The sequence below is a fragment of the Helianthus annuus genome, chromosome 11 (genome assembly GCF_002127325.2).
Source record: "Helianthus annuus cultivar XRQ/B chromosome 11, HanXRQr2.0-SUNRISE, whole genome shotgun sequence".
NCBI classification, from domain to species: Eukaryota; Viridiplantae; Streptophyta; class Magnoliopsida; order Asterales; family Asteraceae; genus Helianthus; species Helianthus annuus.
The window spans coordinates 127,391,751-127,463,839 of NC_035443.2; the positions used below are offsets into that span (position 1 = coordinate 127,391,751).

A 72,089-nucleotide genomic window follows, 5' to 3' on the forward strand; every position below is an offset into this window, starting at 1 on the left:
TCTTTGTTACCAGTTACCCACTTAACCTACTTAACATGATTGGCATACTTATCATAGTTAACATACCTTAGTTAACATACATGACATACTTGACATAGTAAATGCTTAACAGGGTTAACCATCTAACCGAAATAAATAAGTTAATTGAATTTACGGAGCTAACAATGTTAATAACTTGGCCGATTTAATTGTCACAGTATTCAACAAAACGTATATGTGGCGAAAACACCTAGGGCGAAAACACTAGTGCCGAAATCCCCTATATTGGCGAAATCACCTTTGGTTTTCGTCGGGCATAAGGTGTGACGAAAACACCTTGTGTTTTCGTCTGACTCTTGTGTTTTCGTGGTCCCTGTGTTTTCGCTGGCAACATCATCATCATCAACAGCAGTTACGAACAATCCTAGAAATCATATAACAGTTTCATCTCTTGCAACATACAGTTATTCAATCATATCAATTCATGCAAATCAAGAACCATATCACTGATCATAACAACAGCAATCATAACATTTATCAGGAACCCTTTTATGCATTCAGCAATAGCTTAACATATCACCTAATCAAACACTGTTAACAAGTTAACATGCTTTCAGATCCTGATTACCTTCGCATCATTCAAGATTAATCATTCAATCATAATAACCCTAGAACTCTAGATCACACCAGGTTTCGCATACAATAATTAATATAACTGATCATGTCATGCATAATAACCTCCAAGCATCATAAACATCCATATAGAACTATCGTTAATTTAACTGTGGAAAACACTAACTTAACAAAGAATGATCAAACAAATGATCTGACTTCGAATGAGAGGAGGGCTGCCGTCGACTTGAGGGTGAGAGTTAGGGTTTGACGATTAAAACGTTTACGTAAAGGTTGAGGCAAAGATATAGTGGATCGCTACTGGGCCAAAGGCCCACCTTGATTTCGTTGGCCTGAAGGTGGACGAAAACACTTAATGTGTTTTCATCCAAGAGTGTTTTCGTGAGGAAAGGATTTCGGGTGGGGGTGATTTCGTGGATTCCATGCTTGTTGCTTTTAAATTTCTCAAACACAATATTAATACAACACATTATTATTAACATGCATGCTTATATTGCACATCAATATATAAAACACACTTATAAGGCACACCATATATACATATAAATCACAATGCGATATAACATAACACAAGCGTGTACAGTTGTGAAACAAACAAGTCAAGCGTGTACAGTTGTGAAACAAGCAAGTCGTGTCAACAATCAATCTAAGCAATTAACGTGCAATAGTACGAAGATGGAATCTTGGAAACTCGAGTTGTCACATTATCCCCAACTTGAAAGAAATTTCGTCCCGAAATTTAGCATGCGGTTACTGAGGAAGCTAGGTAAGTTGTATCGTTTACTGGTTTTCCTGGGGTGTCATAGTGGCCGACAACACTTGCATGGGCCGATAACTTTTAGTGGGTCGATGACTGTTATGAGCGAATCTTTAATGAACCATAAGAGCGGACCTCAACTGTTATCCAATAAGCGGACCAACGTGTTCGAATAAGTGGACCAACCAATGACTTATAAGCGGATCTAAAATTGTGACCAATGAGCGAACTTGAAATGTTACAAATATAAGCGAACCTACTAATCTTAGACCTTATGAGCGAACCTCAATCAACCTCAATAAGCGAATCTCTATGAGCGAACCATCCAGGTTCGTTTGAGCGGACCTGTTTGTATGACGCGAATTCGAACAAAAGAACCTCGATTTCTCCTAAATGGCTAGGAGTTTCGATCTGAAACTTGGTAGGGTTGTAGATCAGATGTTTACGCACAACATATCCAAAATTCAGCTGAAACAGACCGTAAAAACCTGTTCGATTTGACGAAAATCAGTAAAAACCGTGAAAAATATGAAAAAGATGAAGAAGAGATGAAATTCGGATCTGAATCTGATGTAATCCTGTGCGAAATCGTGTGATAGATCAGTGCAATCGAGCTCCTGCTCTGATACCACTTGTTGGACCGGTTTTGACTCTGAAACGATTGCGTAACCGAACGTGTGACGTGCGGAATCCGTACACGAACGTGACCGAACACACGAGACGTAATCTAAACTGTGATTCTATTTATTAGATCTGAAAACGTACAGCACCTGAATCACAATGTCACTTTCTCTCTCTAGTTTCTCTCTCTAGATCTTGTAAGCTCCAAATGACAAATGTAGCAAAAGTTCCTAATCTAAACATAACCTCCCTATTTATAGTCTAAGGCATTTAATGAGATTTCTCATTAATTACAATTATGCCACCTTGCCTTTTTGACTAACTATCACTAATTTAACAATATAAATCTTGTTTTCTTCGGTTTCTGCTTCGGACTAGATTGACGAAGGCGATAGACAGATAATGCACTAACAATTTTGACCCTCTCGAGTTTCTAAAATGTTTAGTTTATCCCTTTTTGTACCTTTACTTAAAAAAACTATTTTTTACGTGTGTATTATTATATACGTAATGGTCCAAATTCGAGTTGATATTTTTTACATTGGCTCTTCCACCGGTTTTGTCTCCCCCTACACTTTCATAAATTTTCAAATTTAGACCCCCGACTTTGGTCGTTTCCTTTGTTACCTCAACTTTGTTAAAGACCCTTGACTTTGGTAATTTCCTTTGTTAGATCTTATTTTCACCCACTCTTGGCCCTTAAGTTTAGGAGATATAATTTTCAGCCCCTTACTTTTTTTATGATTGAAAAAATATAACTTTAACCCACTTGAGAGTATATATAATCTGATTTTTTTTTCATAATAGTTTCGTTCATTTACTTAAAAAACTTTAATTTCTTACGTGCTTTTTTATGATTCTAGGCTTACTTTTTATGTACGTTTTGACGTAAAGTTTGTTTTCATTTATAATACTTTTTCATGCTTGCTTTTCATGTACATTTCCGTGTAAATTTTTGTTTGAAAACGAGTCGGGTCAAAAATTCAAGTTGGTCTATGTTAATGTAAATAGTCGATAATAAGTCATACAAAATCATGTCGCAAAGTCAGTACAATATTCGATTGTCTTGGTATACTTTTTTGTATAAATCCGAGTTTGTCTACGTTTTGATGTGAATTTAATGCACGTTTTCGTGCTTTATTTTGTACATTTTCTACATATGAATCGGGTTGCACATAATACATTTTGACTTGACGATATAAATTTAAGTTAGTTGGGTCGCATATAATACATTATCATTATACGGTATAAGATTTACTTTTCGTTTTGATCTAACCGTAACACTACATAGATAAGTTTGACTTCAATTGAAACGTTTTCATATGGTTATTTTAAAAAAACTCGGACATAACATAACGCTCGGACTAATCTGTTCAACATTTGCGATGTATCCATGCCGCAACGCGCGCGGGTCTTATTACTAGTTTAGACCTTAAACCCTAATAATGGGCCGAGCCCAATAGAAATTCCTGAAACCCAAAATATGATCCCAATTCAAAACACAATGACAAAACCAAGGGAGAAGCTCGTTTCTTCAACCGACCACTTTGTCATCAATACAAGAACGATAACCAAGACACTAACCAAGTATAATGCAATAATTAATGATTTTAAAACACTTATTACATTTATTATTATTACTAGTGCTAATACCCGCGAATTTCGCGGTGTTGATAAATGATATGTTTCTTATTTTTCAGAAAAAAAATACGTTTATACTGGTCATACAGAAACTGTACGCATGGACTTATTATGGAAATATGAAGTTGAAGATTAAAATACAACGAAGCATCGTACTATAGATCTAACAAAACCGAAAAGATAAGTAAATGAAGAAAATACGTTTTTCTGGTTTGGAAATAATTTTTCAACTTGAAAACTACTTGGTAATTTTGACCCAGGTATAAAAGCGAATGATGAAAGTATATGAACTCATAACCAAATGTAGATCACACAAGCGAAGTGAATTAAGCAAATGCTATAAATAATGCAATCAATTAAAAAGATATCTATAGTAATCCCAATCTACTTGTCCAATAGCAATATTGTTGACTCAAGTATTATGTTTAATCTTTGACAGTTAAAGTTAGATGTACCAATTATAAAACAAAGCAAAAATTTTCAATAACTTAAAAGTCTATACAGTTTGGCTTGACTCAACATAAACAAAGTCGATATTATCTATTTTTCAAATTGACTTTCATTATGCATCAACTAAGAAATAGATTATTAAATCCACAACTTCACCATATGGCTCAATCTTATCTATTATTTGATAGTTAAATAAATCAGATCGCCATCGGAGACCTTGCCACAGCTACGTTCTGCCTTCAGAAATAACCAAATAAGATGGTTAAGAAGAACAATGCAATTTTGTAGTCATGCATTAACACGTTGGACAAAAGGCGTTTCAAAGATAAACAATAAATTAATATAAGTGTAACATGTAAATACTAAAATAAAGTATTTGTATTAAATGTAATCATGTAAACAAAAAAGTTACAATAGTACTTTATTCCATATATTGAAAGAACAAAGGTGTAGCTTCCAAATACATTCCAGTATCCTGGGGGAGCATATCTAGTTATAGCAGTGCTAAATCCCTCCGATTTAACATATTTCTTACACTTGCTGCCTTTTTCATAGCGGGAACATGCAAAAAATAACAACATTTTGTAAATAAAAATTTGTTGAAGCTTCATACTCAAATATATCATCGGTTTCATTTCCAGAAACTTAGCTAGGTGACGAAATATAAAAAATCAGACTAATTTTACAAAATAAAGATATGTTACCCTTGCTAAATGGCTTAAGAGAAGATACTTGTCAGAGAGACATTTGACTCATCTTTTTGCAACCATACTTGACACACAAACTATTATTAATTAATAACATTAAAAAAAGAGATGGGATATATATTTTCACATAAATAGAATAGCAACCACAGGGACATATATTTTCACATAAATCAAAACAAATGAATTAAACAATGTGTAAAGAAGTAAAGGGACAAAACTGAGAGAATTAATACCGGCGGTGATGAACGGCAGTTATGCTGGATACACTTTTGAGCACGTCCACGATGCTTCTTCTTCTTATCATGCTTGGCTACCTTTGGGATTTGGCCTCCGACCTTACCCGCACACCCCAACAATCCGGGAACTTTACCTGTAATAAAAAAAAATTATGATGGGTACCTGTAATTTCATAAAACAATATCTTACCTCAAAAGTCTTAGATAACTTCTGGATAACTTCGTCAGTTTTCATTGATAAGCGCCTAGATATTTAAAAATAGTAAAACATAGTATAGAACTAACCTTTAACATACCCTAAAAAAACCTTACGAAATCACAGTCTGTACACTATGATTCAGCCCTGCTACGTACCCCAAATCACCTGAGCATGGCCTCCTATTTATGATCTTTTCTCGCAGCTGCTACCATCGCTTATAATGGTTGTTCAGACGCGGTTAGCAGCCCCAAAACACTCCCACACAGCTGCCAAAGATCCCGCCTTGCTGCAGCATCGTTACTCACAATTCGACACGTAAAAGCAAGATTCAATTTACATCTTTCATTTAAGGACCTTCTCTCAACCAATGTTGACATGTAAATAATCACCAAGCAACAAACCAACGTTTAAGATGGTACCAATTCATGGCGCCAACAAATACAAACTAAAAAAGATAAAAGAAACATAAAGAAACTAAAACTTACATCTGCAGCCTCATCCCTCAACTCTGATGACTTTCTTCATCTATTCAAGCATAAAGTAAATGTAGATTAAGTCCACGTGCTAAAAGAAGTTGTTACTAAAAAATAACGACCCAAACGTTTGGAATGAAAAAATTCATCCTAGAAGCCTACAAAGTTTTCATTTATGGACATGCTTTAAGTTGTGCAAATGAATTTCCATCCTAGTCAGAACCCCTAACAGATTGTTGGCATACTACATCTTTTTCTCTTCTTATCTATAGATCATGTAATAACATTAAAGTAATTAGTATCATAATAGTTTTAAATGTCAAAGTTCATATTTGATGGTCAAATTAGAAGGAAAGAAAGAAAATGACGAAAAGCACAACCTAAGTTTTACTAAAAAGGTAAAAACTATTAACCTTACAGATTTAAAGAAACCTAATAATGCTTAGGTATAATCTCATCATTAAAACTTTATTTTTTAATATGCGTACTGAACTAAAAGCACGACTTCTAGTCATTTTTGAGTTCCCTTTTGGAAAAAACTAATATAAGACTGCATGACATATGACATTTAACCAAATCCCATCACACAAAATCAAAATCCTTTGAAAGGATACAGAAACTGATGCAAACGTCTTACACTTGCAATAATACGAAACGATCATATACAAACCTAATGTTTTTAAGCGAACAAAATTAAGGAGATAGAAAATATACCAAGTTAAAGGAAACGTACCATGAGCTTTAGCAAAGAGTAGTCGGCAACGTCTGGCTAAAAGATCATTTGAATCCCTTCTTCAAATGTAAGGCGTAAGGTATTCCACAAGTACTGCATTTTTAATAACATAAACACTAAAACATAAGTATAATAGCACATATAATGAAAAACACTACCTCATATATGTAATTAATATACATGATAAAAAGTGAAATAAATTACTTTAAAAGGTTTGAAGAATTACTACTTGCTAATAGCTTCCGGCCCTTCTTCACACCTTTCATTCAGTTTATCAAACATTTCAACAAAAAGGCGGCCCACCGTATCCATCACCTATATATGATTCCAATTAGAATAACTTTTTAAATCTTGAAATTTATTACCTAAGTTACTTGTCAATACCTGAGAATAATGCTCCTCAATCTTCATTCCACATCAAGGCCTGTGAATTCACACAAATGCATGTGTGTGTAAGAGTCTTAAGCTCTATAAACAGGGACAATAACAAAAACACGTTACAACCCACCACATATTGCATCAAGATGTGTATCAATTAAATGGTAACATAACCACACGTTTACTAAGTCTTGCATCATGTATTAGGGATGAGTGTGGTACCGGTACCAGAATTCGTCAAAACTGGGTACCGATACCGAAATATTTGGTACGGTACAGTACAATACTAGTACAATACTGGTACGGGACCGGTATTTGATTCGGTATTTTACCGGTACCAATAATGCTAAAAAGTGGGTACCGGTACCGAAATGCTCATCCCTACTATGTATGAAAGCTAGTACATGAAACTATTAAGTGATGAAAAATGAGATTTACAACATTGTTATCATTTTATCATTCTTCATTATCATGTTTCACTTTTTACACAAAGATTATCCCAAACCTAAACTTCAATCTAATTTACATTTTTGTTCATAAAGAAAAAAAACCACGGTGTTATTATTTTTTCTTAGTTTAGATCAGTGACATTTCAAAATTAGGTAAAACCGTTTCCACCATCAGACAACACATCTTATAAAGAATGGAAATTCAAATACAACACATGCTTGATATCTTTTACCATGCTGTTAAAATAGGGTTATCTAAGGTGCAATCAAATCAAAACAGATGAAAGTATCACTATAAACAGTAAATAGTACAACTATAGCCAGTGAATTATACATCAAATGCAGAAAGTTTGCAAGGAAATAAAAATAGGGTTCTTTACATTTGTACATACTCCAAAATTCGGTATCGATACCGGGTACCCAAATGCCCATCCATATAAACAACCACAAAGGTTAAGTAGAAACATATTTATTACTTAATAAAAAAACAAAGTAACACCAGATAGTACTTTTAGATTACCTGATCACATCTTCATACCACCTACCGACAACACCTTCAACCATTCAACTACAAAGTAACATCCTTTTTCACATAAACCATAATCAACAAATCATATTTAGTTAACGATGCCTAGAAAATCCAAAATTCCCAGAGATCACATCAAACAATATACCAAAAACTGGATGTATAATCATATATTTAACAAACATAAAATCGAATCCAAGATATAAACTTTTAATCAAGATGTATGCAAGGACAACTCAACCTTTATAGAGACCCAAGGAGAGATAGAAAAATTTGATCCTTCCCAGATTTCATTGTTAATCATACCTACAAAGAAAATGGTTTCTTCACCAGACTTTTAATAAATTGTTGATTGTTTTCTCTTGCTTATATGATTAAACTTTTTAATAAAATCTTCGGCTTCCTAAAAAGATTAAAACCATATAGTTACTTAGCACTTGCTTAAAAGTAAATTTAATACAATCTAAACCAACACCCACCATGATTATTTAATAAAAAAATAAGATATTGAAAAGTACCTTATGCAAATCCAACCTCTTGCAAATGTGATTCTCTGTAAGTATTAAAGACTATATCAAATACAAAAATTAAAGAAAAAACCATATGCGTAATACCTTATCATACCTTAGTGTCATCGTTGGCGGCGGCGGCATCATCATCATAAGCTCATCATCATCAATTAAGCGCAAAAACTCTCAAGATCCCTAAATAAAACTGAAAATTTAATCATCTTAACAAACATGCAATAGAAACAGATAATAACACTTACATAAGAGATCTATAATGACAAAATAATTGATGAAAATAAGATGTGTATAACTAATATATCGAGTATTTGTCATCTATCAATTCAGTTATAAAAAAAGATTGACTCGAAAATATCATCATCATCATAAGCTCAACACCAAACCACCAAATCGTATGAAACCCTAATAGTCAGATCTGGAAAATAAATCTAAAAACAAAATCATCTCAAACAACATCAATGTTCAAAACCATATATATGAAACAATCGGTCAATTACATGCAGAAAAAGATATGAATATTATCTTAATATCAGAATCCTACCTTGATGGAGACGACATTGATGTGTAAGAGTAGTAAATAGATCGAATAGCAAGAAACCCTAGCAAAAAAAACGATTGAATATCAAAATCAGTTAACAATGAAAACATAGATTTAGAAATTGGAATGATAAAATCAGTATGTTTAATAGAAAACATTGATAATCTAACCTTGAATTCGAGCGTTGATATGAAGATCTATGAAGATCCGTAAAGAGCAGAGCGTTGATTACTTGGATCTTGGATTGTTTGATTGGAAAAGAATGATGAAAACCCTAATCGCTGGATTGAAGGATGAAAACCCTAATCGCCGTTGTGAGAATATGAACAATAGGGAAAGAAAATGACCGGGTTGTGTGTTTATATATGAAAACCCTCTCGACCCGAATGGATGTAAACGGATCCCGCGTGACCATTCACTAAAGGGAAATCAATGGATCCTAGTTTTGGCGGGAAAATGAGCTTTAGAGGCCCTAGGAGGAGGACATGTGTCCCCTAATTAAGGCTTTTATTAGGTTGTATAGATTCTAGTTTTCAAATGCAAATAATCAAAATTACTTCAATTTATTTATAGTTATGCAGTCTTGAAAGGATAAAGTATTTATGCTCTTCTAGATCCTTGATGCAGTTGAGATAATACTCGTAACTACTTGCCAACAATGAGTCGTGCTACTTCATTACTTTCATCTTCTTGGAATTTGTCCCCCAAACCGAAGTGAATCATTAACAGCCACACTATACTAATAAGTTCACCACCTTTACTCACTGGTGCTATTTGCATTTCGGGTCGTGAGTTACTTGCAGCATAACACAACATCTCCACCCATACCTTGCTTATAATCTCCCATTTATTCTTTTTCAAACTATTCTCTATCTTCACCAATTCTTTCGCCAAGCGGATACTTTTAAACAAGATCGGCTTCACATTATTGGTTGTTTGCATGTTATAAATCAAAGTGATTATCCGCCGTGAATCCGTTGATCTTTGATATTTGTGAAGTTTGGAAATTTCATTGACATGGGCGAAAACCTCTGCGCAATTATCGAGAAAACGTATTTGTGAAATACCTGGAACTGCTGACATCATGCTTGGTTGCATGGATAGAAGGTATAACTGTTAGGTTTCCGTGGTGATCAGTCAAAATTTATTTATCAAAAACCCGGTTCAATAAATAACAGTTAATTAATTAAACAAGTTAATTAATAAAAACGCAGCGGAAATGTAAACTAATGATCAACAAGACGAAACCCGACAGGATCCGGTTACATACAAATACGAGCACAGTAAAAACATATTTAACTACCGATGAGAAGAATATACCTCGGTTAATGACTAACCGGTCGAGACACCGAGGTTCAACGAACAAGTGCTAGTGGTACGAACTAACGAGAGCGAGTGCGAACCCGTATAACGGCGGCAGACAGCGGCGGCAGTCGACGGCAGTCAGCCGCGGCAGCAGGCGGCGGCGGGCGGCGGCTGCGAACGGCGACCAGCAGGGCGGCGGTGGCGGCATTTAGCTCGCGGTGGCGGAGGAGACCGGCCGCGTAAGGCGGCGGCGATATCCGGCTCCCGGAGGTGAAAAACCCGGCCCGACTTGTGCTTGGTGGTTGAGAGTATTTTTATCTTCTTGCCATTTTGTTCATCTCACCCCTTTCCACCAAATACAAGACCCACTTATATAGAACATGGACATTCATGTATGTTAGCCAAGTGTCAATCATGCAAATTGCATGTAATTCTATTGGTCAAAAAGGGGTGGCAAGTTGCATGTATTTCTATTGGCCAAAAAGGGTGGCAAGTGACAAGTGGCGGTGGGTGAGAATACCCGTGTCACCCGGTCCATGTACCCGTCTCTCCGCTAATATCCGCTTATGATCATAAATATAATTATGATCAGTCTCGTATGTTGTTCGTAATTACCAGTTAAACGGGTTAAGTGGATTTTTAGTTCGTTGCCCAAGGTGTAACTCTTACGGGTCAAGACCCGGTCGGCAGCGTTGACTTATCGAACCGGACATAATATCCAACAATAACATATAATCAGATAAGAGTTTCGAGTTGTCCCTATTTTCTTTGTCTTTGCTGGAGCTATCGGTAGAGGGATCTTGGTTGTATAATAATTCAGTAGCGATGTGCCACAGAATGAGACTTTGATCATAGTCGACACCTGCAACATATTTGAGTAAGCCAGCCCAACCGTCTTCTTCGACTCGAAGAACCCAATCACCGCGTGCTGTACTTATCTCCTTCGCGGTATCCAAGTCATCAGCAAGTTCTGATTTCGATTTGAGCTCCTTGAAGATGAACTCTCTAAGACTCCCAGTGAATGCTTGTGGTTTTACATAAAAGATGCTATCAAGAAAGTCTCTAAGCCCCAACATGTCGACAACTGTTCCCCATAGTTTCGGACGTGGGTGAAGGCAGTAGGAGATAAGATTGTAACATGGAATGGTTTTTGACCATCTACGAGATTTGGGATGTATCTGTATTAGATAGAATATATGTTATTCAAATATAACCATATATATATACATAGGAGGTTCAAAAGAAAATTCCTTTTATTCTCAAAACTTGAAAACTAACAAAAAAACTTAAAAAACATACTAATTTTTTTTCCAATTTTTATAAATTTTCGCTACTTTATATATATAAAAAAATTCAAAAAAAAGTATACTGCACATGCACACTAATATGGAAAAGTCTAAACCACCTATAATTTTTTTTATAAATTTTCGCTCAGTAGTTTTATGTATGTACGTTTCTTGTAGAATTTTTTAGGTATGTACGTTTTAGACCCCCCGGTTTTATAAAAAAAAAAAATTACTTACATAGAATTTTTAGGTTCGGTGACTTCCGACCCCCTGGTGGAAATTTTCAAGCTTCGCCACTGTATATAGGATAAGGATCCGTTAGGAACCACCCTTTATTGCGAGAACCGCGAGAAACAATGTGAACACAACCAAAAATACCTAAAAAATTAAAAAACACACAAGTTTTTTTTAATATTTTTTTTATAAAAATCGCTACTTTTCGTCAATAAAAAAAATAAAAAAAATAATTTTTTTTGATACTAAAATTAGCGATTTTAATAAAAAAAAAATATTTAAAAAAAAAATTCTTTGTGTGTTATTTAGATTTTTTGAGAGTTTAGCTTTATGGTTTACTTTTTAGCATTTAGCTTGGGTGGGGGAGGGGATTTAGGGTAGGGTTCATGCGAGAACCACCTTTATTGCGAGAATCGCGATAACCAATGTGAACATAACAAAATAAACCCACTACACCATCAAAAATCTAAAAAAAACCTAAACCCTCCCAAGCTAAATGCTAAAAACTAAACAATAAAACTAAACCCCCCAAAAAACCTTAAAAAAAAAACTAAAAAACACACAATTTTTTATCATTTTTTTATTAAAATCGCTACTTTTAGTATCCTTTTTTTTAAATTTTTTTATTAACGAAAAGTAGTGATTTTTATAAAAAAAATTAATTTTTTGTGTGTTTTTTTAGATATTTTTAGGTATTTTTTGTTGTGTTCACATTGGTTCTCGCAATAAAAGGTGGTTCCTAATGGATTCTTCTCCTATATATATAGGGGACCGCTAAAATGAAAACCACCTCCAGTTGTAAGAACCATGAGAACTTTTTGATCCGGGGTGAGTTGGACCAAATTTTTTTTTCATAAACGTAGATGCGTGTATTATAAACACATTTGTAAAAAAAGCTCAAAAAAAATGTCGTGTGTGTAGTTTTGAGCACCACAAGTTATGAAAATTTTTTTTGGTCCAACTCGCCCCGTACGGTGTAGCTCTCATGGTTCTTACAACTGGAGGTGGTTTTCATTTTAGCGGTCCCCTATATATATATATATATATATATATATATATATATATATATATATATATATATATGTATATATGGGAGGGTTATATAGGGGAATGTTCATTTGAGAAAAAATTTAATGTGAGAAGAAAAAAAAGAAAGGGCATATTAGTAAAATGCTATTTCATTTATAACTCATATTATTAATTTTTCTCTCTTTAATTAATTATTCAACTAATCATTAATTATCCTACATATAATCTACAAAACCTACACATATCAAAATTTTCCTACATATATCCTACACATTATAGAATTTATCATACACAGTCGAAATTTATCTTACATACCTCGAAATATATCCTACACGGCTTGTAATTTATCCTACACAACTAGTAATTTGTTCTACACTTTAAATTAAGTTGTTTTTTTTTAATTTAAAAAAGTATATATATTTTGAAAAGGAGTTACAAATTTAATTTAGCTAGTTATTAAAGGATAAGAATACAAATTAAGGATTTATGTAAGTTTACCAATATACCCTTATATTAAAATTAAATACAAATATTAAATGAAGTAAAATGAAGCATTCTTATTGGTTGAAACTTGTTCTTTATTCTTCTTACAAAAAAATTCTTCTCATTTAAACCCTTCACTATCTTGAGAACGCTAAATATTGCGAGAACCTTTAGAACGAATGAGAACACCAATCAAAACCATTTTTATAATACAACCTCATTGAAATTAAAATACAACATAAAAAAAATGTTTGGGAACTTTTGCATATAAAGATGTGTAGAAGTTATTCAAATAAAAAAAAATCATTTTTGTAATTTTTTAACTGTTTTTGAAGCATTTTTTTAAATTTTTTAGTTTTTGAGTTTTTTTATTAAAAAGTCTTCTACATGTATTGATATACAAAGACACCGAAATGTTTTTTGAAATATTTTTTTTAACATGTAAAATGCACTTTTCCCTGTGTCTCCACTTTTTTAGTGTTTCAATTCAACCCAACCCTATATATATATATATAGCGTAGGGACAAATACAAATTGTAAAATATAGAAAAAATCGTAATTACCTTAAGTTTGCCCTTGGTCCCGAGTTTATCATATGCTGCCTTTATTGGATAGATTATATTAGTTAGACATAACTACAACAACCCCTTGTCTAATAAATACTAGCCAACATATTGTATCTAATTACCTCAAGTGTGCCCTCGATCCTGAGTTTGAGAAATAGTGGGATGATTCTGTTCTTGAGAGAGTTGACACGCTCCTCATCAGGTGATTTCCGCAAAGCAATGATGGTCCAATCCGAAATCAAGAGCATAAATAGAGCAGTTAAATCCAAACCCAACGCGCCAAAGAGCAAAGCGTAAGTAATCGTAACATCAACTTCACTGAAGTTTGTTTTGCTTTTCATTTTGAATATTATGATTGCTAAACAGATAGTCACCAGAGAGAAAAATCGACTAATGACTCCATACTTGCCATTAACAACAGGAAACTTGGTGAAGAGAACTTCATAGATTAAGTTTAACTCGACCTCAATCACTTTGAATGCGTCTTCCGAGTTCCGATTCAAAAAGAAAGCGCGGCTTTGATTCCATTCCTTTTGATTGTAAATCCTATTAACAAAAAGACCTATAAATTTTTCATAGAACAGATGACCATACTGCACCAATTCCAGTTGAGTTAAAGTCCGCTTTATAGCCTTTTTAGTTGTGTTGACCTTTTTCACTCCATCTTGCACAGGAATCATTTCAATTTGAGCTGGTAGGTTTGCTTCCCTCATGGAATCGTATATATACATGAGTATTGCAGAACTCATGTCCACGTTGGCTTTTTTAAGCATTGATTTTTTGAATCCATCGGCACTCGCAAGATAAAGCGAACGTGTTCTCTCAATGTATTTTATCATTCCTGTCAAAAACATCAACATAGTCGGAATCCATAGCCGGTTATGTGGAAGTGACAGAATAAACACATAAACAACAGCTACACATTGGAAGACAAGACCAAAAAGATGGCGGAGCCACAACTCATTATCTTCCAACGCAAAAGCCGTAATTGTGTCCGGACCACCAAGGTGCACCAAAAGAAATGGAGCCCAGAAGGCAAGAAGGTCTTTATGTACCACAGGGGTCTTATCATTTTTGCCAGAGTTACTACTAGGGTCCCCTTGGCTATTTAAGATAAGCCCAACAGCAAAGTTAGCCGCCCAATCTGCTAACAAGTATGCAGTCCACAATAACATCATTACCCAGTTACTTTTTGTTCGCTTCCGCAAAGGAGCAACGAAAATCATAAACGTTTGTAATAAAAGACTTAAAATGATGAAGCTTCGGAGATCACATGTATCCCATAGTTGTTTCCATTTCGGAGGGATTGGTTCCAACATCGTTCTTCTCATTTTTTTGATTGCTTTGCAAAAGCTTCTTTAGTTATCTGCACAAGATTAAAGTATTGTTAATGTGATCGGCGGTTGATCATAATATCTAAATCTGGGGCTAGCATAAACATAACTTTACAAGCCTCAAGTAAAAGTTTTACATTCTTACATATGTGTATAACACTTTCCTGCTAGTTTGTTTGTTTCAAGAGTGAATTTCAAATTTTGTCCTTTATCTTCGTAGTGAATTTCAGGCCGTATCCTTTATCTTTCAAATTTACGAGTCTTGTACTTAATGTTTTAAAATCTTGCATGTTATGTCCTTTAGCCCTAACCCAGTTAGATTTTTCTGTTAAATCTAGTAATGTAACTTACACATAAAGGTATTATTGTCATTTCACTTTTCAGGTACTAGTTGTGTAAAAAAATAAAATACCTAACCATTAAAAAAAATTATCCCTATACTCAATCAAAGCATTAACAATGTTCTCAAACCCGGACCGGACCGGCCGGTCCGACCGGTCGGGCCGGGAACCGCTGCTAATGCCGGGCCGGTTCACATCAACCAACCGTTTCTGCAGTTGACCGGCGATTCGGTCGGTGACCGGCGGTTCGGCCGGAATTCAGTAAAAGGTTGGACCGGTTTGAGTTTTTTTTTTTCTAACACCATCATTATCCAGCCTCTTGCATCTGCACATTTATCTCGAATATCATCATCCTAGTACATCTAGATAAAGACAAAGCTCCATGAAGATGAAGCAAGATAAAGAAATTGGTTTGTAGCAGGGGTTAGAAAGAAGATGAAGCAAAGAGAGAGAAATTTGTAAAGGAAAAGAGAGGTGAGATGTGATATATATAGCTGGCAATTTATTGAAAACGTAAAAAGTAAGAAAAAAAAAAGAATCAAATGCTTAGTGGAGATGATTAATATGGTAGGTTTTAAAATAATTAATATGGTAGGTTTTAATATATATATATATATATATATGTATATATTATGAATTATCCGGTTCGACCGGTCGGACCGGTCCGACCAGTGAACCCCTAAGGCGTCCGGTTCATTGGCTGGTCCGGTTTTAAAAACATTGAGCATTAATCTTCTTCCCACCCTTCAACCCAAACCCATTTATACGAATTGGTATTTCCTCAAAATGATGGCAGCGAGGTATGTTGAAGCTTGGCCAATAGTTCTTTTTGTTTCTCCAGACCCTTGGAGCGAAAACGTTTAATTAGCACCTAGGTGAAAGTGAAAGCCAAGCAACCGGCGAGTTGGTAATGGCAATGTAACTAACTGAACCAATCAGCCTCTGCATCATCCAGGTAGAAGGAAGCTACAGTCAGTCGATCTGATTCCACTATGCCATAAAAGTCAAAGTAACGATTAGCTTGAGCAACCAACCGTTCTGGATTATCCCCATTAAAGCGAGGAAGCTGAACCGAAGCAGGTTTATGGCAATCCAGGACCGTGAAACAGCCTCCGTTGTGAACTCTCCTTCTCTACCCGCTTCTCCTTCACCATCACTCCACCCCCTCCCCCTGCCTCCCCGGCGACGGCATTGCCTTCCTCCTCGCCTCCGACCTCGCCACGTTACCCCACTCTGACGGCTCCATCGGCTTACCCGATACCCAGTCTCCGATGCCTTCTTCGCTATCGAATTCGATACCCGTTTCAACCCGGGTTATGGAGATATTAACGATAATCATGTTGCCATTGATGTGAACTCCATCGTGTCCATTTGATCCGTTGATTTGGGTACAAATGGGATTGGGTTGAAGAGTGGGAAGAAGATTAATGCTTGGATTGAGTATAGGGATAGTTTTTTTAATGGTTAGGTATTTTATTTATTTAGACAACTAGTCCCTGAAAAGTGAAATGACAATAATACCCTTATGTACAAGTCACATGACCAGATTTAACAGAAAAATCTAACTGGGTTAGGGATAAAAGACATAACATGCAAGATTTTAAAACATTAGGTACAAGACTCGTCAATTTAAAAGATAGAGGACACCGCATAAAATTCACTATAACAAAATTTGAAATTCACTCTTTATTTCAATTAACATAGGTCCATAAACAAACCAGCTAACATGATGGGGATTGTGTTATTCGTCTATGTTTAACGGAACATATAAACAAACACTACTAACACATAGACAAATATATTTTGTTGTTCGTTTAGGAAAATAAAGTTCATTTATATTAATTAGTTTATATACTAGTTGAAAATAAAACAAACACAAATAGACTTACACGAGCATATGCTATTAATTATTTTTATTAATACTGCTTTATTAGAACTTAGTTTTATAAAGCTCATGGGTCTAAGATAGTTTTTACAAACAAACTTGAAAGTTATAGGAAGATAAATTGTTAATTATATTTAATAATATAGAATGATAAATTGTTAATTATATTAATTAATATTTCTTTTAGAGCTTAGGAGCTGTTTGATAGTTGATTTTTTAATGATTCTATTAAGAGATTTCTTTAGAATCGACCAAAGGTAAAGTATGTTTTATTTACTAAAACAAACCTCTGAATTAGACATAGAGCCTCTGAATTTGTGAGATTTATATAAACATGCTGAATGAAGCCTCTTGTTCGATCAGAGGTATTAATAGCTCAAATGGTGGGTTCTAAACAACCCTTTAGTTCTATATAGCTCATGGGTAGAGGTGCACAAAAAACCTGTACCTGGAAACGGATCCGATAAAAAATCTCGAAATCGGTTATTTTTGTACCTGGGTATTGTATACTTGTAACCGAACCCGACTCACCCGTAGGGTATGAATAGGGTATACATTTTGCGCTAAATACCCGTAGCCGAAATCGTACCCGATTTATACCCGAAAATACCCGGAACCGGTTATACCCTATACCCGAATCCGGTTACACCCTATACCCGATACCGGTTTTTTTAATACCCGATAGAATACCCGAATTTTTATGGTATATTTTTATGTTTACTTTGCATTTTTTATATTTAAGTTTTAAAAAAAAAGCATATTATAAAATAAATAATTTGTATTTTAATGAATTTACGTTATTGTAATTTGTTTTTAATTATTTTTACAAATTACAAACCAAATTTAATTTCTAAACGCATTTATTTTTATGTAAAATAATTTTTTTTAAATCGCGTATAAATACCCGGATTCATACCCAGTTCTAATATCCAGTTATACCCGAACCTGATTATACCCTACCAGGGTACATAGGGTACGACTTTTCTCTTCAATACCCGTACCTAAACCCTATCGGATTTCTTTTAATACCCGATTTTTCAATACCTGATCATACTGGGAACTGATTCTATACCCAAAACCAGGACAAAAACCCCACTTGTGCACCTCTACTCATGGGTCCAAGATACTTTTCTAGGTTTTTTCATATAAATACAAACACACTTATACGAACATAAATTGTTAATTATATTGATTCGTATTTCTCTATTAGATTTTAGTTTTATATTGCTTATGGGTCCAAGATATTTTTCTAGTATTTGTCACCAGTAGCGGAGCTTGACCAAAAGTTTTGAGGGGGCGTAAAGTGATGGGACCCAAATTTTTTTTTCCTATCCTTATGTTTCGGGTGGGGTTGGGTTGGCTATTTGATTCAAATCGGGTCAAATAATAATAGTTCCAAATAAAACAAAGTGTATATCTACCAAACTACCCATCCTTTATATAAAAGTTTATAAATATTTAGGATATACAATTTAGGAAAAATAATCAAGGGGGCGATCCTATATAATTTTAAAATTTTCGGACGAAAAATCGGAACTTATACACTTCTAACCGAAATATTGGGGTGGACGGGTGCACCCCTGGGCATCCACAATACTTCGCCCCTGTTTGCCACCGTCTATTTTCATTCACTTTTGTTGCTACTCTAAGTTAACATTTAGTCCGTTTGTAGAGTTGGCTACTATTCACACTGCCCTCAGTATTGCAGTTTCTAGAGATTGATCACTACACCAATTGGATGTGAAGAATGCTCTTCTTCGTGGTCATTTGAATAAAACAGCGTATATCTATCAACCTATGGGTTTTTATGATGCTCATTTATTTTCTGGATCATGTCTGTTTGCTGAAGAAATCTTTTTGTGGCTTGATACAAGCCCCTCGAACGTAACATCAAATGCGGGGGTAGTCATAGTTACCGGTGTAACATTAAATTTGGTGACTTGACTATTGTGGGCCAAAACATTAAATTTATTTTCGCACGAGAGAATTCCGCTTTGTGGAGGGAATCTGTTTAGAGAAGAAAACGACAGTTCCGCTTCGAGGAGGAAAGTTGTTGAGGTTTAGAGAATTCACCAAAGAAACGGGGGGATAGAAATTTTAATAATTTTGATTTCTTCGGTAAATTCCTAAACAGAGAAAAATGCCCGGATAGTCCATGTAATTTCCCCCATTTTCACCTATAGTCCTTAACTTTCTAAAATTACAGCTATAATCCCTAACGTTTCCCTCTCGTTTCTCGGATAGTCTCTAGCGTGGATGGGGGTTAGTTTTTGCTATTAAGTGGGTGTGAAATGACTAATATACCCTTAATGTAAAACAAAATAAAGTAATTAAGTATTATATATATATATATATGTTTATGGGACCCACTTCTTATAATATTATTATTATTATATATATACATATAGCACACACATACATATAATACAGACACCTCACTCACACTCTCTCTCCTTTAAAAAACCACAACCACAACCACCATCACATCCACCTACACCGCTGCCATCATCACTCAGCCACCACCACCACCATCATCATCGCCATCATCACCTCCACCATTACCACCTCCGCCACAACCACCTCCACTCACCACCATCACCTCCACCTTTACTGCCGCCATCACCACTTGTAACACCTCGAAATTTTGTGTCCTATAATGTATTGACACGTGTCATAAGTTTACACGTGGTTATAGATACTAAATAAGGACTAAAGTTGACAAACATAGAAAGTATGTGAATTCGAGGGTTCAAAATGTCAACAAGGGATAAATATACTGTACAGTAACCCTAAATGATGCTCGTACCTTCAAACCAATGAATCATGGATCATACGAAACGAAATGTGGAAGAAAGTGAGGAATTACAAACTACAGGGGTCAAATATGTCAACATGTTTAAGTTATACCTCTGAGTGACCTTTTGACAAACCCGGAGCTTTGTAACGGTTAATTATGCTCACTAGAATGCACAATATAAATTTCATAAAGTTTCGTTATCGTATGAGCAAGTTGTGATCAAATTCGTATGCGAGGGATTAAAGCGTCAACGTTGAAAGTTAGGACTTTTCGGGTAACAATAAAGTTAACCGGGGACTTAACAAAATGGGTATATATCTTGAAGCCCCTAAACATCAAATTGGAGGGCTCAAAGTGCAAGAAAATGATGTCTAATCAAAGTTTGAAGAGCCAAGATCAAAACATAAAAATCTAAAATTTGGATTTGAGTCAGAAGAGGGGTCGCGCGACGCGAGGCCCAAGGGGGGTCCTTCGCGTCACGCCCAGGCCTATCTGATCCGAAATCTTTGCTCCATGCCTGCCTTTTTCACTCAAACCGACTTAGATCCTTTAATGATGCAGCATGGGTGCCCCCTACATGCTTTAGGGCCCTTAGGGACACTTGTTGATGATCAATGATCAGGTGTAGCCTTGGTTGTCAACAATCTAGTGACTTATAAGCACTATATAAGGCCTTCATGTGCAACATTGTGTTCACAACTTCAATCTGGAATTGTGAAGACTTCTGGAGCTCCAAAGCAGAACCAAGCCATCCCTAGTCGTGCATAGGACTTTGGTAAGCACCCTTAACCTTTCTTAGTTAAGTTTTTGCTTAGTTATAGCTTAAAAGTCAAACCGTCGTAATTAACGGTTGACTTAACGGTTAATCACAAATGGTCCAGTGATTAGCCGAATCAAAGGTAGTTATATGTTGGTAATTATGTGGGCATTAAACCCTTAAAAGGGCACCCTCTGATTCCCACTCTAACTAGTCCAAATGTCGAGTCAAACTTGCTTAGAAAAAGTCAACAGAATGCTAATTTTCGATTTAATGCATAATCAATAATGTAGATGGCGTGTAACCTGTTTTAACACTCATACAACATGATAATAAGTATTATAAATGGTCTAAGTTTGTTTGATCCGACCGTATACTGTTTTGAACCGGTTCGGAACCGAAAGTCGCAAAACTTTGACTTTTGCTTTGACTTCAGTTCTGACCCGTTATGGTATGATTTAGATATGCCTTAGGACTCTCTTAGGACCAGGTTACATGATGGTATAACCCTCTGTGACCGGTTCGTTGTTTGTCCGAGTCCTTTGCACATTTCCGTTAAATGCTTAAAAGTTGACCATAACGCCCTTTTAACTTTAAAACGAGAATTTTGGACATGTGAAAGGACAATAACCTTGGTTACTGATTTCTAAGCATGTCCCTAAAATTTCATGCCAAACTGAGGTCTAGAATAGGAGTTATGCTAAATAGCGCAATTACGGAAACTTTAGTAAATAAACGGCGCAATTAGTATAAAGCGTATCTAAACCCAAATTTCGACACCAAACCTTTTACACATTGATGTAAAATAATATTTTGGGATTTTTAAAGATTTTTAATTATTTTTAACCTGCTCATAACCTACGGTTATGGCATTGATTCCGTAAATACCGAATATACCCTTTTCGGACATAACTTGAGTTCTACATGGTATTTTGACCCGATTCCAGTTGCTACTGATTTTAAATAATAAATAAAGTATTTTGAACTTTATAAATTGTTCGGAAAACTCAGATTTCCTGTAGAACTCGAAAATCTCTTTTATAATCTTTAAAATGACCGAAATACCCCTACGGGGCGTATATTAGGTATTGTTGGTGCAGTCATCTATCGTCTTCGTCTTATGTCGAGTCTCGGGTTCATTGCAGATCAAATCAAGCATGACATCACAGATGACATTAGGAATCAAAGAAAGTCAAAGCTGGCCGTTTGAATGAAGCCCTTCCGTTTGAAGGTTAGCTGGCCGTTTGAAGTGATGTTGTCCGTTTGAGAGAGGTTACCGTTTGAAGACTGCTCGTTTGAATGTTATGCTGACCGTTTGAGCATGTTCAAACGGTCATGCGTCACTTATAAATAGATTTCAAACGGTTTCAGTTGTAACGGTTTGGAAATTTGATACCGAGGTGCTGCCGGTATTTCTTTGTACTGTAATCACTGTCATATCAATAGAAAAGAGGTTTAAAGTGTATTCAAGCTGTTTTTCAAGTGCGTTTCTTAGTATTCCGCCTCTGAAACGTACGAGAGCTCTTCCGAACGACTTATTCGGGTCAAGACCGATCCTACAATTGGTATCAGAGCTCCGGACGAGGAGTTCTTGCCATATTCAGCTTGGAAATATGTTTTTCTACACCTTCAGTTCAAAGCCGATACTTTTTCACGGTCGAAATCAGCTCAAAACTTCACATTGTGTTCGGAATTGATAACTGACAAAGCCTTGCAATTTTCAGACTGAAAATCAAAGTAAAATTGATAAAAATTGCCTGTCCGTTTGAAATCATTCGACAAAATGATGACGTCATGAGACCTTCCGTTTTAAACTAGATCAATCGTTTGAACTGATCGTTTGAAAACAGTTCCCATCGTTTGAAGCTGTTGTCCAATCGTTTGAATCAGGATTCCATCGTTTGAAATTGGTTTCCATCATTTGAAAGTATCCTCCATTTGAACCTACCGTTTGAAAAGTGATCCTGTCGTTTGAACCATATCATTCCGTTTGAAAATAGATCCTGTCGTTTGAAAAGCTCACCGTCGTTTGAAACTGTCCCGTTTGAAGGTCCACCGTTTGAACCAACTACCGTTTGAAACTGTGTTGTCCGTTTGAAAGCTGTTTAGTATTTGAAACATGGATACCGAGTATTACAACGCATTTGCAACACCGTCGAGTCCAGCTGCAGTTGTTCAAGCTATGAAGTTAGATAACGAGATAGGAACTACTCAAAAACCACCAAAATTGATGAGTATCGAAGAATATCATGGATGGAAAGATCGCTTTGAAAACTGGGTTCAAGCCAACCATCTAAGATCGTGGGAGTGCATACTTAAGAAATATGTGTTACCGTGTACTGATATGCATGTTGAAAAAGAATTATCAGAATTCACGGATCAAGAACGGGTTATGTATAGAGCAGAAAAGATGATGATCAGTTTGCTTCAACAAACCATCAAAGAAGACATCTTCATACTGCTTCAGCATGATAAAACTTCAAAGTCTATTTGGGATGCTCTTCGTATTAAGTTTGAAGGCAGTGAAAACATGATCAAGAGCAAGAAAGCATTACTAAAGAAAGAATTTGATCTTTTTAGTAGTTTACCCGGAGAAGATACAAAGCAACTTATTGAACGTTACTGTCATTTAGTACGATCCATGTCGATGCTTAGTATAAAGAAGGACAGAGATGAGTGGGTAGACAAGCTAGCTGATGCGTTACCGCAGAAAGAATGGGGAACGTATTTGATGATTCTAAAGAATACTGGTGTTTATGAAGGATTAACAATTGGACAGTTTATCGGAAAGATCGAGAGTCAGAATCTGGAACAGCAGAAGATCGCTAGGATGAACAGTCCGAGTGGTCAACAGGATGTGAAAATGTACTACAAGGGTAGTATTCCGGCTCTTGAAGCTGAGAGAAGTCCGAAAATTCAAACTGCGTTCAGTGCTGGAGATTCATCTGAAAAAGCTTATCAGGGTTCGAACATTAGCAGCAGCGGGTTCTCATCATTTCCGAGTGTCAATCCCAAAGAGTCAAAGACAAGTGTTCAATCTCAGGGAACAAAGACATGAAATGGATATGTGATTCAATGCAACATAGCTCTCAACCTTCCAGAAGGTCAAAGCTTCTCTGAAGACACTGCGAAAGACCACATGGCACTTCTGGGTTCTGTTTTGTTATCATATGAAGGTCTGGTTGCTGGTCGGATCGGAAATCCTATGCTCACCAAAGAGGATTACGATCAAATAGACGCCGAAGAAATGGAACTTATGGACATCAAATGGTGTCTTGCAAGTGTTCTTCGACGTGCTGAGAAGTTCAAAACCATCACCGGGAGAAATGACTTTCTTGATGCTCATGTTTCTACTTTAGGTTTTGATAAATCTAAAGTTACTTGTTTTCGATGCAGGGAGAAAGGCCATTTCAAACGGGAGTGTAAAGGTAGAGAAGCTAGTGGAGCACAGAATCCATTCGGAAAAGATGACTACTACCGCAAAGCTATCTATCAGCAAGTTGGTCAATCTCAAGAACCACAGACAGCTCATGGAAGAAAGATTGAAGATCCCAAGAGAGCATGTTTGGTAGATTTCAGCTGGAGAGATTTTATATCATATGATGATAAAGCAGCAGCACGCATAATCGATCAAGATGATGAGAAACTACCAGAAGGTTTTAGCTGGGATATGTTTGTAGATGAGAAGGGAGAGTTCAAAGCTTTCATTGCAAAGATTATCAGAGAGCCAGACATGTTTGCTACTTGGATGAAGTCTATCGGAGTGAATGTGTCGAGTGAGGATGAAAAGTCTGTTGCGTCTGATGAAAATTCAGAAAGTACCGATGAACTTTCTGAAAGATCTGGAGAAATTTCAGAGGGTTCAGATGAGAGTTTATCAAGTTCTGATGAGAATGTACAGAATGAGGTTGTTTCAGAAAAAGCAGTTGTATTTGACAAAACACCATCTGATTCGGGTGTTTCAAATGCTGATTCTGAAAAATCGGTTCAATTTGATTAATCATCAAATCACAGTAGCAGTGATGATGAAGAAGAGAAACATATTAATATTGCAAAATCTCATCTTTCTCCTGAAAGTTTTCATTTCTATTTTGCAGATCGCATGGAGAAATTGAAGGAGAAAAGAGCTGCTAAAGAACAACAAAAGAAATCTGATGGTGATACTCAAAATGTTGAAAGCGTTGCTGAGAAGGTTACCGAAGTGGAGAAAGAAGAAGAGAAGTTGACGGAAGCTGAAAAGGTGATTGAAGTTGTGAAAACAATCGAGGTTGAGAAGATTGTTGAAGTTGTCAAGCCTTGCGAAAAGTGTTTGGAAGCTTGCAAGGAATGTGCAGCAAAAGACGACATTATAGCTGAGTACGAGAAGAAGAAGCAGCAGTTACTGTTCAATCTCAACTATGTGAAAGAATCGTACGATGTCTTGAACAAAACAGTAACTGGTCTCCAAAAGACAAACTCAGAACGAGAACAAGCACTGACGATGATGAATGCAGTCATGATGTCAAAGCAGAAAGCTATAAATTTCTACATCGAAGAAAGTGCTAAGTGGAAGCAAGAGTTGGAAACCGAAAAAATTGAGAATGAAAGAATTAGACGTTTACTGCAAAGTTATTCTAGTTCTGATTATCTCATTGATCGTATTTACCCAACTGTTGCAGGTATGGAAGCTTTTCAAGATGAGAAGCCGAAGGAAAAGAAAGATTGTGGTAAGAAACCGACTGTTAGCTATAACAAGTGTCCACCTCCGATTTGGGATGGGTATTCTCCTAGGAAACCAAACGAGGAACAACTTGAGAAAGCAGTCAATATAAAGCTTAAAACCGACACAACTGACGTTTTACCAGATAACATTGATGTCACGTTTACCTCGTCCGATACTGATCATGAGTCTGAGCTTATTAAAAAGGTGGTTGATCAGGTGTTGGATACTGATGAGGAGTCTGAGTCGAAGTCTAAGTCTGGAAAGTCAAATTTGTCAGTCAACAGTGAAAAGTCGTCGGTTAAACGGTCTTACAGTAAAGAATTTTTGTTATCAAAGGCAGATTTGAATGATGAAACATTCGAAGTTGTTTATACTTTGAATGGTTCTGACAAATTATATTACAACAAAGAGTTTTCAATTATGAGTATTAAAACAGAATTGATTAACAAAACTTTCAAACTAATAGAGGTTAATATTCCTGAATTAAAAGTTTTGAAAAATTTTGAAAAATCTAAAAAATATACTTCAAGAGTTCAACAACGGTTAAACAAGAAAAAGGATTACAATTCTGGTTCGAGTTTTCAAAAGAAACCAAACCAAAATCGTAGCTACAAAAAAGAAAGGACTTGGTTTTGTTCCACCAAAAAAATATAAAAATGAGAAAAATTCTAAAACAAAAACAGAATTTGTGTCAGGTGGAAGCTCGGAAGATGAACAGCAGAAACCATTCTGGAAACAATCGAATCAAGAGTTTCTTGCTGAGAGGAAAAGGAATGGTACTGGAGTATTTCATCCAAGAGAAACTCGAACCTGTTTCAAATGCAATGAAGCTGGTCACATTGCATGGAATTGTCCGAAAAATATCAAAACAAAACAGGGAGTTTCTCAGAAACTAAAAGAAAAGGTTGTTGATACTAAACCACCAACAGAAAAACTTAAAGTTTTTGAAAATTCAATTTTTGAGGTTGGTGAGTGTTCGACAAAGAAGAGGTATGAAAAGAAAGGAAAAGACAACCAAGTATGGGTTGCAAAGAAGGTTGATGTGAATGTCGGCGATGAATCTGGTTCCACAAAGCCAGAAGAGCCACAGGTTGAGGAGAAAATTTCAGTAAATGATGATGATTTTCCATCGCTGAAATTTGAGGAGATTAAGAAGAAAGTTGGTAAAACAGAAATTTCAAATCAATTTTACAATGAAGAAAAAGAATTTGATGTCGAGAAAACATTCAACGGGAATGTTAAAAAGATTTTTGGGAAAATGTTGAGTGGGAGAGCTAAGGGGGTAAAAGATTTTTATGCAACTAAAAAGGAAACATACAACCCTACTGCTCAAGAGCTGAGAGCCATCAAGTCTGAGAAGACTTGGATGGAAGTCTGCTTCCCATGATAGTCTTAGGACTATGCCGGAGATCCCAAGTTTATATCGTGGATCAGGAATCGGCATCATTCTAGTGGTTGAAAAGTTTGCTTAAAAGATTTGAACAGTGTTTGATTTTTACAGGTTGAAGAACTACGCCGGAGCTTCCAGGTTGGTAATTGAGAAGCAGGAATCGGCATCTTTCTGTCTAATTCTACAAGTGGTAAAGAGGTTTCTGTAGATGTGTCATTCCTACAGTAAAACGTACGAATGGTTTGTGTTGGATTTACTTACAAGTGGTATTTGTTGATTATACTTTGAATGCAGAGGTTTCTGAACTGCAATTGGTAAATCAAGGACATTAAGTTGTACTTGATTTACTATTCATATGAGATTGATAAACAAGATGATGAACCATATCCCCATGCTTCACAAGTGGAAAACTTAAAAGTGGTAAAAACAAACTCATTTTCCGGCAAATCATTTTGATTAAAACAAACTTAAGTGTTTTGAAATCTAAATGAGAAAATGGTTTGTTGAAAGGGGGAGTTCAGATTGTTTATGCCTAGTGAATGGAGATTTGATGTGATTCGATGTCAGTTGTCAAGTTTCTGTACAGTTTGTGTTGTTTTCTATGTTTTCAAGTGGGTCAACAGTCTAGTAGTTTTCAAATTTCCTTTGAAATGTGTTTGCATTTTAGGGGGAGTAGAAAATTTCAGAAACTCCAAAAACATTAGAAAATTTGAAAAAGACAAAAACATGATAAAATTCAAAAATGAGTTTTCGTTGTGAAAAGAGGAAATGATAGTACATCAGTGGGCTGTCACAACATGCTAAAGAATTGGAAAGATAATATGTGATAAACAGTCTTACTGTGGATATGTCAATAGGTTTTTATACATTTAGTAAATTGTGACGAGATATAACTAAATTTCAAACTTGCTTGTTCTGTGGGTTAACACAAACTTGGATATATAGGTAACCCCTGAAATCTTGTTTGAAAGGTCCCTTATTCTGAGATACTAGGTCTTTATGCTCAGTGATATCTGGGGTATTATCCCGGGACTTCTGCTGTATGGAAGTACTGACCTAGTCCTCGGATAATGCTTTCCGCAAAAAGCTTGAAACATAGCTTCACCCTCAGCAAATTGATGAAACAATAAAATTGATAGTCATTGCTGTTGTAAAAAAAAGATCCTCTAAAGGGGACACACCAAAAGTCGAAGCCGTCATCTCTCTGCGTATACGAAAGTATCGACCTGAGCTCTCACGGCGCTCGCAATTAACCCCTGAACAGATATCATCTGTGGTATACTCACCTGTAAGACTGAATATTGGGATCTGGATACAGGAGTATATTCAAGTAGTGGGACACACGGATAAGTTTAAGTTCTTAAAACATTAATATCGTATCTCGGATCAGTTGAACTTTGTGTGAAAATTTAAGTGGACTAGTATACTGACAATCTAGGTAAATTGTTTAGAACTTAAAATGTAATACAGCTTAACGGTGTTTGTGACATGTCTCATAAACTGATATGATCCTCTTACACGAACTCACAAAAATATGTTTGTAAATATTTCATTGACTGCATTTCATTTTCTTTTCATTGAAAAATCCAAAAAGATTTTGTGTGTGTTTTAGCATAAATTTTCAAAAATCCAAAAAGATTTTCGACAACTGGTATTGGAAAGATGATTATCAAAATTCCAAGTGCTAAACATGATGAGAAATATTTGAGGGGGAGTGTATGTTTGGATTTAAATGTTTTCTAATCTAACCCTAAAGTGGTTCATCTGATTGGAAAATCTTGTGTGTGTGATTTGAGAAAGAGTTAGTGTTGGTGAATGCAAATTGTTAAAATTAGAAAATTTATTTCTGGGTTAAGAATATGCAGGAATTGCCAGGTTTCAATCTTGGATCTAAAGATAGAAAGCCAGGTTACAATATCCGTTGAAGAAAGCCAAGTTTCGATCCTGGAAATCAAATTTTGGGAAGCCAGACAACAATCCTGAAGATGTTGCTGAAGAACAAAGGAATACCAGCAAATCGAGAGGGGGAGTCTGAAGACAGAGAGAGAGAGAAACTCGGAGGACTAATAAAGACTGAAGATTATGAAGACTCGACACTTAAGACTCGTCAACATCTGAGGGGGAGTCTGTTGGTGCAGTCATCTGTCGTCTTCGTCTTATGTCGAGTCTCAGGTTCATTGCAGATCAAATCAAGCATGACATCACAGATGACATTAGGAATCAAAGAAAGTTAAAGCTGGCCGTTTGAATGAAGCCCTTCCGTTTGAAGGTTAGCTGGCCGTTTGAAGTGATGTTGTCCGTTTGAGAGAGGTTACCGTTTGAAGACTCCTCGTTTGAATGTTATGCTGACCGTTTGAGCATGTTCAAACGGTCATGCATCACCTATAAATAGATCTCAAACGGTTTCAGTTGTAACGGTTTGGAAATTTGATACCGAGGTGCTGCCGGTATTTCTTCGTACTGTAATCACTGTCATATCAATAGAAAAGAGGTTTAAAGTGTATTCAAGCTGTTTTTCAAGTGCGTTTCTTAGTATTCCGCCTCTGAAACGTACGAGAGCTCTTCCGAACGACTTATTCGGGTCGAGACCGATCCTACAGGTATCCTACAGATACCACAACCTCTTTAGAGCATATTAACTTAGGAAACCTGTGTAGGACTCTTACGGTTACCCGTTACGCCTTTTGCGCGCACGGTTCGGTTTATGTAACTAGTTTACATAAACTAGCCGAAACGGGTTAAACCTTATTGTTTTTACTTCAAAATCCAGAGTGTGTTTATTATACCCATATAAAACAAGTCTTCAAACTTGTTGGGTCCAAACCACATTCCATTCCCGGTTTTCGCCCTTCACGCGATTAAACCGTATTTATCCTTTGAAACTGACCGGTCTAAGTTAAGGCTAAATTAAAGACCCGTTAGGATTCTAATAGGTTGCTATAAACCTTCGTTCCAGAATAGGAGACCAGTAAAAGATACTTGCATTTGTTTGTTGAGGTTATTACTTGCTCAGGTAAATACTTTTAACTTATTTTCCGTTATACGGGCTTGGGTTACGGTATATAAAAATACCGCTTGGTCGGGCAATTGACCCCAACTCATTAGTAGTTGGGTATTATCAATGTGACCCGTTTAAAAATTTGTTTTGTTGGCTTTAGGCCTTTGGGAGCTTAATGACCATGTTCCGGATATCCTTGGCATCGTTTTACGAAATGGCCACGACCTCGACACGCGGGTGTAGGCGTACACCCGACAATGTGTCTATATTTATAAAGGTATAACCGTTGGTTTTCCCGCCACGGCTTTATGCTATGTGGCGTGTCTATTAACCTTAAACCCGGCACGACCCGGGCGACTGAACGCATAGTGAACATGTAATTCTTTTACAAGATTTAATTTATAAATTATCCCAAGTTATAAAGAGTTTGTGCCTTGTGCATTCAAATCAATTTTATTAAACCGTTTTCAAAAGTGTCGGTTGAATGTATTTACCAGTGTAAACTGACGTATTTTCCCCAAAAGATTAAATGCAGGTTCTACATGAAATAGGCTGGCCACTCCTTAGCATCGTTAGAGTCTCGCAAGCTTGGGATGCCACTATCTGTTGAACAATATTTCTATTTTTATTTTGATCCCCTGTGGATTTATTTCGACTACTTGTGATACTTGGATATTACATTCGATAGTTGAAATATATCTATCTTTGTGCTTCCGCTATGCATTTAAATATTGTGTGGTTTGACTATATTGTTGCCAACTACGTCACGGTAATCCCCCACCGGGCCCACCGGTGAAACACGTGGAAATCGGGGTGTGACAGGTTGGTATCAGAGCCAACGTTGAGTGAATTAAACACTATCCTTATGTGTTTAATCTCAATAACACAATTGCACATACTCGAGTCTAGACAGGAACATAGGACAAATTCGAATTGTTATTCCAGTTTGTCTTTTATTGTTTATTGTGATTTAAAAATTTGTTAAGCAGGAAATATGCCACCAGCTATTAGAAGGGGAGGGAGAGGCAAAGGGCCGATCACTACTCACAATGATCACGAGGCCGGACCTTCACATATGCGAGCTCCATCGAGTACAAGGAGCAAAGAACCTCAGAGGCGTAGGAGGAACCTCTTTGAGCCCGCAAGACGGTCTACCTCACACAGTTCGACACCTTCATACCGTCACTCTTTTGGACCAAATTCGGAGAACGAGCCCAGTAACCCTCAACCTTCGTTTATACCTCTCCAGCGTTCTGTGTCGCACCGTTCCTATGGCGATCCCACTCCTTTCTTCCAAGGCCAGTTCAACCCGGCTGATTACGTCCAAGAACCAATAGGTTATAACCCTTTAGGACCTGAAGACCATTTCTCCGAAGATAATGCGATGGATATGGACGAGGACATGGATCCCATCGAACCCGCAAGAGGTACTCCCAACCATCCTATTGAGATCTCTGATGGGTCATCCTTTCATGGAACACCCTATCAGGGTCCCGACAGTTACCAGGCGAGGTTTAACCAGTGCGAGTGGTACTTTACACCCTCTCACCATTCATCACCTCACTAGCAGCAACAGCAACAGGATCCTTCCGAGGATTCGCATTTCGTGGCAGTTACGCCACCGCCTCCACCGCCACCAGTTCAACAAGCACCTCCAGATCCGCCAGGGCGTAGGAGATCAGGCGCGCGGATGTCCACCCGAGGAGGGGAATTTCACTTTAGCACCCCTCGCCACTCGAGTGCAAGTCATTTTCTGCCGTTTCCTGAAGAACCACAAATGGGTGAACCTTCAAGCCACCCTGCAGAGGTGAATTCTCCACCAGTTGCACCACCTCCACCACCATTCGGCTATGATAACCCGATACCTGCGTACGCCGGTTCCACCGCGTACAACCCGTTTGAGTTGCCGACTCACACTCACTATAATTATGCTGACACTGACCCATATTTGGTAGCGGCCAATTACAACGCCCTCCATCCCGAAGGACCTTATGGAAATCCTTGGGGATTAGGATACGCAGCTCATGGGTATCCAGCACCTACTAGACCTCCGGTTCAACAACCGTCGCAGCAGCCACGTTTTTCCCCACCGGAGTAGGAAGAAATCCTTCACCGTTTAAATAGAGTAGAACGAGACTTTGAGCAAGAACGTAAGAACAATCGTGGATTCCTTAAAGGCCTAGCAAACCTGTTAAAGGGGAAGAAGAAGCGAGATCATTAGTCTTTATATGTTCTATTGTATTTCCTATTTTAATCAAGTCCCTGTGTGGACATTTATTTGTTTTAGTCCCTGCGTGGACATTTATTGTGTTTAGTCTCTGCGTGGACAATTGCCTTTCAGTCCCTGCGTGGACTTATCTTTTTGTCCCTGTGCGGACATCTATCCATGTATTTGGTCCCTGCGTGGACTTGTTTTCTGTAAACCTCTGCGTAGGTATTTGTCTATTGAAAGTCCCGTTTAGGGCAGTGTGTAATCATTATTATGATTAATGGAATGTTAAGTTTATAAATTTCATTTTTGTCATTTTAATACATTATTATATGAAATAAATTAAAAATTATTCCTTTTTAAATAAGTCTGCCTAAATAAAGAATCTTAAATGGTGAGACCTAGCCTGGTGTCATTATAAGACCCGGCCAAGATGGTGAGACCTGAGTAAAAGATTCAGATTCCTGTTAACCTCTGTAAACATGTTAACATTCTTGGCAGATGTGATTCGTTAAAATCACACGCGTCATTCTTATATAAGAATCCTTCAAAGGATTCCAGACCTAAATTAATGATTTATGAATCATGGGTTTAAATCATCAATTAAGATGATCACTTATCAGACATCCATTAGTGATGTAGTGCCTACGGGCCATACTTATTGTCATATAAGACAAAAGACAGTTGTAGTCTATGCCTCCCTGTCAGAAAAGGTAAAAGAACTATGGTTCAAACCTTCATGCCTTGATTCTCTGAAATCCTGGCTAATAATATATAAAACATCCTTGTGACTAGGCTTTTGTGCCACTAACAATATTATTTGTAATTAGGATAAGTTATGTTCAAATCCTAAATAAAAGTGAGTAACAAATTAACCAAATATGGTCTATGTTTACCATGGTTAATGAATTGCCATAAAAGACAATTCCATAATAAACTCCTAAATAAAATTCTGTCATATTCCTTGTAGCAGATCAAGATCTCGATGGCTGACCCAAATGGAGTTAATAGTCAATCAAAGGAGGATGACAATGATAACGCCCAAATTAATATAACGGGCGCTGAATTGAAAGCTTTGGTAGACAACGCTGTTAAGAAGGCCTTGGATCGGTAGTACGAAGAATATAGCGATTCTCAAAGCAGGACCCGGTCTGCACCACACTCTAAACCAAGAACCCATTCTGAACATCACAGCAAACCACCCTCGACCCAGCCTAAACCTAAGAAGGATGACGATCGACACTCATCAAATGAGAATAGTGTCCGTCCTAAGAAGATAATGGTCGATGATGCACCTCGCGCCAGGGGTTGCACGTATAAGTATTTCGTTTCCTGCAAGCCCCGAGATTTTACTGGGGAAAAAGGCGTGGTGGATTGTATGACCTGGCTAGACGAAATGGACACAGTGGTGGACATTAGTGGTTGTGCTGAGAGGGATGTAGTGAAGTTTGTATCGCAGTCATTTAAGGGTGAAGCCCTAGCTTGGTGGAGATCATTGGTTCAAGCCTCAGGGAAGGCTGTTTTGTATAGCATGTCATGGGAAGAATTTATTGCTCTCATCAAAGAAAACTACTGTCCTCAGTACGAGGTTGAGAAGATAGAATCTGATTTCTTATCATTGGTCATGAAGAACCTGGATTGCCAGGCATATCTCACTAGTTTCAACACCTTGTCAAGATTGGTTTCGTACCTTGTGACCCCGGAACCCAAACGGATCGCGCGTTTCATTGGGGGTTTGGCCCCAGAGGTAAAAGCTAGCGTAAAGGCTTCTAGGCCTACTACATTTAGATCCGTAGCGGATATATCTCTGTCTCTCACACTGGATGCAGTGAGGCAGAGGTCTCTGAGAAATGCTGACGGTGAGAAGCGGAAACGTGAAGATGATGATTCACGTAGGTCAAGCAAGAAGCACCGGGGGAATCGTGACCACAAGAAGGGATCGGAGACCAAGAAGAATGACCGACAGTCGGGTGATAGGCCCAAGTGCAATGTTTGCAAGAAGCACCACTTGGGAAAGTGCAGATATGAACAGAAATCCCAGCCGAAAGCATGTGGGATATGCAAGTCCTCTGAGCATAGGACTCTTGAGTGCGAGAAACTCAAAGATGCAACTTGTTATAGTTGCAACGAAAAAGGGCACATCAAGACTAACTGCCCGAAGATAGTGAAGAAGGCTGAAGATGGGAAAAAGACCAATGCCAGGGTCTTTCAGATGAATGTTCAAGAGGCTATCTAGAACGACAACGTCATAACCGGTACGTTTCTTATCAATGATGTATTCGCAAGAGTGTTATTTGATTCTGGAGCAGATAAATCCTTTGTGGATGATAAGTTTTGTGAGTTGTTAAAATTGCCTATTAAAACCTTGAATGTGAAATATGAAGTAGAACTAGCTGATGGGACTATGGGAACAGTCTCAACTGTTTTAGATGGATGTGTTATATCCATTAGGAATCACTCATTTCCTTTATCCCAGTTACCCTTTAAACTCGCTGGTTTCGATGTAGTGTTGGGTATGGATTGGTTATCGCAAAACCAAGCCCAAATTGTATGCAACAAGAAACAAGTGGTAATCAAGACTCCGTCTAGAGAACCGCTTACCATCCAGGGAGATACTCGACATGGATTGCCTGCACAAGTATCTATGCTAAAGGCATCCAGATGTTTGAAGAAAGGATGTGTCATTTATATGGCACAGGTGACTATCGGTGAAGAGAAACCCAAGATTGAAGACATCCCAGTCATCTCTGACTATCCTGAAGTTTTCCCGGAAGAACTGCCTGGTTTGCCACCAGATAGGCAAGTGGAATTCAGTATCGACATCATTCCAGGAGCCGCGCCTATTGCGAGAGCACCTTGTAGATTGGCACCCACGGAAATGAAAGAATTGAGGACACAGCTAGATGATCTGCTAGCCAAAGGTTTTGTTAGACCAAGTTCATATCCTTGGGGAGCACCAATCCTGTTCGTCAAGAAGAAAGATGGTTCGATGCGTCTATGCATCGATTACCATGAGCTGAATAAAGTTACAATCAAGAATAGGTATCCTTTGCCCAGGATCGACGATCTGTTCGATCAGTTGCAAGGAGCGAGCTACTTTTCCAAGATTGATCTAAGGTCAGGCTACCATCAATTGAAGGTTAAAGATGATGATGTGCACAAGACTGCATTTAGGACTCGTTATGGTCACTTCGAGTTCCTAGTGATGCCTTTTGGGCTCACTAATGCACCCGCCGCATTCATGGATCTCATGAATCGCGTTTGTAAGCCTTATTTGGATAAATTTGTCATTGTCTTCATCGATGACATCCTCATCTACTCAAAAAGTCAAGTTGACCACGAGAAGCATCTTCGATGTATTCTTAAATTGCTTCATCAAGAAAAGCTTTACGCCAAATTCTCTAAATGTGAATTTTGGCTACGAGAAGTTCAATTCCTTGGACACGTAGTCAGTGAGCGTAGTATCCAAGTGGATCCCGCCAAGGTTGAAGCCGTCATGAATTGGCAGGAGCCGAAGACGCCTACGGAGATTCGCAGTTTCCTAGGTCTAGCAGGATACTACAGACGCTTCATCGAAAATTTCTCCAGGATTGCTGCACCCCTAACTTCTTTAACTAGAAAGAATATAAAGTTTAATTGGGGCCCTAAGCAGCAAGAAGCTTTCGACATCCTTAAACAGAAGCTAAGCAATGCTCCTGTGTTGACATTGCCGGAAGGAATGGAAGAATTTGTAGTGTATTGTGACGCATCACACACCGGGATGGGTTGTGTGCTTATGCAGAAGGGTAAGGTGATTGCCTATGCTTCACGACAATTAAAGGTGCATGAAAAGAATTACACCACCCATGACTTGGAGTTGGGTGCCGTTGTATTTGCACTAAAGCTTTGGAGGCATTACTTATATGACATTAAATTTGTGATCTATTCTGATCACAAAAGCCTTCAGCATCTGTTCAATCAGAAAGATTTGAATATGAGGCAGCGACGTTGGATGGAAACTCTGAACGATTATGACTGTGAAATAAGATACCATCCAGGCAAGGCCAACGCAGTCGCAGATGCCTTGAGCAGAAAAGAAAGAATGAAACCAATTAGGATCAATGCCAAGAGCATTGAAATCAAGAACCGCCTGAATGAGAGATTGTTAGCTGCACAGAAGGAAGCTGTGTTAGAAGCTAACTATCCTAACGAAAAGCTAGGAGTAACTGAAGAGCAGTTATCCTATGGCAAAGACGGAATTCTGAGATTGAATGGAAGGATATGGGTTCCTGTTTATGGAGGTCTTTGTGACGTTATCCTTCAGGAAGCCCATAGTTCCCGATATTCCGTTCATCCTGGAGCTGATAAAATGTACCAGGACTTGAAGGCAAACTTTTGGTGGATAGGCTTGAAGAAGTCTATAGCCACCTATGTAGCAAAATGTTTGACTTGTGCGCAAGTAAAAGATGAACATCAAAAGCCGTCAGGCTTGCTACAACAGCCTGAACTTCCCGAGTGGAAATGGGAAATGGTGACGATGGATTTCATCACCAAGTTGCCAAAGACAAAGAAGGGAAACGATACAATATGGGTAATAGTTGATAGACTGACTAAGTCAGCACATTTCCTACCCATAAAGGAGACTCATAGCTCCGATATACTAGCCCAGTTGTTTGTAGATAAGATTGTAGCCCTTCATGGCGTGCCTGTATCTATCATCTCTGATAGAGATACTAGATACACGTCACACTTTTGGAAAAGTTTCCAACAATCTTTGGGCACACGTTTGAACTTCAGTACGGCTTACCACCCTCAGACAGATGGATAGAGTGAGCGTACAATCCAAACGTTGGAAGACATGCTTCGTGCATGTGCGATCGACTTAGGTGGTAGTTGGGATAACCACCTACCCTTGGTCGAGTTCTTCTATAACAACAACTACCATACGAGCATTAAGGCTGCACCTTTTGAAGCTCTATATGGTAGAAAGTGTAGAACGCCCGTTTGTTGGGCAGAAGTTGGAGATGTCCAGATGACAGGACCTGATATAATATTTGAAACAACGGACAAGATTGTCCAAATTCGCGATCGATTGAAAGCTGCCCGAGACAGGCAGAAGAGCTACGCAGATTTGAAGCGTAAGCCTTTCAATTTCGAAGTAGGCAACAAGGTATTGCTTAAGGTATCACCCTGGAAGGGGGTGATGCGATTCGGTAAGAAAGGCAAGTTAAGCCCGAGATTCATTGGACCCTTCGAGGTAATCGAACGGGTTGGATCGGTTGCCTACAAATTAAACTTACCGGAAGAGCTCAGTGGTATCCACAGTGTGTTCCACATCTGTAATCTGAAAAAGTGTTTCGCTGACGAATCACTGGTTATACCACATACAGATGTACACATCGACGAGAGCTTAAAGTTCATTGAAAAACCTGTGTCGATCGAGGATCGACAGGTTAAGAAACTTCGCAGGAAGTACATACCGATTGTGAAGGTAAAATGGGATGCCCGTAGAGGTCCCGAGTACACGTGGGAGGTAGAGTCCACGATGAAAGAAAAGTACCCTCATTTATTTCAATAAATCTCGAGGTCGAGATTTCTTTTAAGGGGGTGAGGATGTAACACCTCGAAATTTTGTGTCCTATAATGTATTGACACGTGTCATAAGTTTACACGTGGTTATAGATACTAAATAAGGACTAAAGTTGACAAACATAGAAAGTATGTGAATCCGAGGGTTCAAAATGTCAACGAGGGATAAATATACTGTACAGTAACCCTAAATGATGCTCGTACCTTCAAACGAATGAATCATGGATCATACGGAATGAAATGTGGAAGAAAGTGAGGAATTACAAACTACAGGGGTCAAATATGTCAACATGTTTAAGTTATACCTCTGAGTGACCTTTTGACAAACCCGGAGCTTTGTAACGGTTAATTATGCTCACTAGAATGCACGATATAAATTACATAAAGTTTCGTTATCGTATGAGCAAGTTGTGATCAAATTCGTATGCGAGGGATTAAAGCGTCAACGTTGAAAGTTAGGACTTTTCGGGTAACAATAAAGTTAACCGGGGACTTAACAAAATGGGTATATGTCTTGAAGCCCCTAAACATCAATTTGGAGGGCTCAAAGTGCAAGAAAATGATGTCTAATCAAAGTTTGAAGAGCCCAGGATCAAAACATAAAAATCTAAAATTTGGATTTGAGTCAGAAGAGGGGTCGCGCGACGCGAGGCCTAAGGGGGGTCCTTCGCGTCACGCCTAGGCCTATCTGATCCGAAATCTTTGCTCCATGCATGGTTGTAAAAGTCCCGCCTAGGCTCCGAGTACTCCCCGAGTACTCGCTACAAGGTAGGCTGCCGAGGCACGAGTACTGTTCTCCCAGGCCAATTACACCCCGAGTAATCTCCGCCTAAGCCGAGTACTTCCCGAGTACTCCCGAATCCGACTAGGGAGTGCCTAGCGACTTTTGCAACCATGGCTCCATGCCTGCCTTTTTCACTCAAACCGAATTAGATCCATTAATGATGCAGCATGGGCGCCCCCTACATGCTTTAGGGCCCTTAGGGACACTTGTTGATGCTCAATGATCAGGTGTAGCCTTGGTTGTCAACAATCTAGTGACTTATAAGCACTATATAAGGCCTTCATGTGCAACATTGTGTTCACAACTTCAATCTGGAATTGTGAAGACTTCTGGAGCTCCAAAGCAGAACCAAGCCATCCCTAGTCGTGCGTAGGACTTTGGTAAGCACCCTTAACCTTTCTTAGTTAAGTTTTTGCTTAGTTATAGCTTAAAAGTCAAACCGTCGTAATTAACGGTTGACTTAACGGTTAATCAAAAATGGTCCAGTGATTAGCCGAATCAAAGGTAGTTATATGTTGGTAATTATGTGGGCATTAAACCCTTAAAAGGGCACCCTCTGATTCCCACTCTAACTAGTCCAAATGTCGAGTCAAACTTGCTTAAAAAAAGTCAACAGAATGCTAATTTTCGATTTAATGCATAATCAGTAATGTAGATGGCGTGTAACCTGTTTTAACACTCATACAACATGATAATAAGTATTATAAATGGTCTAAGCTTGTTTGATCCGTCCGTTTACTGTTTTGAACCGGTTCGGAACCGAAAGTCGCAAAACTTTGACTTTTGCTTTGACTTCAGTTCTGAACCATTATGGTATGATTTAGATATGCCTTAGGACTCTCTTAGGACCAGGTTACATGATGGTATAACCCTCTGTAACCGGTTCGTTGTTTGTCCGAGTCTTTTGCACATTTCCGTTAAATGCTTAAAAGTTGACCATAACGCCCTTTTAACTTTAAAATGATAATTTTGGACATGTGAAAGGACAATAACCTTCGTTACTAATTTCTAAGCATGTCCCTAAAATTTCATGTCAAACCGAGGTCTAGAATAGGAGTTATGCTAAATAGCGCAATTACGGAAACTTTAGTAAATAAACGGCGCAATTAGTATAAAGCCTATCTAAACCCAAATTTCGACACCAAACCTTTTACACACTGATGTAAAATAATATTTTGGGATTTTTAAAGATTTTTAACTATTTTTAACTATTTTTAACCTGCTCATAACCTACGGTTATGACATTGATTCGGTAAATACCGAATATACCCTTTTCGGACATAACTTGAGTTCTACATGGTATTTTGACCCGATTCCAGTTGCTACTGATTTTAAATAATAAATAAAGTATTTTGAACTTTATAAACTGTTCGGAAAACTCATATTTCCTGTAGAACTCGGAAATCTCTTTTATAATCTTTAAAATGACCGAAATACCCCTAGGGGGCGTATATTGGGATTGAACTCGTTATGGGCATAATGGAAGGTATCCTACAGATACCACAACCTCTTTAGAGCATATTAACTTAGGAAACCTGTGTAAGACTCTTACGGTTACCCGTTACGCCTTTTGCGCGCACGGTTCGGTTTATGTAACTAGTTTACATAAACTAGCCGAAACGGGTTAAACCTAATTGTTTTTACTTCAAAATCCAGAGTGTGTTTATTATACCCATATAAAACAAGTCTTCAAACTTGTTGGGTCCAAACCACATTCCATTCCCGGTTTTCGCCCTTCACGCGATTAAACCGTATTTATCCTTTGAAACTGACCGGTCTAAGCTAAGGCTAAATTAAAGACCCGTTAGGATTCTAATTGGTTGTTTTAAACCTTCATTCCAGAATAGGAGACCAGTAAAAGATACTTGCATTTGTTTGTTGAGGTTATTACTTGCTCAGGTAAATACTTTTAACTTATTTTTCGTTATACGGGCTTGGGTTACGGTATATAAAAATACCGCTTGGTCGGGCAATTGACCCCAACTCATTAGTAGTTGGGTATTATCAATGTGACCCGTTTAAAAATTTGTTTTGTTGGCTTTACGCCTTTGGGAGCTTAATGACCATGTCCCGGATATCCTTGGCATCATTTTACGAAATGGCCACGACCTCGACACGCGGGTGTAGGCGTACACCCGACAATGTGTCTATATTTATAAAGGTATAACCGTTGGTTTTCCCGCCACGGCTTTATGCTATGTGGCGTGTCTATTAACCTTAAACCCGGCACGACCCGGGCGACTGAACGCATAGTGAACATGTAATTCTTTTACAAGATTTAATTTATAAATTATCCCAAGTTATAAAGAGTTTGTGCCTTGTGCATTCAAATCAATTTTATTAAACCTTTTTCAAAAGTGTCGGTTGAATGTATTTACCAGTGTAAACTGACGTATTTTCCCCAAAAGATTAAATGCAGGTTCTACACGAAATAGGCTGGCCACTCCTTAGCATCGTTAGAGTCTCGCAAGCTTGGGATGCCACTATCTGTTGAACAATATTTCTATTTTTATTTTGATCCCCTGTGGATTTATTTCGACTACTTGTGATACTTGGATATTACATTCGATAGTTGAAATATATCTATCTTTATGTTTCTGCTGTGCATTTAAATATTGTGTGGTTTGACTATATTGTTGCCAACTACGTCACGGTAATCCCCCACCGGGCCCACCGGTGAAACACGTGGAAATCGGGGTGTGACACCACTCGCTATCACGAATCAGCTCCACCTACACACCATTGTTTTTCCATAGATTTCTTTTGGTGACCAAAAGAGAGAGGGAGTGGAAAGAGAGAGAGAGAGAGAGAGAGAGAGATAGAGAGAGAGAGAGGAGTATGGTGGTGATGGTGGTGGTAGCTATTCGACGAGAAAGAACAAAGAGGAGAAAGAGATAAAGGTCTTGGGGTGGGGTTGTTATAATTAAATAATAGTGATTGTACCTACTTATATTTATAAAGGACCAATTAATGTTTTATTTTTTTATTTTTTTAATGAAGGGTATTTTAGTCATTTCACACCCACTAAACACCAAAAACTAACCCTCCACGCTAGGAATATGCGAGAAATGGGTGGGCAAAAGGTGGGGCTTATAGCTGTAATTTAGAAAGTTAGGGACTATAGGTGAAAATGGAGCAAACCACAGGGACTATCTAGGCATTTTTCTCTTCCTAATCATAATCACAGGCGGTAAAGTTCATGATTTCTAGTGATACCTAAGGGTCTGCGTGGAATGTTTTGCATAGACATATATTTGAGGATTTTAATTAACTCTCCAGCCAGCGTAAAGAGTTTTGCACGGAAACTTACAGGTTTCTAAAGTCAACAGCTGTTCTGCATAACATTGTTCACACTGAAGACCTGAGTAATCTTTATGAGAGCTGATAGTTTAAGGATGACGAGTGAGGCTTCCGACTCTATCATATGCCGGTTAGGTTTATGGATCGAGAGGATCAAAGCAATGACAACTTGCGGAGAGAGATGGCTCTAACTTAATGCTTACTCACTTGCTTTTGTAAGGTTTCTCGTCCACATTTAAAGATTCCCATCAATAGTTAATTCAGTATCTGATTTCACTTTACTTAAATAAACATAAATAACTCTAAAACAAAATTATAATGCTAATAAATTCCAAACATAATGCACAAATTTCTAGAAAAAACTTGCAAATGAAATTATTAGGTATTTAATTAACTTTTTTATTGTTATCTATATGTTTATAAATCTCAGTTTTTTTATTTTTATATATATGTTTTTTTATTGTTATCTATATGTTTATATATATATAGTGGAGGTTTAAAATCAGAAGAAACTCTTTGTAAAAAGAAAAAAAAAATTCAACTAATAAAAATGTTTTATTTTGCTTCATTTAATATTTGAATTTAATGTTATTTTAAAAGTATATTGATAACTTACATGGATCATTAAGCTCTTGTCTTTCTTTTTAATAACTAAATGTATTAAATTTATAAATTATCTTCAAATTTATATTTAAATAAAATTTAGCTAGAGTGTAAGATAAACACGACGTGTGTATGATAAATTACAAGTTGTGTATGATAAACTATAGAGATAAATTTCAATATCTATAATATAAAATTCGATAATGTGTAGGATATAGTTGGATTAAATTTTGTGTGTTTAGGATAAAATGAAATTGTGAGTAATTAATTAGAGAGAGACTAATTAATGTAAGGAATTATATACTATTTAATGCTTTAAAATTAAATTGAGAAGAAAAAGAACAAAGGGTATAATTGTAAAACATTAAATATTTTTTCTCTCATCTCATTTATTGTTATCTTTGACTAATTAATTAGTCATAAAGAGTAGCATCCTCCACACTAAAATTTTTACCTGCACACATCAAAATTTATCCTACACGTTTTGAAATTCATCCTACACACGTCGTAATTTATCCTACACTTTAAATTATTTTTTTTATTCTTTGAAAAACTATATATTTTTTTGAAAATAAGTTACAAATTTAATGTAGTTAGCTATTAAAAAGGAATACTACCAATTATTGATCTATCTAATTTTAGCAATATACCCTTACACTAATATTAAATACATAATTAAATGAAGTAAAATGAAGCATTCTTATTGGTTGAAAGTTCTTCTTTTTTATTCTTACAAAAAGTTTCTTCTCATTTGAACTCTCCACTATATATATATATAGGGTAGGGATATGGTAAAAAGTGTCTAAAATGTGAGAAGGGTAAGAAGTGTTTTAAACCATTGGATATTTGATCTAATGGTTGAGATCAATAGGGTATAAAAATGTAAATTGTGTTTTAATTAGAAGGACCTTATGTAAAATTGAAGGGCAATAGTGACTTTTCCAACGAATTTATGGTAACCGTTTCAAAACCCCCATCAATCTCTTAAAAATCAGCGAATTTATGGTAACCGTTTCAAAACCCCCATCAATCTCCTAAAAATCAGCGAATTTCTCGTACAGAATAAATTCTTCGATTTCCTTCACAACAACTTTTATAACACTATAAGAACAATATATTACATGATAAAACACTATAGGAAGATATAACACTATCTGTTTACTGTAAGACACTATACATAAATAAAACACTGTTGATGGGGATAAAACACTATGAAAAAGAACAGTATATTACATGATAAAACACTATAGGAAGATATAACACTATCTGTTTACTGTAAGACACTATACAGAATAAAACACTATTTATGGGGATAAAACACTATGAAAGGAACAGTATATTACATGATAAAACACTATAGAAAGATATAACACTATCTGTTTACTGTAATACACTATATAGAATAAAACACTATTGATGGGGATAAAACACTATAAAAAGGAGATTAAAGATGGTCTGTACATAATATAACACTATTGACTGGGGAATATAACACTAAAACAAGAACTTACCGTAAACAATTAAATGTATAGAACAATTCGAATTCGAATCAAATCCCTGATATATCTCATCGCCAGTTTTTGGCAGTTATCTTTGGAAATCAATTAATTGATAATAATGGAAAATTACTAATACACCCTTTTGAATTAATTAAGATAAAGGACACTTGTCATTCCCAAATTATTTCTTACACTTCTCACAAAAGTCTCACTTTGTACAGGATCCTCTACCTATATATATATATATATATATATATATATATATATATATAGGGTTAGGATAATGTAGAATCACTAAACTAATTCAGAACATTAAGAACAATTATGTACCACACATTTTTTGCTAAGAAAATATGTTAAACAATTTCAATTGTTTTTATTTTGAAAAATCGTAGCTTTATCTTTCAGGTGTTTTTTATATATATACACATGTGTATATTGTCAATTTTTAACTATATTATATATACGTTTGTATACATATGACATGTGTATAATTAAAAATTTACGAGATACACATATGTATATATAAAAAACCTCTTAAAAACGTACAACTAGAAGTAAAAACTATTTTTTTTTCTTCTTTAGAGAAAATATGTGGTCCAGAATCATTTCACGATTCACAATTAGCATGTTTGTCTCTTAGGTCCCTACCATATATGTATACGGTTATTATCATGTGAGAAGCACTAGGGTAATTGAGAACCATGAGTACAATTTTGAACCACTTGTTTTTCCTAAACAAAAAAATGCAAAAAAATGCAAATTTTTAACATTTTTTTTTCATAACTCCCCTATTCCAGTTAGTTTTTTTTTAATTATACACATGTATATATCAGTGTTTAAAATTGAAAAATAAGTATTGTAAATATATGTTTTGATAATGTATATATATGTACAATTTGTGTAAATGATGTACATATATGTATATAAGGAAAAATTATGGTTCTACACATTCTTTTTCTAATGTACATATGTGTATTTATGTGTTTAAAATTGAAAAATAAGTATTATACCTATAAGTTTGATAATGTGCACATATGTATAATTACACATTGACAATATACACGTGTGTATAATTCTTATAAAAAACCTTAAAAATGCGCAATTAGTAGTAAACTTTTTTGTTTGTTTGTTTGTTTTTCCTTAGTGAAAATATATGATCCAGAATGATTTTTACGGTCTTTAATTACCAAGTGTTTCTTTTAGGATCCCTATGTGTTTTTTTACGGTCCTCAATTACCATGTGTTACATACATACATACATACATACATACATACATACATACATACATACATACATACATACATACATACATACATACATACATACATACATACATACATACATACATACATACATACATACATACATACATACATACATACATACATACATACATACATACATACATAACATACATACATACATACATACATACATACATACATACATACATACATACATACATACATACATACATACATACATACATACATACATACATACATACATACATACATACATACATACATACATACATACATACATACATACATACATACATACATACATACATACATACATACATACATACATACATACATACATACATACATACATACATACATACATACATACATACATACATACATACATACATACATACATACATACATACATACATACATACATACATACATACATACATACATACATACATACATACATACATACATATATAGGGTTAGGATAAAATGAAAACTTATACGAGTTGTGAGAACTTAGAGAACTCGACCTTACTAAGGTTTTTTCAAATTTTTTTTACCAAAAATCTTAAAAAAATCAACTTTTCCAAAAAAAAAAACTTGTCTTTTTTTTTTTTTGTCCGTAAATGCTGTAAAAAGGGATGTCATTAGCTTTTTACAGCTGCTGTAAGGAGACGAAAAACACTACTTCGATTTTATTTTTTATTTTTTTTACAGCAGTCCTTCTAAACATTTTAATCTAGGGGTGTGAAAATAATGAGGCCAAAACTCGCACGAAAAGGCCGAGTTCTTTAAGTTTTCACAACTCGTGGGAGTTTTCCCTTGATCTTGATCCTATATATATATAGGACAAGGATATAGAAAAAACCCTTTGAGTTCAAGAAACTCAATCTCCACTGTCCATCAAAAAATCTATAGATAAAATTGGATGTTACAAAAGCAACTTTTCTGACACGTGTAACGGACTAACAAAATTAAATGTAACAACTTTTTTATTTTTCCACTTTTCTGTTCGACGCGAAAAGGTATAATAGGTTTGTCTATTACACTAATTTTTTTCTATAAAACATGTAAAACATATTTTACATGCACTACACATTGAAACTCGTATCAATCTAAGTTCGAAAATGTTACACTTCGTAAATCTGCTGTTGAAAACTAAAAAAAAGTGTAACATGTGATGTTACATATTTGTAACAGATGAAAAAGGTATATAATCTCTTTCTCTCTTGACAAAAACTATTACGCGTCACATTTATGAAAAAGCTGTAACACGTGGCAAAATATGATACATCTATTGAGTTTTTTGAACTTATACGGTTTTTTCCTCTATAATTGCCATATATTTATATATACATGTTTTTGTGTGTGTGTTTGTAAAAGAAAACCATACAACTAATCAGGGGCGGATGCACTTGAGGCTTAGGGGGTGGCAAGGCACTCCCTCAAAATTTCCTTAATAGTGTAAGGTTCATTAAAAAAAATAAACTTAAAATATTCAGGCACCCTGGCGAGACAAAGTAATGGCGATCGGAAGAGATCAAGGCGACCTGGAGCAGCAGGTGAGAAGAATAAAGGAGAATAAGGAGCATCGGGATAGAACTTAAAAAGATATATTAAAATATTTAGTCAAATTTATTCAAGGAAGCTATGATAAATGACAATCTAATTGAATTCCGATGACTTATCTAAATATCCTTGTTTTATTTTATCCTACTTTTAATTGTTATCTTAACTTATTTAGTTATTTTACATTTATGAGTGATTTATATTTAGGTTATTATCATCACATCTATTAACGTTCATCGTATACTATACATTTTAATATATTTTCGAATCTTCCACAAATTATTAATTGATTACGAAGTAACCTCTTTTGTACAAACCGACTCATTCACTGAGTTGTCGGTTAGATCATCGGTCTAGTTTTAAAAATATTGGATTTTTAATTAAGTTAAAAAATCAGTGACTAGATCGATGTTCGTTTCTTCTTCTTTTTATTACGAGAAAATGATTTTTTTTCATGTTATTGATCCGCTCATGTTTGGCACCCGCTAACAAAAAAATTTGAATTCGCCACTGCAACTAATATAAATGAACATACAAGAATACACGATAAAAAAGTACATGCATGTGTTCTTGTTTATTTTGTTTGCTTAAATAAACAAAAAATGTTGTTCATATTCTTTCATTTCAACGATTCACCAAGAGAGCTTAATTCTTTCATTTGTTAAATACATAAATTTTCATTTCAACAATTCACCAAGAGAGTTTAATAAACATTCGTTGTGTTAAGTCGTTTTGGTAAGTTACCTTTTAAGGTAGTAGTTGAAATATGCACAAACCTGAATTTTGCAATAATGTGGACCCATCATGACTCCATGGACAAAAATTTCCAGATACTGCCTTTTATATGTTCATAAACAATTCAACGAAGTTACCTAGCGCTAATGTAGCAAATGGACATCAACTATGGGTGGGCATGGGTGGTTACGACTCAAAACTAAACTTACAATGGACATCTCGGTTTTAAAAGTTTAACACCTAATTGGTTTAGTTAAAATTATTGAGAGTTCAGTTGGCGAACGAACCAACTTTAGCACATTATATATTTACCAGAATCAAATAAAAAATAACAAAAACCTTTTCATGTAGAAGTGAGAAAACAGTGAACGTAATATATTGTATATATGACAAAAAATACATGCTTACCTAATATATTATTTTAGAAAATAATTTGGAATAAGTGAGTTTTAATGCGATTTAGTAACCATAAGCAATTCACAGAACTCGGTTATTACAAAAATAACTAAACCATATGTTGGCTCATTTTCTTTGTTCTGTTTATGGATCAACTTTATAATTTAATCTACCATATCTCTTTATAAACAATCCTAATTATAGCAATCATATACGAAGTGCATTAAAAAAAGTCTTCAAAAAAAGGAAAAAAAAGACATATTAGTATATTATAATGGGTTACTAAGGTTGAATCTTTTGAGAAAGAAAGTATGGCACTAAGATGAAAGACATTGCTAGGGAAAGAACGATACATACCTGAATAAAATGATGCCTTGTTCTTTGAGTGTGCCCCAGTTGGTAAAATCAACGTGGATACAAACCAAAAGACTGATGCAAAAGAAATACTCAATCTTCAAAGTAGACGACAACTAAACCTTCAAACACCATATATATAAAGAAAAAAAGGTGTCAGATGTAAGGTTAGCTTATTCGATAGAGGCTCTATCCTTTTAGTGGAAAGTCTTAGGTTCAATCCCAATCAATAAATAGATTATGATTTATTTGGTGTATTTTACGAATATTTAAGATTTACCATTAAAAAAAATATAAAGAAAAAGATGGACGATCCAAAAAGTCATTTATAATTATTATTATATTACTATGAGTTTGAATTAAATACAAATAAGTTTTAGCGTTTCAACTATAGGAACTAGGAAGAAGATTTTTGCGGTATTATTTTCGTAATTACTCGTAATTATTCTGAATAAAGTAATCACGCTATAAGGTCTTTGGGCATGCCTTAACTTATCTTAACTCCACCTAAATGACACATCAATTTTTCTTCCCCATTTCATTTTACCTCACTCCAAAGAAATGGTTTAATCTCGTTAACTTCATCTAACCCTATTTTTAGTGGTTTTTCGTTTAAAAAATAAAAGAATAATTAATTCAGTCTTTTAAGATCCGGTTAACATGTTAACATACAACCCTTTAACACAAGGAGGGAGTGGTTTGCAATCTCGATTAACATGTCATGTCACCGTTAACACCACAAATGTTAGAGTACACCTCATGGCCTAAAAAAATTGTATTAGAGTAATAGTAATTATGCTAGAGTTTATTAGTAGCGTAATTTTATTACTTTAGAACAATTCTATTGTAAAGTAATTATTTATTAAATAGTGTAATTATCATTACAAAAATGTCATCCCGTCCTTTTATTCTTCACTTCCGACGCTTTTCCCGCTAATTGGTATTTACCTAATTCCACCACTGTTAATATTATCATATCACATTATTTGGAGATTACTGTATGATAATGATAATGATAATGATAATGATAATGATAATGATAATAATAATAATAATAATAATAATAATAATAATAATAATAATAATAATAATAATAATAATAATAATAATAATAAAGAAAATAAATTAGATTAATAACAAGAATAACCACTGTTACAAAATCAAATATATGTGTTATCAAATACAACCAGGTTTTCTTTTAATTCCATGTTAAATCAAACAAATGAACTAGCTTATAGTGATAAACTAGCCATTATATTATCTTTAAAAATATTTTTTTACATGATTGCTCGGTAAAGATTTAGCTATCGTGTCTTGAATCTTGTATTGATAACGAAGCTTTATTTTAACAAATTGAAAATAGAAATGAAGAAATGAAATTGAAAACAAGGATGTGCTATTTAGGGTTTGAACTCGGTGGCGATAGCTAGGCTTTTTTATTTAATAAATCTCTATTTTTGGTTGTGGTCGTCTTTTTTGAACATTCGTAGCGATGTACTTCAAATAATCGGTGGCGATGGCTAGGTTTTTTATTTAATAAATCTCTATTTTTGTTTGTGTTTGTCTTTTTTGAACATTCGTAGCAATATACTTCAAATAATATTGTAAGATTGATATAACAAAAGCTTATGAAGGGTGTTATCCTTTGTCTCGAGTTCAAAGAAAAAAAAAGGTATTTCAACTTTGAAGGCTTTAGGAGATATTCTATGTATGATCATTACAAAAAGAAAAGAACATGTAAAGTAGGTTGAATCTTATCTAATGAATGAGGATTAAGACTGATGTTATAAAACAGCCCTCATCCAATCATAGACAGTTATTTTAAAAAGAGTGATGTCAATTCTTCAAAAAATGATGTCATCTTTTTTCTAAAACACATACATGACCACATACATGCACACATGCATACATAAGTTAACCTATAAAAGGATCTTAAAGCCATGAGGTCATCTTTTTTTGAATTTTAAACAATACATAAAACAAAAAATAATTAACTTAATTAAACAATAACCAAGACAACTAATTAATATCCCTGCAACATATTCATTGGGCCAAACCTTCTCCCCCAATTAAACCTGATTCTTTTTGCACGCTCTCTTCTCTGGAGATTCAAACGCCATATGGAAAATTGTTGCTAATATCCACTCTCATCATCGTCAGATTTTATCATCATCTTTGTTCTTTTACATCTTTCTTCTTCGTAAGATTTCTGCCGCTTCCATTATCGTCACTTCTGCCTCTGCCTCCACCTTTACTGATTTTGTAAGATTTCTGTTCAAAGTGATTAGGGTTTTCACCAAATCTTTTATTTATTTAATTATTTTTGTTTCAGTTTAGGCCCGTTTGAAGCACGGTTGAAAGTTGGAGACAGGCGACGCTGGTCAGAAATTAGGGTTTACTCAACTTCTGAACGCACATTCGAAGATGGGGGAGTACTGGCCAGAAATCTATCCTGAGATTTACGTACAAGCAACAAGGGAAAGACCCTATTTCAGCAAACAATGTCTTTTTTTATGTCACTTGAAGATTTTTGGTGTTATTGACAGGTTGTTATTGAAGATGTCTCGTGTGTATGTTTGTAATCTGGATCCAAGGGTCAGTGAGCGAGAAATTGAGGAAGAATTCCGCACTTTCGGTGTCATTCGCAAGTAAGCGTGGGAATTAACTATTCAATTCTTGAATTTTAAGTTGTTAATGAAGTTGTATGTAGTGTAAACTGTCATTGTTGTTTATTGTGGAAAATTAGTTTTAAGGGTTATCTTTATTCTCCATCAGCAACAACCCTAGATCTCTGGCCGTCTTCTAAATTGTTCATTTTCACTATGGCGATTTAATCTTTCTATTTCATCTACAATCTTTATCATCTTGATCGTGGTATGTTTTCTGAATTCATAATTTGTATAGTTTTTTACTTTGATTTCATATGTCGTTTTGATTTTAATCTCTATCTAGACTTTGTGTAAATGATTATTGATTGTGAATTTAGAGCTAAAAGAGTAAGAATTATTGAATATGATGTTTAATGAAGTGTGGATTATGTGTTGTTTGTAGAAAGTTGTTTAACCTGCTATTGTACGTGTGTTGTTGCATTTTCATCATCGTCTCTTGATCTACAGGTATGTTTAGCTTCTTTTTTTTTCATTTTGTTTACAATTTGGTTTTACAAATATTGATGGTTTTCACGATTTTATAAAATACAGATAGGTTTGATTTTGATGTGGGTCTTGCTTCAATTTAACAATTTGTTCAATTACGGTATATTCAGCATTTGGTTTCTTTCAATGGAGTATTTGGTTTCTTTCAAATGGACCTGTCATTTATTTAGTTTCTAATATTGGGTTCCTTTTAATCGATTTATGAACCTTTTTATTTTTATTTTTGCTTGAATTTCAATTTGAGTTTTGATTAAAATGTGTTGTTTTGCAGTAGCGTGAATGAGGTTCTTCCACCAGCGTTGGATTCCACTTCTCAGCCACCACCCCTATTTGACAGAACCACCACCCCTATTTGACAGAACCAGTAGGTATTCGTTATGTGATGAATCAGTCTAATTTAGCTTAATTTCACTTTTAGTAAGTATTTTTGTTCAACAAGCGCAATGATGATATCTGAATTCAAATTTTTTTATTTACATTGTATTAAATGAAGTTTATGCATGAAATACCAATGCTCATATGCACAACGTGTTTGATAACCAAGAATTATAAGGTGAGTTTGAATTCTTGGTGTTTGATCACTAAGAATTGATGGTTTTCACGATTTTATAAAGTACAGATAGGTTTGATTTTGTTGGTGCATACATCTGTCGACTTCGTCTTGTATCGAGTCTTGTATTACACATAGCACGAAGATCAAGGAATCAAGCAAACTAGTAATTCCGCATGAAGAATGTCCATGTAATTCCGTACGGAATTACATGTTAATTCCGTGTGAAGTGTGATTCCGTATGTATAGTGTAATTTCCTGTGAAAGGTATTTCCGCATGAAGTGTGTTTCGTGCGGAATTAGATCATCTATATATAGGGGTCATTCCGTGTCATTTGGTACGAAATTATCTAGAGATTTTCCGACGGCGAAGCTCTGTCGAAGTGTCGTCTTGATTGTAATTGTGTTTCAGATCAATACAAACGACAATTTAAGCGAAGATCTTGCTGAATTCATGCATTATGTCTGTTTTCGCCTTTCATAGTGTATAGAACGCCTCTGATTGACTCAATTTGGGTCCGACATCGATCCTACAGATTTTGATGTGGGTCTTGCTTCAATTTAATAATTTGTTCAATTACGGTATATTCAGTATTTGGTTTCTTTCAATGGAGTATTTGGTTTCTTTTAAATGGACCTGTCATTTATTTAGTTTCTAATATTGGGTTCCTTTTAATCGATATATGAACCTTTTTATTTTTATTTTTGCTTGAATTTCAATTTGAGTTTTGAGTAAAATGTGTTGTTTTGCAGTAGCGTGAATGAGGTTCTTCCACCAGCGTTGGATTCCACTTCTCAGCCACCACCCCTATTTGACAGAACCACCACCCCTATTTGACAGAACCAGTAGGTATTCGTTAAGTGATGAATCAGTCTAATTTAGCTTAATTTCACTTTTAGTAAGTATTTTTGTTCAGCAAGCGCAGTGATGATATCTAAATTCAAATTTTTTTATTTACATTGTATTAAATGAAGGTTATGCATGAAATACCAATGCTCATATGCACAACGTGTTTGATCACCAAGAATTATAAGGTGAGTTTGAATTCTAAGTGTTCAGATACATTCTGTGTTATAGCTTATTTTACACTAAATAAGCCTTTGTTAAGCAGGTGAATGGTGCTTATTCTGAACACATTAAGGTGATATAAGTACTTATAGTAGAGTGATATAAGTACTTATAATATTTCTGTGGGTTTTTTCTTTGTTGTTAAAAGTTCAAAAGTTAGAGATACGGAAGGATGAGTGGAGATACTTCGTCCATTACTTTGTAAGTTTTACATTGTCTTTTTTATTTTTCCACTGGTGGTTATCATACAGCAACATTAAGTAATAGACCATATTCTCTGTTTTGCAGGGTTGGAATACAAAGTAAGTTTTTTCTTCATGGTCTCATTCCTGTATGTATTTCAATGTCAAATCCTGCATTATATATTTGTATTTTGACTTGCAGTTGGCAAAGTTAGTTTGTGTTGGAATGTGTGTTAAAGTTATATTTAGATGTTTAATGCAACATTGAAAATTACATAAAATTTAGCATTTAATGAATACTATTTTTGACTCAGAATGTATTGACTCAGGTTTAATACATGTCGAATACCAATTATCGATAAAAGATGCAAGCTTTTAACGACATTTTTTAAAACTCCCATGAGATTGCAACCCTTTGAAAGTTTGTTTTATATTCCTTTCTTCGAAATTATTTTATAAATTTAAAATTTTATAAGATTCAGTTTTTAAAATCATTTTTAAAATGGATTTCGCAGGGTGCCTAATTCCAGAAGGATCGAAGGTTTGCTACTATTTAGAAACATTCACCTTAGTATTTTATCGAGCCGGAGAAGTTTGACCAATCAAGATTCGAGGTGGCATAAGATGGAAATCCCAACGTTTTGTTCATGTATGTATAAGAAAACTTCATTAACCCAACTGCAGGCTATCATATTTTATGTTAATCGAAATTTATTGTATTTCTTATGCTAATAGTTATGTATTGAGAAATATTATTAAAATTTTACTAACTTAGTGGTTATTTTATATTAGTATTTGAAATTACATGTATTAATGGGTTGTGTTTGTGGTTGTGGTTGTGAGTCATAATGTAATTGAACTAATGAAAGCTCTGGACTATAATGTTAAAAGCATATACAATAGTCAATAGGTTGATGAAGTGATTGAAAGTAAAGGATTCAGATATGGCATTGTCAGTTAATTCTTTTTGTGTGGCGGGCCTACGGTAAAGCATTATGGACGTATGATTGTTTTGATTGAAAGATTGATCTCATGGTCTAAAACAAGCCTGTGTAATACATGGGGCATAAGCTAGTTTCATATATATAGGGTAAGGTTCATTTGAGAACCACCTTTATTACGAGAACTTCGAGAACCAATGTGAACACAAAATAAAATCTAAAAAAAAAATCAAAAAAGCACTCAAAATTTTTTTTAATATTTAAAAAAAAATCGCTATATTTACTTACAAAAAGAACCTTTTTTTTGAGTAACAGTCATCCATGCACATATGCATATGTATCATTACTTCGACAAATTCCGTAATACATCATCAGTAATAGATAATTGCACTTTAATTTACAATACCATCCGAAATACACTACTTTTTACATTACCAATATTCAAAATGCACATGTGCATCATTACGTATAACCATGATATAACGTGTTTTGGTACAAAAAGTTTGTGATTTTGAATGGAGAAGTAGGCCCATATACATGTTTTTTGGTTAGTTATATCTAGTGGTTGATGATTTGGTTATAGTTGTCAATTTATGATGTAATATGTTGATTGGATGGTATAAATGGTGTTTATATACATGTAATAAAGTGAAAATATTGGTAATGGTATTGTATTATAGATGGTAGGAGGTAATGGTATTGTATTATGGATGGTAGGAGGTAATGATAGTGTATTATGGATGGTATGATAGATGAAAGGGAAAGTGTATTCAAACTAGTGTACCAAAACACCTTATTTCATGTTGATACATATAGATGCACATGTGCATTTCTAATATTGGTAATGTAAAAAGTAGTGTATTACATATGGTAGTGTAAATGAAAGTGCATTTGTCTAATATTTGTAATGAATTTTGGAATTTGTCAAAGAAATGACAAAAATGCATATGTGCATGTTTGTGTATTATGGATGGAATGATAGATGAAAGAGAAAGTGTATTCAAAGTAGTGTACCAAAACACCTTGTAAGTCTAGAATCACTACAGTCGGATATCAAACACCAAACAAGTAGCAGAAATACAAGTGAGATGTAGAAGATTGAAAGGCAAATTGTATTGATTCAAGAATAAGAGCACACGATTCCTAGAACCGTCTGGTACTCCAATCGCACAAAACACAAAAGTTTGCTAATGAATCAACAACCTAATTTTACTAAGGACTCCCCTATTTATACTAGCATAGGAGATCCTTTTACATTGGGACAAGCCCATACCCCATAGAACACAAAACGACCAAACAAGTCCACTATCCATATCGAACCCAACCCATACAAAATAACCCAAGATAGACGCAAGCCTACACAAGAATATGCCCTTACAATATCCCCCTAGGTTTGTGTTGGTTTGGCGTCTTCGGCTTCATTGCTGCTTCCTCTTCTGCTTCTTAGCTTGTTCCTTCTTTTTCCTTTGTAACTCAGGTAAGATCAGTATATTTCTTCCAACATATGGACCAAACAGCTGTGTCTCCACCCTAGTACATTGCCTTGACCACAATTTGAAATTCATGATCTAGGCCACAGCTTCTGTCCAGCTTTTGGCACACACTTCATACTGAGGATCACTCTGAATTTGCGACTTTGCCAAGAGATTGATGTCGTTTTCGCCAAAGCACATCAAGTCTCGAGTGTTAATGAACCTGTATTCAGCATCGTCACAAACAATCACTACTTGACCAGAAATGGGATCATACATCCAAAACTGGAAGTTCTTCAGAGTGTTATCAGGAAGCTCCTTTAACAATGGCACTGTGTTCGTCTGTTTAGTTGTAGGCCACTTGACAATCTTATACGACTTCCCTGTAGCAGGATCCAACACTTTTGCATCTTCTTCAATAGAAGACTCAGCCAATTTCATGTCTCTAAAATTGACTCGAGCTTGTTACTGCAGCTTGTTGAAGAAATTAACTCCAATCTTGCAATTTGGATTCTTGACTTGATCATGAAATCCTGCATTGCTTAGTTCCCTTAAATCAACTCAACTAGAGTCCAGGAGTTGAATGCTTCAGAATTAGCATAATACTCCACCTCACCATTTTTCCTCAGCACAATAAACATTTCCTTTTCATTAATGTACACCCAGCTTCTAATACCCGATTTGTTCCCCTTTTTGCTTTTCTCAGTGGTGATCACATATCTATCAGGTTTGTCACCAAACTGCAAGTTCCGTTCAGCCCCTACATTCCTCATAACAACCATTTTCTTTCTTGGTTTCTGATTCGCTGTACGAGGAGTTCTTTCATAATATATGTTCATTGCATCTTCGTGCTCTTTCCTCTGCTGCTCTCTCTCTTCAGGAGTAGATTCCTTTGGTGGATCAGCAAACTCCTTTGGAAATTTTCCTTCAAGTTTCTGCTTCATATCCATAACTATAGCACTGAGGGCTCCCAGATTTGTTTCCAACTCATTAATCTTCTGATTTTTAACCACCAATTCTTCCATGAGACTAGCAATCTGCGCATCCTTGAATATCTTGTCTTCTTCAAGAGTAGAGATTCTTCGCATCAGGATTGTTGTCTCATTTTCTTCAAACAGACCTTCACTATCAGAACTTTCAGCAGTTGCAGCAGTTTCAGGGGTTTCAACTTGTTTCAACTTAGCTGCTGCTTCAACTTGAACAGCAACAACTTGTAGCAGCTCAGCAGCTCTAAGAACACCAGCTTCAGATGGGCCACTGCTTGAACCCTCAACTGGTTTAGGGGCAGGCATATACATTGCCGGTCTTTCATTCAAGATAAAATCAACTATCTTTGGATTGAGTTCTGATGGTGTGTAGTTGATCTTTGGTTGTGAAGTGCTAGTGGGGTTAGATGTCTTTGTGGTTGTCTGAACGTCAACGCTCACCTCACCGCTGATCCTAGGATCCCTTCTGCTTCGTTTCCTAGGAGGAAGATCAGCGGTAGGATCTTCTCGAGAATGATCAACAACAGCTTCCGTTGTAGAAATAGGTTCAACATGAGGAGGGCTCACGTGAACTGGTTCACTAATCTCTACAGTTTCTGCTGTAAGGCCTTCAACCAGTGTCCCTGTCTCTGTTTCACTTTCAGACTAATTTTTGAATAAGCACAGAAAAGCACTTTCGTAAACTGTGTTCAAGCTTTAACCAGGGACGATATTTAGATGTAAATAATCAGTTTTCAAGAAGAAAAATAGATGACTCACACCCTCTATATCCCAAGAAACAATCGACAGAAGAAAGAATCTAAAATAAACAGAACTAACTATGAAAATCAGACCTTTCTTTGTTGAACTCGAACACGATCAGCAGCAAAAACAGTCTTCAATCTTCAAGATATCTGATCCAACCGAGCCTTCGCGAGACTACTTAGGCTCTGATACAAATTGTAAGTCCAGAATCACTACAATCGGATATCAAACACCAAACAAGTAGCGGAAATACAAGTGAGATGTAGAAGATTGAAAGGCAAATTGTATTGATTCAAGAACAAGAGCACACGATTCCTAGAACCGTTTGGTACTCCAATCGCACAAAACATAAAGGTTTGCTAATGAATCAACAACTTAATTTGACTAAGGACTCCCCTATTTATACTAGCATAGGAGATCCTTTTACATTGGGCCAAGCCATATCCCATAGAACACAAAACAACCAAACAAGTCCACTATCCATATCGAAACCAACCCATACAAAATAACCCAAGACAGACGCAAACCTACACTATGCCCTTACACACCTTATTTCATGTTGATACATATAGATGCACATGTGCATTTCTAATATTGTTAACGTAAAAAGTAATGTATTACACGTGGCAGTGTAAATGAAAGTGCAATTGTCTAATATTTGTAATGAATTACGGAATTTGTCAAAGAAATGATACATATGCACATGTGCATGGATAATTGTTACTCGATTTTTTTTATTATCAACGAAATCTAGCTATTTTTCCAAAAAAATAGTAAAAAAAAAAATTTTTTTGGGTGTTTTTTAGATTTTTTAGGTGTTACTGTTTGTGTTCAGACTGGTTCTCGCGATAAAGGGTGGTTCAAGGATCCATTAGAAACCACCCTTTATTGCGAGAACCAATGTGAACACAACCAAAAATACCTAAAAAACACACAATTTTTTTTTTTAATATTTTTTAGCTAAAAATCGCTAATTTTTGTTACAAAAAAAAATTTAAATTAATTTTTTCTTTGTTTTTTGTCTACTAAAAGTAGCGATTTTTAGCTAAAAAATATTAAAAAAAATTATTTTTGTATGTTTTTTAGATTTTTTAAGATTTTTTTAAGGTTTTTTGGGGTTTAGTTTTTAGCATTTTAGCTTGGGTGGGGGGTGGGGTTGGGGGTTTAGGTTTTTTTTAGGTTTGGGGGGGGGGAGGGGTTTAGGTTTTAGGGGGGGGGGGGGTGGGGGGTTAGTTTTTTATTTTTTTTTAGGTTTTTTAAAGTTTTTTCGATGTGTTCACATTGGTTCTCATGATTCTCACAATAAAGGTGGTTCTCAAATGAACCTTACCATATATATATATATATATATATATATATAGAAACATGATCAGAAGAAAACATGAAAACATTTGGAAGTGTGAAAACGATGAGAACGGATCCTGGTCGAACACGTGGCAGGGGCGCTAAATGATATGCAGGGGCATGATTGTCATTGTTCACGTTCCTCTCCAAGCTTCCGAGATATATGGCGTCTAACGTGGATTCCGTTCTACAAAGTAATATCTGATGACGTTTTCATATGTGTTCCAGCAAATCATGTAACACATATGCAACTGATATGGCGTTTTGTTGTTTATGCTTGTTTCAATGACGTTTTTTTTCAAAGTAATATTTGAAAATGACGTTTATGTTTCAATGGCCTTATTTCAATAATATGTGATTTGGAATGTACATAACAAACCATAGAAGATCGTACACACACATAAACGTCAAAGAAAAAAAGCACTTTTCATTAAATAAAATAGTTGAAGATAAACTCAATAAGATTTTGCTCAATGAGATGGACAAAATCCTCACTTAAGAATTTTGTCCAACACACTGAGTGAAACTTTATTTGAGAACAAACCTGAATCTCCAAGAAACAACGTTTTCCATGTGTGGTTTTTGAACTTTCTGGCGTTTTAGATTAAATGGTATTTAGTAAAATATGGCGTTTGTTTTTGGTGTGATCAATGGAAGGTCCCGAGACGTTGTTTATATAAGATGTTTTTGGCGCGTAGTTTAGGCGGAAATTTCTTATAATAAATGTTAGTAATAAAGTTTCCGTCGTTTCAGTTACTGTTTGTAGTTACTGTTTGTTCTGCTTTATCTTTTAAAGTTGTAAGCCGTCCCATCTAAGTTTGGTGTTTTGTATGAATGGCGTTTTAGATAAAGAAGGAAAAATACAGCTAATTAACTTTTGTAAGGCAAAATAATGTTATGGCGTTTTGAAACATATATCAGACATCCATATTGTAAATAATATTCATGGCGTTTAAAAACAAGTAGATGCAATAGTCTAAACCAAATACATTGATCAACATGAAATTATAAAATAAAAGCATATTTATGGCGTTTAAGTTAATCTACATACTCATCCATCCTTTGTTCTATTCTCTTGCACCCTGTTTTATACAATTCAGTAATTTTTGGAGGTTTTTAATAATATGTGATTAAAGGAAATTATTATAGTTTTGGTGTTTGGCGTTTGGCGTTTATGACATTTTGGTGTTTTATAACTAATTAGAGAAATAAAGTATTTTATTAGCGGAAAAGTACAAAACAGACCACAGACAATGACACAAAAACAAAAAAGAAAAGAAAATTAAAACTCGTCATCCAATTTCTCATCCAAATCTTCACTGTCATTGGTCTCTTCTTCTCATCCAAATCTTCACTGTCATCAGTCTCTTCTTCTTGAAGATTTTTTCCATCGCATTCAGCAAAATCTTATTGAGTTAATCCTCACTTTAAGAATGTTGTCCAACCCATTCAGTGAAACTTTATTAAGAACAAAACTGAATCTACAAGAAACGACGTTTTGCCATATGCGGTTTTTGAACTTTTTGGCATTATAAATTGAATGGTATTCAGTAAAATATGGCGTTTGTTTTTTGTGTGATCTTTGGTTGTTGATTGTTGAAGTGGTTATGTGAAGGGTTGGAGACATAGATCGACGCCGTATGTGTGGATGATTTTTTCTAGGTGTGATTGTGAGTGGGGTTTTCTCTTGGTTGATATGTGATTCATGGGATTTTGTTGTTGTTGTTAATCCCTCGTTTCTTCATCTTTATCTTCATCCAAATCTTCACTGTCATCGATCTCTTTTTCTCATCTAAATCTTCACTGTCATCAGTCTCTTCTTCTTGAAGATTTTGTCCATCTCATTCAGCAAAATCTTATTGAGTCAATCCTCAATTTAAGAATACTGTCCAACCCATTCAGTGAAACTTTATTGAGAACAAATCTGAATCTCCAAGAAACGGCATTTGCCATTTGTGGTTTTTGCACTTTTTGGCGTTATAAATTGAATGGTATTCTGTAAAATATGGCGTTTGTTTTTAGTGCGATCAATGGAAGGTCCTGGGACGTTGTATATATAAGATGTTTTTGGCGCGTAGTTTAGGCAAGAATTTTTCATAATAAATGTTAGTAATAAAGTTTTCGTCGTTTCAATTACTATTTGTTCAACTTTTGTCTGTCAAAGCTGTAGGCATCTCATCATTAAGTTTGGCGTTTTGTATGAATAGCGTTTTAGATAAAGAAGGCAATACAACTACTTAATTTTTGTAAGGCAAAATAATGTTATGGTGTTTAGATAAAGAAGGAAAAATACAACTAATTAACTTTTGGTGTTTGGCGTTTGTGGCATTTTGGCGTTTTATATCTAATTAGAGAAATAAAGTATTTTATTAGTGGAAAAGTACATAACAAAGCACAGAAAATGACGCAAAAAAATGAAATGAAAAAAAATTAAAACTCCTCGTCAGAAGGGATTTCGTTTGAGAAGTATCCATCGCTCCCATCGTCTTCTTCTTCGGATTCTTCATCCAATTTCTCATCCAAATCTTCACATTCATTGGTCTCTTCTTCTTGAAGATTTGAAACCTCCATATGAACATGTCAAGCAGCAATGCCAATTTTATGGTCATCTCTGTGTTCAAACATGTTAACTCCTCTAGGAACCCGAGACTCAGTTTGGTCATGATGTTTTCAACGGTTGAAGAAACACTGGATAAATGACCGGAATCAGATAATCCAGGGGGTTAGGTTCTGCATAAAAAGGGTTGGTTCTCTCTCGTTCGGTTCAAAGAGACAGATCTTCTCTTCTTCTTGATAGCTGCAAAACAGACACCGTCAGACTCGCCACGGGGAGAATGGGGGTTCTCTCTGTTACCACCCTCCGGCGTGAGAATAAGTATCGGTATATGAAGAAGAAGTATAAGTGAAGTGAATGTAACTTGAAGTTTGTACCTGAATTACTCTTCTATTTATAGCCGGGAATTTGGGTGGGAAAACCTGTTATTGAAATAGTGACGGAATATGCTAACTCCGTAAGCGGTTATTTTTCCCTCTGTTAATTTTCTTAATCCGACGTGAGAGCACACAGATCGCTATTTAGATCAACGGCTGGGGTATTGCCACGTGGAAAGTGGGCAAGTGGAGATTTCTCTCCAATTCCATGCCATCATCGTGACTTCAAGGGAGCCTGGGATGATGACACGTGGCTTAGACGGTTATAACCGTCTAGTGGTGCATAATTGAGTCTTCTAGAAGATTACAGCCATAATCCGGTGTGACTCCTTATCGTGTGGTATCAGTTCAGTAAATAATATCCAAGTTTGGGTATTATTTGAGCGGCAGTGCTTGTTGGGATTTTTATCCCTTTGTTATGGAGAAAGGCGCAAGGATTTATTAATTTCCTTTTGGCGCGCAGGTGTTGTCGGCTGTCTTTCTTCTAAGCTCTCTTTATTGGACCAGTGCACGGCCGCGCAAGGTCTAAAGAGGGTTAAAAGATGAAGTTATGGTATGGTCCCAAGTATTCAAGGCGAGGTTTTTGGGACCTTACCCCTTCAAGTCCCCCCAGTCTAGTGTTGCTCTTATGCAAGTAAGCGGAGCACTGGACTATAAGAGAGAGTTGCTTTTTGCTGTAGAGTTTTTGGCGCGAAAATGGAGAATCTTCTGGGAGAAGATACTCTTTGCTCATTATTTTGATTTTTTGAAGACCTTGGGTCTGCAAAAAGGTGCATTAATGACTAATGACGTGTGACAGCTGTCATTGTCAGCTTGTACGTTACTGACCGTGTTTCCCACGCGCGCGTGAACTCGCGTTTATGCTATTCCCCACTCGCCCCTGACGTTTGGATAAATGTGCCATCCCGAAAAAGGTGTTGTTGCAGTTAACTAGGCTATTTATGGCGGTGCGTATATAAGTGTTTTGAGTTGCCTATTCTTGTTAATCATTACTTTCTTGAAACCCTTTTTCCTCTTCCTCTTCGTCTTCTTTTTCCGTTCCTAGAAAGAATTTGCAATTTCTTCCTCTTATGTCAACCGGAGACCATCATGAAGACTCTACTGAAGAAATGTCTGCCAAACTTCCACCATTAAAGTGGTCAAGGGCAACTTTTGATGGTTTGATTCGGAATCTCAGGTTTTCGGAAAACTGGGGTGCCCGATACCCTGAAGAGGGTCAGACGGCGACGGATGCTTCGGCCGAGTATGTGACCCTATTTTGGGATTTCTTTTGTGCAGGCAACTTCCGTCTGCCTGTAATGAAATTCGTCCTTGAAATTCTTGAGTATTACAAGTTCCATATCTCCCAGATGCACCCTATTGGTATGGTTAGGGTTCGCCATTTTGAATTTGTGTGCAGGACGATGCATATCGAACCAACGGTTCCTCGATTCTGTGTTTTCCACCAAATGCATTGTTCTCAGGGGTTTTATTCTTTTTGTGCAAAGAGCGTCTGCAAAGAAGATCTTGCTGCAACCCCTGAAATCCTTCCATGATTGGAAACATAAATTCTTTTTTATCAAGGTAGGAGTTATCCCAATGAGGATGATTTTTAGGGGAAAGGAGGATGTTCCTACTGAGACCATTCAAACCCCTGTTGACGAAAATTGGTACCAGGACCTGAAAGACGTTCCGTCTATTGCTTTGCCAGAGAGAGCCCTTGTTGGTGCCAGTATGAGTCTGAACTAGAACATGAATCGAGAAGAGAAGCTGCTGTACATGGAGGATGGCAAAGGTAAGATTTTTGCCCTGTTCTTTTACTTTTTCTTTCTTCTCTTTCTTTTTCTTTTTTTTTTTTGAATTTGCCTTTGTTTTTCCTTTGCGCAGTTGTTTCTTTATATGTTGTCGCTTTCGAAAGGGAAGGTCGGAAAATGACTACCCTTCCCAAGAAACCTGACGAGGAACTGTGGTATCACCGCATTGTGAAGAACTTTGTTCTTCCGCGGGATGATGACTTGTCCGCACAACCTGCTGCTGGTGCTGGTAAGTTTTTATCGTAGTATTTTTTGTTTGCTATTTTTGCGTGTTTGAATAAGTTAATTCTGCGCTTTATAGTAGGCGAACTGTCTAATTTGTGCATATGCCCTGAGAAGAAAAGACGCGCACCCGTAACTACTGCTGCCCCGAAGAAGAGTGACGCTGAGAAAGCTCAACCTTCGAAGGTCAAGAATATTGGGGGAGAGAAGAAAGGTATGCGCCGTTCCTCTAACTGCTGGTGTGATTATGTGGTGGTATCTGATTCATTGGAGGGTCTTGCGCCTGCAGTTATACGAAGACCGAAGCCGGAGCCAAAAGATACTGCTGATATTCCTCCGTCAAACCCTGATGATCCCATTGATTTGGAATCAAGCCCTGAGCGCTTAGTGAGGAAGAAAGCAGGAAAAAGAAAACAGTCTGACGCTGAAGCTGAAGCTCAGCCTGCGAAGAAGATTCAGATGAAGAAGATTACTAGGAGAGGCAATCTGGATGCCTTTATTTCACAATCTGTTCCTGGTAAGTGTAATCTTTTGCTTTCTTCTTCTCACTTCCTTAAATAATTGTGATTTATATGTTTGTTTTTATAGAAAAACCAAACTCTCATGTTCCCACAAAACCATCATCTATGGTTAACGAAGATCTTCCGCCCTCTCCCCCCGCGCCTCTGTTGCTGACCAGTTAAAGAATACTGAGATTCCCGAGAGTGAGGCGGGGAAGACTGCTGGGGTTGAGAATCTTGAGGTTGACAAGCCTGTTGATGTTGCTATGGATGCGGAAAAAATTACTAGCCCGAAGATTGTGGATGGTGCTAGTAACCCACAAACTCCTGAACTTGCAGCTCATGATTTGGAGAAAGGGAAGACTGCTGAGGAGATCCCTGTTACAACTTCTCCTTCCAAAGCTTCTGGTTCTATGCCTGAGAACATTGAGAAGGTCACTGTTGAAGACCAAGGCTCATTCTCTAACGTTGGCAAGAATTCTCCAATCCGCCCAGATGAAACTCTAGGGGATTATTCTTATAGAACTTATTCGGAAAAAAATGCTTCTGAAATTCATGTTCTTGTTTGGAATCTGAAGAAAGGCGACACCTTTTCAGATTGGCGCGTATGCCGAGACTGGCTACAGGGGACCTTTCCGCCTGGAGAAATTAAGTTTTAAGAGGGACGTCTTCGTGATCAAACTTATCATGCCTACCTTGCGGAGGTTGCTTCTTATACATCCACTACGCACCGCATAGTGCATGAGTGGCACACTATGCATAAGGAGTGGCCTACCTTCATGGTATCCAAGAAGAAAGTTGCTGATGATGAGAGCCGTGTTGCCCAGTTGCTGGCTAAACTAGAAGCTGATCAGGCCAAGTTTGAGACTGATCGGAAAACTGAAGAGTGGTCCGTTGCGGGCTGGAAGAGAAAAGAGGAAGCCGAAGCTGCCCTTCTTTCCGAGGAGCGCAAGAACTGGAAAAAGATCTGTGAGAAAGATAATGCCGAGAAGATGTGTCTCCGTAATGTTATCAATAATCTCAAGGCTGAGGTTGAGAAATTGAAGAAACAAGATGCGGAGATTGAAAAGTTGAAGAAGGAAAAAGCTGACGCTGAAGCTGCGCGAGATGAAGCGCGTTCCCATAGAGAATGAAGTGAACAACGAGAGGTGCATACCTGCGCCACTCTTGCTCTTAGAGATAAAGAGATAGAAGAACTTACTGCTTTGCTGTCTGATCAGGAACAACTCAAGAAAGATTTGGAGCTTGCGCATTCTGAGAAGGCTGAAACTTCCCGCTGTCTAGCTGAAACTGAAGAGAAGCTAGAAAATTCTGAAACGGTGCGAGCGACGGCAGAGAGTGAACTTGAGCCTTTGAAAAGTGACATATTATGGCTGAAAGAATTCGGGAATACCAATGTAAGTTGCTTTCTGCCCGTAATTCTTGTGGAAATGTTTTGCGCTTTTTCCTTATTTGCCTTTCTTGTTTTTATAGGTTGCTGAATCAGTGTTGAATTCTGAACAACTAGATAAAATGGTTGCGCGTTTGGTGGTTGCTACACGAAATGATGGATATGCTCAAGGGTATGCGGAATGCTCGCACCATGTAGTTAATGCTTTGAAGGTTGATTGGGATACTAGTAGATCCGCTACTCATGGTGTTAATACTGGCACTGCCCTTGTAGCTATGAAAACAGAATTCAACAACTTACAGCTTCCTGTCATGGATCTAATAAACGTTGCCTTGCAGTCCGAAAATCATGTAGCGCAACTGAAGGAAATCTTCCCGGATGGAGATGAAGACGAAGATTTAGCGTAGGTTTCCTTTTGTGGTTGTATGAACAATTATCTTGTAGTTTTTTGGGATGTGTATCCCTTTTTTGTTAATGCGCTGCCGCGCAAGTAACATGTATTGAAACACTGCCGTGTTTGATAATTTTGTTAATGCGTATTGGTGCGCCAGGAGTAATATGATGTGTGTTTTTGGTTTACAATATTTTGCATGGGTATAATTACTTTTGATTAGGTAAGGCGAATAAAGGTGGTATGAAGCTCATGTGTGAACGTATGTTCTTACGCGATGTGTGTAATCGCTGACCGTTCATGAGACTTGTACTGTATTTACCATAATGTTTTTGCGCTTACCAAAAGAAATTGCATGCACTTTGTAAGAAAAAACACAAAAATAATAGAAGCTTTGTTTTTTATTCATGGATAAGGCGCAGAGGCCGTACAAAGTCTATTAAAATAATTACATGGGACTTAACTTACTATAGTCCTTGCTTAGAACTGATAAACTGTAGAGTCTGTGCAATCTACAAGGAGGCTATAGAGCTTGTTGCTTAATTCTTCGCTTTTTTACTCGGGCCTTCCTTGCCACGAGTAATTTGTTTTATCTCCTTGCGCACATTTTGTAATAGGTGAGTGAGCTCACCGCTTTTAAGCGCCTTATCGATCTCGGTGCGTAAGGAGATGCAGTTATTGGTGGTATGACCGTTGTCTTTATGGTACTCACAGTACTGACTCGGGTCCTGTCCACGTTTGTTCTTCATAGGTGGTGGAGGCTTAAACTGGTAATCCTCCGTACTTAATACATCTGCGGGAGTTTTGGTCAGGGGAGTCGATTGCCTCTCCCTATTGTCTTGTTTAGCTTCTCTTTGTACAGCAAGCTTATTGATGGTAGCTCGTGCATCTTCTGATGAATAATTTCCTGAACTCGAATCACGCCAGCCTTTCTTAATTTTTTTCCCGCTGCTCGGGCCTAAATCTGTTGGGCGGCTGTGCGGTGGTGGCGGCCTATTGGTGCTGAGATTTTTATCAGTCTGGGCATAGACCTTAGCCACCACCATTAATTTTTCCCAGCTTTTTGGGAGTCCCTCTGTTCCGGACAAGACTTTTATCATGTCGTCACACCTGACGGCATATTTAAATTGGGCTCGGATCAGGTGCTCGTGCACGTCCCCTATCTCGAGCACTTCTTTATTATAACGAGTAATGAAGTCTTCTAAACTTTCATCATCGCGGCGCTAGATATTCATTACATCCGCCGTGTCACGGATGGTTCGCCTTTGCTGGCTGAAGTGTACCAGAAACTTCTCGTGCAAGTCTACCCATGACATGATTTTCCCTACGGGCAGGTTGTTAAACCAGAGCCTTGCGGCGCCTGTAAGAGTTTGAACAAAGAGATGACACCACATTGGTAGAGTCCAGCCTCCCACCAATCCTGCGCTTGTGAAGACTCACAGATGATCATCTGGGTCCGTCATACCATTAAACTTGCCTACGTTGGACGGGAGCTTCGCTTTCTCTAGTGGAGCCAGAGCGATTTCACTAATAAATTTGGAATTCTCTGCCGCTTCTACAGGGCGATAGATTAGATCATAATTGTGATCAGCTTCAGGATTGTAAATCGTGCGGGGTCTACATTTGTTGTAGTTCGGTTGTAACCGACTAAACACACTGGCACTTTCTCCTTCATGGTAGGTTCTATCATATTCCCTGGTATGGGTGTCTTGTGACGGGCCCAACCTGGTGTGAACTGACTGACGGCGATGAAAATGAGATTCATCCCGATATTCTCTTCGGCGATTTTCTGACTAGGTATACTCGTATCTCGATGGAGATCTAGAGTAAACCTCGGTGTCTTCGATCTGGACTCGTGATGGTCCGTCATGTTAAGAAACATGAGGTACCGATGGTGCTCTTGCACGGGATACAGGCCTTCGTGATTGGTTTTGGGGGGCAGTTTATGCACAGAGTTGTGCATACACAGCATTCAATGCCCCCTGAGATCTGACATACCAGGAGATTGGGGTCTCTCCTGGTGGTAGAATCGAGCTTACAGGGATCTTAGGCTGTACCCCTGGGGTGACAGGTTCGTTTGGATGATTATTGGTGAATTGCACTCCATTGTCATCCGAAGCTTCTTGTACAATACCCTCAACCTGGGTATTGTTAACGAAATTTGACCGAGGGCCATTTTGACGGTGAGTTGACGTTTCTTCCATGTATAAATGGAAACAACAAAGTGAATCGAAAACGAGAAAAACGGATGAAACAGAGAAATCGGTGGGCGCCAATGAAGAAACACTGGATAAATGACCAGAATCAGATAATCTAGGGGGTTAGGTTCTGCATAAAAAGGGTTGGTTCTCTCTCGTTCGGTTCAAAGGGACAAATCTTCTCTTCTTCTTGATAGCTGCAAAACAGACACCGTCGGACTCGCCACGGGGAGAATGGGGGTTCTCTCTGTGACCACCCTCCGGCGTGAGAATAAGTATCGGTATATGAAGAAGAAGTATAAGTGAAGTGAATGTAACTTGAAGTTTGTACCTGAATTACTCTTCTATTTATAGCTGAGAGTTTGGGCAGGAAAACCTGTTATTGAAATATTGACGGAATATGCTAACTCTGTAAGCGGTTATTTTTCCCTCTGTTAATTTTCTTAATCCGACGTGAGAGCACACGGATCGCTATTTAGATCAACGGCTGGGGTATTGCCACGTGGAAAGTGGGCAAGTGGAGATTTCTCTCCAACTCCATGCCATCATCGTGACTTCAAGGGAGCCCGGGATGATGACACGTGGCTTAGACGGTTATAACCGTCTGGTGGTGCACGATTGAGTCTTCTAGAAGATTACAGCCGTAATCCGGTGTGACTCCTTATTGTGTGGTATCAGTGCAGTAAATAATATCCAAGTTTGGGTATTATTTGAGCGGGAGTGCTTGTTCGGATTTTTATCCCTTATCGTGTGCTTCCTACTCCCCGTTGTCACATAGGACAGTCACTACGTCAGTGTCTTCATTAAAACACCATGACTGGATGACTGGGTCCACATTTGGATTTGCATTGTTCGATCCAAATTTTCTGGTTAATCTTCGTATAACCATTTGTGTTTTCTCATTGAGGTTATCAAGAGGAAAGTTAAGTGCTAGGATCCCCCTCTGCACTTCTTCGTCCATGTTCATTATGGCTTTGATGGCATTCATAAACACTCTTCTTCTGTTGTCAAAGAGGATTACGAATCTATTGATTCTAGTTTTGAATCTCCATGAAACGATGTCTGCCATTTGTCCTCTTTAGAGTTTTTTTTTTTTTTTTTTGAAATTCGGCGTTTTAGTAGGGATGACGTTTTGGTTAAAGATGACGTTTTTTGTATGATTAATGGAAGGGATGGTAATGTCATTTATATAATGATGTGTTTGGTGTGTAGTTTATGCGGGAATTTTTTTATAATAAATGTTAGTAATAAAGTTTCAGTTACTGTTTGTTCACCTTTATCTGTTAAAGCTGCAACACGTTTCATCATTAAGTTTTGACATTTTGTATGAATGGCGTTTTAGATAAAGATGGCATTTCATCTGGAAGGGACTGATGTGTATGGCTTGCAGTTTAAGGCGGGAATTTTAATGGCGTTTTACTCATGAGTTTGGCGTTTTGTATTAAAGCACTAAAAAAACCCTTTTAGCCTTAATGAAGCGCGTCCACGTAATAAAGTTGATGTTATTTACGAAAACGCCACCGCGCCAATCTAATCCGTAAATTGTTTGATCTAACGGTTGAGTGGCGTTTTCACCGTTTTTACATTTATACACGTTTTCCCTACATCCTGCCCACACACACACACATACACACACATATATATATATATATATACATATGGTGAAGACCATTTAGGAACCACCATTTATGGTGAGAACCGCGAAAATATGTGTGAACACAACCAAAACTACTTAAAAAAGCTTAAAAACCATACAATTTTGTTTAAATTCCATTAAAATCCGAAATTTTATTAATAAAAAAGTATTTTTGAAATTTTTAGTAAAAAGTCACGATTTAACTATAAAATATTTATAAAAAATAACATTTAGTTGTGTGCTTTAGCTATAGGGTTTAATTTTTATGATTTAGCTTGGGTGGGGGGGGGGGGTTAGGTTTTTTAGGGGTGGGGGGTTTAGCTTTTTTTAGGTTTTTGAGGGGTGGGGATTTAAATGCATGTTTGGCTAAGCTTTTTGAAACAACTTATTGACTTATTGGCTTTTTGAAAAGTCATAAGCTCTAAAATGATGTTTGGCAATGAAGGTGTATATGAGGAGAAAAAGCCAATAAGTCAATAAGTCACTCTATACTGACTTTTCCAAAAAGCAAATAAGTCAATAAATTGTTTCAAAATGCTTAGCCAAACATGCCCTAAGTTTTTTTGAGTTTTTTTTTTTTCGATTTTTGGAGGGTTTTTAGTGAGGTATGATTATTATTTATTATTTTTTTTGGTGGTGGGGGGGGGGGGTTAGGTTTTTGGGTGGTTGTGTTCTGAAAGTTTCGGATCTGGCGGGTTTAGACGACTGTTTAGATAAGATAAAGCTAGTTCGGTAGAAATGTCGTAAGAATAGTCAAAAGTAAAAGGATTCACTAATACCGAAAGAACATACATCATTTATAGGCTGGAGAGAAATCTGATTTCTCTCCAGTCATTCCCCAAAACTTATGAAATTCTAACACATAACACCCTATATATAGAAATGATGATTTGGAACAGACTAGGTTTGTCCATGCGGATGAGCTTCATCCGTGCGGATAAGTCTCATCCGTACGAATCACTTTCATCCTCTCCAAAATGTCATGTGTTCGAATCTAACTCTTAACTATACAATATTCAACACATGCTCTATCTAGCCTATTCGCACAGTGGCGGACATACATAATATGCACTAACAGATTCCCCCTTGGTCATTAATGTCGAATTCTGATCTTCAAATATGTAAACCGTGTTTGAATATTCTACAACTTCAATCAAGCATTTGATATCTTCAATTAATTCCCCCTTGATTGGTGATTCGGGCTTGCATTATCTCCAATAAATCCCCCCTGAAATGAATCTTAATTACTTTATTTGCATGGTTCCTGACTTCCTCTCATTTGCTTAACTTCAATCTTCACGAATAATCACCAACTTAAAAAGACCCAATATAACTTCTCCGTTTTGACTTTAATCACATTCACGTTCGGTTTTTGATTTCTCCCATCTTGCTCAAATCCCTATTCTTCAAAAACCCTACCGACAATTGATAGAAACTTCGAACACCACACTGGTAACTTCAAATATGTGAATACCCACGAAAATATGAAATTCCATCTTCCATAACCATCGTTATGCACAACCAATCTTCAAATACTGGTCAGTGTAAACTGTAATCTCCACAATCAGCAAATCTTCATCGGATAACAAATCATTTGGTAACACACTATGATCTAAGAAACATTCTTCCATGATCAAATTCACATTCTTCCTCTTCAGTTACAATGACAGATATATAGCCTTCTCCGTTAGTCTAGGTAGCAACTTAATCTACAAACATCTTCATTCCCCAGCGGTTAGTCTGAAAAACAACTCATCTGCTCGAAGATTAACCAATCTGACACTTTAGACTATCATCGAGCTGTCGTGTATCTAACATCTTGAAAGCTCTCTGATATCTTTTAAGTATCGACAATACTGAAGCATCCTCCTTACGCTAATCCAACTAACCAGCTTGTACGAAGACAAAGACATCAACCTGATCACGAACTTAAGATTTCGAACTTCTTATGATCACAGACTAAAGAATCCAGATCCTATGTATCCCTAGATAATCTGAAGTCGGAACCACCCAAATACAGTTACATATCTGAATTTCAAAAATGCCGGAATTTTAATATGAAATTTTTATCCCCCCTTATTTTTTTTTTTGCAAATTCCGACCTCTCTAAAACCTATCACAGAATTTCCCCCCTTAAAATAAGCTAATTTATTCCTATCTTTTCTCTGAAAAACTCAAATATGACATTCTGTTCCACAAAAGTATGTTTTTCATCAAATGCGGATTTTATGTTTTGGCCCATTAATTATCACTACTCCAAATGATAATCATTCTGCATAGGTATCCGTGACTACCCCATTAACCTCACGACTCTGTGATCTCATCATCATAACTATTCTCTGAAACCT

At 36.5% G+C, this 72,089-nt stretch overlaps 1 protein-coding gene and 1 long non-coding RNA gene across 17 annotated transcripts; one reads left to right on the forward strand and one right to left on the reverse strand.

Moving 5' to 3' along the window:
* Positions 1-4,441: 4,441 nt before the first annotated feature.
* On the reverse strand, positions 4,442-48,336 carry LOC110888328. Its single transcript, XM_035979959.1, has 14 exons — positions 48,241-48,336; positions 13,873-15,116; positions 13,748-13,786; positions 10,168-11,330; positions 9,018-9,878; positions 8,851-8,908; positions 8,407-8,486; positions 8,301-8,335; positions 6,814-8,088; positions 6,634-6,744; positions 6,430-6,522; positions 5,310-5,748; positions 5,022-5,158; positions 4,442-4,625 (listed from the first exon to the last, which is right to left on the reverse strand). The coding sequence occupies exons 2-4, from the start codon at positions 15,079-15,081 to the stop codon at positions 10,818-10,820; spliced, it is 1,761 nt and encodes a 586-aa protein (XP_035835852.1). The 5' UTR covers positions 15,082-15,116; positions 48,241-48,336; the 3' UTR covers positions 4,442-4,625; positions 5,022-5,158; positions 5,310-5,748; positions 6,430-6,522; positions 6,634-6,744; positions 6,814-8,088; positions 8,301-8,335; positions 8,407-8,486; positions 8,851-8,908; positions 9,018-9,878; positions 10,168-10,817.
* A 1,947-nt stretch (positions 48,337-50,283) lies between these two features.
* On the forward strand, positions 50,284-53,959 carry LOC118484274. Of its 16 annotated transcripts, none has more exons than XR_004873153.1 (10): positions 50,284-50,499; positions 50,570-51,111; positions 51,289-51,353; positions 51,438-51,492; positions 51,664-51,756; positions 52,696-52,788; positions 52,918-52,977; positions 53,055-53,212; positions 53,300-53,313; positions 53,709-53,959. It is a non-coding gene; the product is annotated as an uncharacterized LOC118484274 (long non-coding RNA). The 16 variants fall into 16 exon arrangements; XR_004873159.1 differs by lacking the exon at positions 51,438-51,492 and adding an exon at positions 53,523-53,614; XR_004873163.1 differs by lacking the exon at positions 51,438-51,492 and adding an exon at positions 53,523-53,614 and having other exon boundaries at positions 53,160-53,212.
* Positions 53,960-72,089: the final 18,130 nt, after the last annotated feature.

Coding starts and splice junctions, on each gene's coding strand:
- LOC110888328 (XM_035979959.1), bottom strand. CDS start 15,081: ATGAGAAGAACGATGTTGGAACCAATCCCTCCGAAATGGAAACAACTA. Junction 13,787..13,872: donor GGATCGAGGGCACACTTGAG/GTAATTAGATAC, acceptor TATCCAATAAAG/GCAGCATATGATAAACTCGG. Junction 11,331..13,747: donor GGACCAAGGGCAAACTTAAG/GTAATTACGATT, acceptor TATCTAATACAG/ATACATCCCAAATCTCGTAG.